General features: G+C 43.7%; 4 protein-coding genes across 4 annotated transcripts in view; all 4 read left to right on the top strand.

The window, feature by feature from the left end:
* Positions 1 to 296, top strand: part of LOC146342398 (vomeronasal type-2 receptor 26-like) — a 10,791-nt gene extending 10,495 nt beyond the window's left edge. Inside the window, exon 5 of the mRNA XM_084808527.1 lies at positions 1 to 296. This exon is cut by the window's left edge and continues 609 nt beyond it. Coding sequence (XP_084664653.1) covers positions 1 to 296 — 296 coding nt within the window.
* A 17,589-nt stretch (positions 297 to 17,885) lies between these two features.
* On the top strand, positions 17,886 to 36,487 carry LOC146342397 (vomeronasal type-2 receptor 26-like). Its single transcript, XM_084808526.1, has 5 exons — positions 17,886 to 18,176; positions 18,740 to 19,594; positions 26,208 to 26,435; positions 35,209 to 35,335; positions 35,583 to 36,487. Exons 1-5 carry the CDS (start codon positions 17,886 to 17,888, stop codon positions 36,485 to 36,487), a joined length of 2,406 nt encoding a protein of 801 aa, XP_084664652.1.
* Positions 36,488 to 42,307: 5,820 nt separating this feature from the next.
* Positions 42,308 to 52,861, top strand: LOC146342396 (vomeronasal type-2 receptor 26-like). Its single transcript, XM_084808525.1, has 6 exons — positions 42,308 to 42,405; positions 43,360 to 43,651; positions 44,149 to 45,003; positions 47,588 to 47,815; positions 51,562 to 51,688; positions 51,951 to 52,861. The coding sequence occupies exons 3-6, from the start codon at positions 44,548 to 44,550 to the stop codon at positions 52,859 to 52,861; spliced, it is 1,722 nt and encodes a 573-aa protein (XP_084664651.1). The 5' UTR covers positions 42,308 to 42,405; positions 43,360 to 43,651; positions 44,149 to 44,547.
* A 26-nt stretch (positions 52,862 to 52,887) lies between these two features.
* Positions 52,888 to 69,885, top strand: LOC146342395 (vomeronasal type-2 receptor 26-like). Its single transcript, XM_084807825.1, has 10 exons — positions 52,888 to 52,931; positions 55,151 to 55,221; positions 55,665 to 55,876; positions 56,450 to 56,603; positions 61,970 to 62,018; positions 62,436 to 62,727; positions 63,257 to 64,111; positions 67,131 to 67,358; positions 68,621 to 68,747; positions 68,981 to 69,885. The coding sequence occupies exons 1-10, from the start codon at positions 52,888 to 52,890 to the stop codon at positions 69,883 to 69,885; spliced, it is 2,937 nt and encodes a 978-aa protein (XP_084663951.1).
* Positions 69,886 to 71,455: the final 1,570 nt, after the last annotated feature.

Raw genomic sequence — 71,455 nt, 5'->3', positions numbered from 1 at the left:
GGTTTTTGGCCCTCATCAGCTTCACTGTGGCTTTCTTTGCCAGGAAGTTGCCTGATACTTTCAATGAAGCCAAGCTGATCACTTTCAGCATGTTGGTCTTCTGCAGTGTTTGGGTGTCTTTTGTGCCAACCTACCTGAGCACCAAGGGGAAATACATGGTGGCTGTGGAGGTCTTCTCCATCTTGGCCTCTGGTGCTGGCTTATTGGGTTGCATTTTCCTCTCCAAATGCTACATTATTATACTGAGGCCTGAGCTGAACACCAGAGAGCAGCTAACAAGGAAAAAGAATGGTTAGAACTGAGAGGCGAAGTGATGTCATTTTTAGGAACAACAAACCATTAAAACCTGGCCATTCTCATGTGGAAGAATGCCGTCTTTGAAATACTCTGGTCCCAAATCATGTAGTGTTTTATAGGTCATGAACAGCAGTTTGAATTGTTGCCAGAAACAGACCGGTAGCCAGTGAAGCTGTTGTAACAAGGCTCATATGCTCCCAATATGTGGTCCCAGCCAATAGTGTGGCTGCAGTGTTCTGGTCCAGCTGAAGTTTCTGAACACTTTTCAAAAGGCAGCCTATTAGTACAGATTTTTCAAGAACAAAGTTTATACCAACCAAAAGGTAGCCACTGCAGGACATGCCCACATACTATGCCTCGATGAGGCATTGTCCTCATTATATCACCAACATCTGGCAGAGCTAGCCAGCTTCTTCTTAACAAGCCTCTTTGTGGTGTTTAATATATGTGAAACATCAATTTTCTTGCCTCAGTCTCAGTTTGAGTGTAGTAAAAATGTAACCTAAAAGCCATTGTATGTGTCTTAAGCAGCACATAGTATTGTAAGAGCTGCACATGCCTGGAATGAGTGTGCAGTAACCCTAAGATAAGGTAGCTAGGCAAACTGCTAGCAACCAATCAAAGTGACACACTAGCTAAGGAATGCAAGCTGAGGTGATAAAACTGTAGCACAGGAGTTGCCCAGGGTCGACTCTGCTTTTGAGCATGAGCTCCTTGGTCGAACTGTTTGCAAACAATAAAATCGAGTTGGACCCAGCCTGATGTTGACTCTCCTCTTTGGGGCAAATTGGACTAGCCTCCAGCGGGCAAAACTAGCATTTTGTGCAATGATCTGGCAAGTAGTCAGGAGTCCCCTTAGACCACCCCAGGGTCGAATGACAAGACCGGCAAAGGTGCCCGTGGGGCGTGCCGGACTGCCTTTGAGGTCTGAAACAGCACCAGAGAATGAGGGTCAGGACACCCAGGAGGTTAAAGGTGTGGACTCCATTGATTGAGTCAACCAGGCTGAACAGGTCCCAAGGGACGGTGCCAGGGTGCTGGGCGGAGTAAGTATTTGATTTCCCTTGTGTCTTTCTCTTTGAGTTGCCTTCGGAGCATCTGAGGTTTGTCAGGCTCCATGTATGGTTTTGAATAGAGGTAGGCACAATGGGGTTGGGTAGCTCCCGTTAAGAAAACTCTGCAACCCCACTGGAATGCATGCTCAAGAACTTTAGGAAGTTCAAAAGAGATTTTAGAATTAAGATGGCCAAGGGTAAATTGACCTTCTTTTGCCAACTGGACTGGCCAGCATTTGGAATTCGTTGGCCAGACATAGGATCCTTCGATGTAAATCTTATAAATGCTGTATATAAAAATGTAGTGAATAATGGGCAATGGGATCAATTCCCCTATATTGATTGTTGGTTGAATTGGTGCAGAAAGAATCCCCCTTAGTTACAGAAGTGTAAATGTGTTACTGGCAAAGGACCGCATGGGCAAGAGACCCCGGGTGCTGTCTGAATCAAGTAGTGAGATAGATTTGCCTCAGAGAAAGTGAGGTTATTGGCATTTGGATAAGTGCCGACCAAAATCCACTGAAGGCAAGAAAACGTTGAATATAAAGTTCAGTATTGTAAAGTCATGATGGTATGCTCTGAGGGAAAGCCCAAAGCCCCTGTTCTCCCCAATTCAAGCCCCACGGAAGGAGCTTGAAGATTGGGAGACCCTGCCCAAGGTGCCCAGAGCTCCCTCTCATCTTATTCGGTCTGTTAGGTTGGGAGGAGAGGTTGTTGGGGGAGGGAGGGGGCCCTCCAGAGACAGTTTGTCTGCCACCATATCCAAGTTTGTTAGAAGAAGCAAAAGCAGTTGAAAAAGTTGCAACTTCTGAAGAGATTTGTTTGAAGTCTTAAAGACTGTGGCAAAATCAAGAAACAAAGACAGAGCAAGTTCTTAAAATATCAGGGTCTGTGTAAGCTTATCTCTGTCAGCCTGCTCAGAGCAGAGCCAAGGGGGAGTTACCTAACCTTCCTTGCCGAAGTTGGTTTAGCCTTAGCAAGCAGAGAGGCTGTAAGGTGTCTGTGAGGACCTGACAAAAGAGTGAGATTTGCAAAAAACAAGAAAAGCATCACCGCTGGAAAGCTGAGCAGCACTGCTCTGTTCTTATCTGTGGAGGAATCTAGGTGTACGGTTACACCTTCCCCATTTGAACTGATGAAGAGACAGAGAGCTTTTGTTAAAAATATTCCGTCTTTATGGCCTAAAGCCTTCTTTGTTCAGACTTTTGAGAGGCACTCTGCACATGGACTGGAACTTTGGACAGTTAAAGACTTGCCGCAAAAAATACTGTGAGGCTTGTCATAGCCTTAAACTCCCATTGTTGTAGATTGTGTGTTTGTTTGTTTGTGATCAGCTCAGTGTACAGTTTGATTTGTGAGTTCAACACTCAGCTAAAAAGCTGCATTTGACTGAAAGAACTGGGCATATTTAGCCTTGAGAAGAGAAGACTGAGGGGAGATACGATAGCACTCATTAGGGATGTACGAAACTCACCTTTTCATGGAATCTTTCACGGGGGGGGAGGCACTCCATCCCTCCCCCTGGAATCCTCGACGGGGGGGGAGGCGATCTGGTCCTCCCCCCAGGAATCCTTGAAGGCTGGATCCGCTCCGTGGCCGGGCCGCGGAGCAGCCAGCCAGGGCCGTCAGATGGCCCTTCAAGCAATCAAGATTGTGTCAGAGGCCAAAGGGATTGAGATTTTAGGAAATATTGATCCATGTGTGTGGGCAGACAGAACCCCGGCCGAGCAAATGCATGACACCAGTTAAAATCTTTTTTAAAAAGGGAAAGAGCCCTGTGTGCATGAGGCAGTATCCTCTGAAGAAAGCTACCCGTGCAGGGTTGAAGCCGCTCATTGAGAAGTTCAAAAAATTATGGTTGGCTAATAAAGGGATCATCTCCCTTTAACACCCCAATTTTGGGTGTGCATGAGGCAGACCAAAGTTTGCCATCAGTTTGGTGAAAGACCTGAGAGCAGTGGCTAATTGCTCTTTGTGCCTCAAAAACGATTCAAAGATGTTTGCGCCCCCAGCTCAAATGAGAAGTTGCCCATGGGCTTACTATCCTTTTCAGAGATTTCAAATTGACTTTTCAGAGTTGCCCCAGACTCATGGCTATCGGTACCTGCTAGTAATAATAAAATCAATTGACAGCACCACACAGACAGTAGCCAAGATCCTGTTAAAAAGTAATCCCTAGGCTCTTGTCACTTAGAGGCTGAATCAAATCAGGGGCCCCATTTTGTTGGACAAGTGACGCAAGTAGTGGCCCAGGCATAACAAACTAACTAGAAGCTACATCCCCCTTGGAAACTTCAATCCACAAGTCAAGTTGAGAAGATGAACCGCACCTTAAAGACAATGCTCACTAGAATTTGTTTAAAGATTAAGTTGAAAGGCCACAGGCCTTGCCAATCACCTTGACTCGAGTACGGTGCACCCCCAAGGGAAGTATTAAATTGACACCCTTTAAACGTTATATAAGTGCCCACCTCGGATATTACCTATGGCAGATAGCTTAAATGTGAATTTAGAAGTAAGAGTTTTAAGATTCAAGATTATGTTACTGCCTTGCAGTCTGTTTTGTTTTCACAGGTTTGCAACACCTCACCAATCCTGGCCTTATCCAGTGGATTAGGATAGGATAATCCAGTGGATAATCCACTGGATTATCCAATGCATAATCTCAATCCTGGTCATTGGGTGCTAATCCAGTCCTAGAAAGATGAACCACCTACCCAGAAGTGGAAGGGTCCATTTCAGATCCTACTTACCACTCCCATTGCTATAAAAGTCGCTAAAGGGAAGAAGTGGATTCATCACACTGAATAAAGGCATCACCTGCACCAGAGAGGGTCACACCGGAAGCTGACTCACCTGAAGGCAGCCGTTGGAATAATGAACCCCTGGAGGGACTCAAGTATTTGTTCATGAGAGAGCTTTCTCATGCGCATTATTCTCTCCTTCTTAAGTTTAGTTGTCTCAACACTCCCCACTCAAGTAAAACAACAACAAAAACCATTAGTTTAAGAGGCATGTTGAGCTTATGTTTAAGCAGAATAGAGATAATTTTGAGAGCCAGTGTGGTGTAGTGGCAAGAGTGTTGGACTGGGAGCTGGGAGATCCGGGTTCTAGTCCCTACTCAGCCATGGAAGCTCACTGGGTGACTTTGGGCCAGTCATACACTCTCAGCCCAACCTACCTCACAGGGTTGTTGTTGTGAGGATAAAATGGAGAAGAGGAGGATAATGTAAGCCGCCTTGGGTTCCTTGCAAAAGGAAAAAAGGCAGGATATAAATGCAATAATAATAATAATAATAATAATAATTTTGCTCTCTATTACGAACACCCATCAACTGTCAGAAACTTTACTTTGTTGCCTACCTTAATTAGAAAACCACAGGTAGCTCTACAGAAAGAGGGCACTCTTATTTCAAGAGTTCCTGGTAAACTGAACAAAACTGAATTCCAAAAGTTCAAATTCCAGACTTACACCAAAAAATCTGTTTTTGTTGTCAACCTTCTAGTAGCTAAAACAAAGGCGTCCTAGGCCTCACTTGCTGTTTAGAGAAAATCGTCAAAGCCACAGCAATGATAGTTTGCGCCTTTAAGTGTGTAGTCTACCACTGGACCAAAGAGAGTATAAATTTGAGAAAAGCCTTTTGAGGGGGGAATTGTAGTAAAAATGTAACCTAAAAGCCATTGTATGTGTCTTAAGCAGCATGTAGTATTGTAAGAGCTGCGCATAGGGATGGACGAAAGTCCCTTACCTGGTCCCGCAGCTTGCTTTGTGGTAGGGGGGAGGCGCTCCGTCCCTCCCCCAAAATACTGAGCAGGGTGGGAGGCGCCCCATCCCTCCCGCCGAAATTCTGGCCGGGGGGGAGGCGCCCCGTCCCTCCGGCCGAAATTCTGGTCAGGGGGGAGGCGCCCCGTCCCTCCAGCCGCGAATCTCGTCTCCTGCCTGGATGCAAATGGCGGCGGCCATAGCCGCCGTCATTTGCGTCCCTGCAGTCAGCCATGATAGGCTACGTAAATGTTTACGTAGCCTATCACAGCTGACTTTGGGGGGGAAAAAAAAGCGCCTATGCAAATTTGCGTTACCCTTATTTTCGCTGTAGTCTACGTAAATGTTTACGTAGACTAAGAGTGCCCAAATAAGGAATGCAAATGGCAGTGCCCATGGGCACCGCTGTTTCCGTACGTGCTTTTTTTTCCAAAGTCAGCCATGACAGGCTACGTAAACATTTACGTAGCCTATCATGGTGTTTTTTGAAAATCTAGCTGTGATAGGCTACGTAAATCTTTACGTAGCCTATCATGTTTGTTTTTTGTGTTTTTTTTAACTTGGAAATGGCGGCGGCGGCAGCCAGTCAGAAGACCGGCCGCCGCCGCCGCAATGCCGCCGAAACGCCGCCAAAACGCCGCCGGGAGCCGCCGCCGCCAGAAACATTCGACAAAGGTAAGTCCCATCCCAGGGGAGGCGGGGGGCAGACCGTTTCTCCACCAATTTTGGGGGGCCAAATGCGTTGGCATTCAGCCTCCCGGAGATTCGTGGAGAAATTCTCCGACATCCCTAGCTGCGCATGCCTGGAATGAGTGAGCAGTAACCCTAAGATAAGGTAGCTAGGCAAACTGCTAGCAACCAATCAAAGAGACATGCTAGCTAAAGAATGCAAGCTGAGGTGATAAAACTAGGGTGGGATTTGCCCAAGGTCGACTCTGCTTTTGAGCGTGAGCTCCTTTGTTGAACTGTTTGCAAACAATAAAATCAAGTTGGACCCAGCCTGAAGTTTACTCTCCTCTTTGGGGCAAATTGGACTAGCCTCCAGGGGGAGAAACTAGCATTTTGTGCAACATGAGGCCTAAAGAAATAGTACATATGGAAGCTAAGACAACCTTCCATTGTGTATATTGTATCGAGCATTCCCCCTTCATGGATCACTGCCTTGTTGTGGCGAAGGGGCTTGCGTAACTCAGTGAAGCCATAAGCTATGCCGTGCAGGGCCACCCAAGACAGACAGGTCATGGTGGAGAGTTCTGACAAAATGTGGTCCACTGGAGAAGGAAATGGCAACCCACTCCAGTATTCTTGCCAAGAAAACCCCATGGAACATATCACAAGGCTAAAAGATATGACGCCGGAAGATGAGACCCTCAGGTCGGAAGGTGTCCAACTGGGGAAGAGCAGACGGTATTGTCAGGGTGGACACTGAGCCCATAGAATCCCAGAGTAGTTCTGATTCTGAGGAAGAGCGGTCGCTCCTGGGAGAGGAGTGCGCTCCTCTTTCCCAGGGCCAACAGCTGATGAAGATTCCTCCCACTGGCATTCCTAGCTTAGATAGCAGTCCTGGGAGTGACAGAGCACGGGAAGCAGACTTGATGGACACGCGACACCGACGCAGAGAGCGGCGCCAAATGGAAGGCGCGGAAAGGAGGCGTAGTGCCCAGTTGGTGTGCAAACAAAGGTTGCGCCCAGAGGATCCAAGGGAAAAGGGGAGGGACTCTCTCTAGCCCTTAAGTTCAGGGTCTGCCATTGATTTCCTTTCAAACGGGGACCGTTCCAACTTAGGGTATAGGTACTCTGCTGCTCATATCTAGTTGCTAACAGTAGAGTTGCTAAGTTGTAAAAGAGGAATAAAGCTTTGAAAAGAATCCCTTTGTCTGTGTCTGGACTTGGCTACTGGATTAGACTGAGAGAGGCCTCCAAGGAGCCCTTGACAGGTATTTCCAAGTAGCGCCAGAAAGAGTGAAGCAGTTGGGCCAAAGCCGAAAGGACACTCAGCTGTGGATGTGTCTGGTGGTGAAAAGAAAATCCGATGCTGTAAAGAACAATATTGTTTAGGAACCTGGAATGTAAGGTCAATGAATCAAGGTAAGCTGGAGGTGGTCAAACATGAGATGGCAAGACTGAACATCGACATCTTGGGAATCAGCGAACTAAAATAGACAAGCATGGGCGAATTTAATTCAGGTGACCATTATATCTACTACGGTGGGCAGGAATCCCTGAGAAGAAATGGAGTAGCACTCATAGTCAACAAAGGGGTGGGAAAAGCAGTTGTTGTTGTTCAGTCAAACAAGCTGAGGTTGATCAGTTCTATGAAGAACTACAACACCTTCTAGAACTAACACACACAAAAAAGATGTCCTTTTCAACATAGGGGATTGGAATGCTAAAGTAGGAAGTCAAGAAATAACTGGGATAACAGGCAAGCATGGCCTTGGTGTACAAAATGAAGCAGGACAAAGGCTAATAGAGTTTTGCCAAGAGAACATGCTGATCATAGCAAACACTCGTTTCCAACAGCACAAGAGGCGACTCTACACATGGACATCACCAGATGGTCAATATTGAAATCAGATTGATTATGTCCTTTGCAGCCAAAGATGGAGAAGCTAAGCGTTGCCCTTATTTTCGCCAGAGTCTACGTAAAACTTACGTAAAGTTTTACGTAGACTACCCGTGCCTAAATAAGGAACGCAAATGGCAGCACCCATGGGCGCCGCCATTTGCGTACGCGCTTTTTTTTTCAAAGTCACCCGTGATAGGCTACGTAAAGATTTACGTAGCCTATTACAGCTGACTTTGAAAATCTAGCCGTGATAGGCTACGTAAATTGTTACGTAGCCTATCACTTTTTTTTTCCCAATTTACTTTTTTTATTTCACGGCCGGGGAGACAGGGTGCTCCCCCACAGCCTGAATTTCGGCGGCGAGGGATGGGGCGCCTCCCCCCCCGGCCTGAATTTCGGACGGGAGGGGCAGGGCACCTCCCCCCCACCAAGAACTTCAGAGGGAGAACCGAAGCGCCTCCCCCCCACCGCGAAGCAAGCTGCGGGACCAGGTAAGGGACTTTCGTCCATCCTTAGACCTGGAGCTGACTGTGGCTCAGATCATGAGCTCCGTGTTGCGAAATTTCAGCTTAAATTGAAGAACGTAGGGAAAACCACTAAACCATTCAGGTATGACCTCAATCATATCCCTTATGAATATACAGTGGAGGTGAGGAATAGATTTCAGGGATTAGACCTGATAGACAGAGTGCCTGAGGAACTATGGACGGAGGTCTGTAACATTGTTCAGGAGGCAGCAACTCAATCCATCCCAAAGAAAAAGAAATGCAAGAAAGCCAAGTGGCTGTCTGATGAGGCTTTACAAGTAGCCAAGGAAAGAAGGGAAGCGAAAAGCAAGGGAAAAAGGGGAAGATATATCCAACTGAATGCAGAGTTCCAGAGAATAGCAAGGAGAGACAAGAAGGCCTTCTTAAATGAACAATGCAAAGAAATGGAGGAAAACAATAGAATGGGAAAGACTAGAGATCTTTTCAAGAAAATCGGAGATCTCAAGGAACGTTTTGTGCAAAGACGGGCATGATAAAGGACAATGAAGGCAGGGACCTAACAGAAGCAGATGAGATTAAGAAGAGGTGGACAGAATACACAGAAGAACTATACAGGAAAGATCCGAATGTCCCTGATAGCCATGATAGTGCAGTCACTGAACTTGAGCCGGACATCCTAGAGAGTGAAGTCAAGTGGGCCTTAGGAAGCATGACTAACAACAAAGCTAGCGGAGATGACAGTCTTCCAGCTGAGCTATTTAAAATCCTAAAGGATGATGCTGTTAAAGTGCTGCACTCAATATGCCAACAAATTTGGAACACTCAACAGTGGCCACAAGACTGGAAAAGGTCAGTTTACATCCCAATTCCAAAGAAGGACAACGCCAAAGCGTGTTCAAACTACCATACAGTTGCGCTCATTTCACATGCCAGCAAGGTTATGCTCAAAATCCTACAAGCTAGGCTTCAGCAGTATGTGAACCGAGAACTACCAGAAGTACAAGCTGGGTTTCGAAGAGGCAGAGGAACTAGAGATCAAATCGCAACATTCGCTGGACCATGGAGAAAGCACGAGAATTCCAGAAAAATGTCTCTTTCTGCTTCATTGATTACGCTAAAGCCTTTGATTGTGTGGATCACAACAAACTGTGGTAAATTCTTAAAGAGATGGGAGTACCAGACCACCTTACCTGTCTCCTGAGAAACCTGTATGAGGATCAAGAAGCAACAGTAAGAGCCAGACATGGAACAACCAATTGGTTCAAAATTGGGAAAGGAGTATGACAAGGCTGCATATTGTCGCCCTGCTTATTTAACTTATATGCAGAGTACATCATGAGAAACGCCGGGTTGGATGAATCACAGGTCGGAGTTAAGATTGCCAGGAGAATTATCAACAACCTCAGATACGCAGATGATACCACCCTAATGGCAGAAAGCGAAGAGGATCTAAAGAGCCTCCTGTTGAGGGTGAAAGTGGAGAGTGCGAAAGCTGGTTTGAAACTCAACATTAAAAAAACTAAGATCATGGCATCTGGCCCCATCACTTCCTGGCATATAGAAGGGGAAGAAATGGAAGCAGTGACAGATTTTATTTTCTTGGGCTCCAAGATCACCGCAGATGGTGACAGTAGCCATGAAGTTAAAAGACGCTTGCTCCTTGGGAGGAAAGCTATGGCAAACCTAGACAGCATAGTAAGAAGCAGAGGCATCACCTTGCCGACAAACATTTGTATAATCAAAGCTATGGTTTTCCCAGTAGTAACGTATGGCTGTGAGAGCTGGACTAAAAGGAAGGTTGAGCGCCGAAGAATTGATGCATTCAAATTGTGGTGCTGGAGAAGACTCTTATGAGTCCCCTGGACTGCAAGGAGGTCAAATCAGTCCATCCTAAAGGAAATCAACCCTGACTGCTCATTGGAAGGACAGATACTGAAGATGAAGCTCCAATATTTTGGCCACCTAATGCGAAGAGAAAACTCCCTGGAAAAGACCCTGATGCTGGGAGAGATTGAAGGCAAAAGGAGAAGGGGACGGCAGAGGGTAAGATGGCTAGATGGCATCACCGATGCAATGTATATGAACTTGAGCACGCTCCGGGAGAGATCGGAGGACAGGAAGGCCTGGCGTGCTATGGTCCATGGGGTCATGAAGAGTCGGACATGACTTAACGACTGAACAACAACAACAATCGAGCATTCCAACTCTTTATTCCATTCATCTCTGTCCTTCTGAACATCTACTTTATTACATTCCAGAAGACTTTTATAGACAGCTATTGTGGGCTTAGCTTTCTGTAAGGATCCAATTAATTCCTCCAACAGTGCAGGAAGCACTGAAGCACTCATAGCTTATGGCCCATACATAACTCCAACATATGCTGAAGCCGAATATATGGCCAGTTATCACTAGACTGTAAGTGATATCTAATCTGCGATACTGAAAATGGTAAAAAAAAGAAATCATCACCCAAATCTATTAATTGATCTAAAGTATTCATTCCATTATCAGCCCAACTCCTTCACATAAAAGGTTGTCTCTCAGTTTTCAAAACTTGATTCTCCCATAAAGTTTTATTATTTTATTTTATTTAGTACATTTCTATACCTCCCAATAGCCGAAGCTCTCTGGACAGTTCACAAATTATAGTTAATTTAGCATGAGAATATGAATCAAACTGCTGCTGCTGAGCCATTGCATTCCAAGTCTCTCTAGCTGCTAAAATTGTTAGTGGAGCCATTCCAAAGGAATACTACTTAATACATAAATTACCCATGGCAAGATATTCATCTTAAGAATGTTAACCTTATTCCAAATACTTAAATTAAGTGATATCCCTCTTTCCAAGCCAAGAGATATTTCCACCAGTAATGCACTTCTATTCAGGTGGTGACCCTCTTCTATTCAGTGGCGATCCTTTTCTATTTGGTGGTAACCCCTTTGCTCAACCCATTTATCTACATACAGCCTGAGGAACAAGGAGATGAAGGATGCTCTAAAAAGGAAGCTGTTACATGGAAATTAGGGTCTGTCATCCATGGGTGGTTGGCTTGAATCTTGACAAAGATATTGGGGCCTTTCCCCCAGTAGTGCCCACCATTGCTGACTGTATAAGGGTGAAGGGTTTTTTTAAAAAATTATTTTATTTGTTTGCTTGTTTATTGTATTTTTAATCCAGCCAATAACAAATGTTCTCTGGGTGGAATACAAATGGTTGAAAGAATAAAATACCATACAAATTGTTAAACTACGAGAGCAGAGCAGAGCAGAACAGAACAGAATAGAACAAACAGCAGAGAATATATAACAATAGCCATAAATTAAAAAAATGTGTGTGTCTGTGTATTCTCGTGAATGAAATTAAAGAAAACAATTAAGATGTAGAGTGCATAGAAAGTGTGACAGTCAAAACAAAGTTTTTTTTAAATACTGTTATACAATACAAACAAATATTACATTTAAAGAGGATAAGTTTCAACTATTTGTGAGACGCTATGTACTGTGCTGATATTTGTACAGCACCATATCTTGTCCATTATTATGTTCCAATGTTGGCTTATAGCTTTCAAAAATCAGATCCTGACATGATGCACGTGGAATATTCTGCAAGGGGATGAATTACTGTGATCTAAGATTCTGTGAATAAAGCACACGCAATTTAGGACTTATCTACATAAGGCTTCTATTGTGTGCTCATGACTGATCACTCACAGTACATGATGTCGTCACCCTCCAGGGCCTCTCCTGTGCTATGTGAACATTATCGTGACTTCTTTCTTCACAGGGATATCCTGCTATGGTTTTAATGGTGCTTTGAAGCGCTCCAGTAGCTCTGTGTACTTCTACAATTCTGCTATAGCACAGCTATACCACAACGCCATCTACTGGCTGTGTAATGAAACAGATAGAACTTGTAGAAAAAGGAAATCCCTGAAAAAAAATCGCGTGTAAAGGAGCCGATCACAATGGCACAAAGGATCTAGAAGCGGAAGCCTCAGTAATGGTGCGGGATAAAAGCCTGATGTAGAGAAGTCATGACTTGACTGATGTCATGTGAGAGTGGCCAATTAAACATCACCCCCAAAGTGGAAATGCCTCACTAAAAATAGGAGAAAGGAGGGCATGGATTTTCATAACATTTGCACATGCAAATTTGCAAGTATAGGTGCAAATTTGGAAATAACGGGCAGCGTCCTGCACTGCTCCCACACTAGCAGAACAGACCCACTCCCTCTACCCAGCCTCACCTCCCCACACTCTACTGCTGTGATCAGTCCCGCCCCCCGCCCCAGTTTGGCTCAGTTCTGCTGTTTCTCCTTCAGGGCTGAAGAACAGCTTCAGCTAGCAGAGGATGGAGAGGCACAGCAGGGGCTGGTTTCATTCCAGTAAGTTCAGTGGTGCAGGACCTCTGCTCCATGGGCCTAATCAAGCCCATTGTGCTCCCCAATCTGGCCCACAGAGCAATGGGCTCCTCCGGGTGGTGGTCTTGGCCCCCGAGGCCTACCCCTAGAGAAATCCCCACTGTTGCCCCCACTCTGAGGTAACAGCAGGGAAACAGATGGGATGCAGATGGTGGGGAACCCGGCCAGTGCTGGGAAAAGCCCAGATGCGTCACGCTTCACGATGTGTGGCAACCTCACATGGACACTGGGCACAGTGAGAAGCTAGGACACAGTGCAAGTCATTTCATGGGGGTCTCTGGGTGCCACATGAAGCCACAGACTCAGCCTGTGTTCAGATGGAGTGCTTGTATAGGAGTGTTTGTATAGAAGAAAGTGGCCATTTAATTACCCAAAGTCCAAAGCATTGAGGGCTTTACTTCCCTTTGAACTGTGATTAAAAACAAACGACAGCCTATGTAGGCCTTCCTTTATTTGGAACAGGGGTGGGGAATCTATGGCCTTCGAGAGTAGGGGTCCCCAATGTTTTTGGACCCCTGGGCACATCTGAGAAACAGCTGTGGACACCACTAAAAAAAGTCTCCCATGGAGCATGTAGCCAGTCACATAATGGCTGCCTTGGGGGCCTGGCTATCAAAAGGTGAGGCATAGAAATAGTGAGGCTAGAGGCTGGGAGGGAGGGGAAATGGAAAGAGTTGCTTCCTGGCTCACCCAACCTTCTTGCATCCACACAGACCTTTCCCCTTTGCTCTCTCTTTCTCCACTCCCAGCCTGTAGCCTCACTATTTCTCTCCACCAACAACTTTCCTCACTATTTCTCTCCCTTCTTCATCCCTAGCCATCTTCTTTCTCTACCTCTCTGCCCCCCAGCCTCTCTTTCTCTCCCACTCACTCCTTTATCTTCTGTTTTTCTCCAATCCCAGCCTCCACCCTCACTATTTCTCTTCATCACCCCACCTCCACACTTTCCTGTTTCTCCCCATTCCTAGCCTCTAGCCTTGCCCTTCTCACCCCTCTGCCCCCTTGCCTTGCCTTCTCTTCCTGCTCACTGAACATCAGATCAGTGGCAGGTCCAAAAGCAGGAAGGAGAACCTGGTGCCCAAACATTTTTCGAGCGTTCCTTAAAAATATATATATATATTATTGTTTTGAAGGAGACAGAGACTGAATTACTGTGTGGGTGCCATTGGAGGTGCCCACAGCCACCATGGCAATGCAGGGCTGCTCCGTTTGGATTGGTGCCAAACATAGTCATATAGTAGACCCATGGAACTCAATGGGACATAACACAGTAAGGACTAAATTGACTCTCATTTATTTCAATGGATCCACTTAAAGAATGACTAAGTTGTATCCAATGGCTCTTCCTCAACTGTATCCAATGGCTCTTCCTCAACTCTTCCATCAGGCTGCAGGAGAGAAGAGCAGAAGGAGCCTGGGCTATTCCATTGGCTCTGCTGACTGACCAGCTGTTTTTCTGCTCCCCTTCTGTCTAAACTTTTTCTTTCCAACTGGCCATGATAGGAATGCTGCAACTTTAAGAACTGGTACCTGAGCTTTCTTTCTCCTCCCTCCCTTACCATTCCTTGCTTTTGGATGATATGTCAGAAAGACAGAACTGCCTTTGTACGCTGTGGACCTTATCAGCTGAATTGCTGAGAAAAATGCTTTCAGTGAATACATAAATATAATCAATGGTTTCAGTGACTCACCCAGTGTGTGATGCCATAGCTCAGTAGCAGTAGTCCTGTCTCACAAACCTTTTAGTGGTTTTTGAGAGTGTCAATAAACATGTAGACAGGGGTGATCTGGTAGACATTGTTTACTTGGACTTCCAAAAGGCTTTTGACAAAGTCCCTCGCCAAAGACTCCTGAGCAGACTTAGCAGTCATGGAATAAGAGGAGAGGTACTCTTATGGATCAGTAACTGGTTAAGGAACAGAAAGCGGAGAGTAAAAATAAATGGTAAATTCTCCCAATGGAGGGAAGTAAATAGTGGGGTCCCACAGGGATCTGTATTAGGACCAACGCTCTTCAACCTGTTCATAAATGATCTGGAACTAGGAGTGAGCAGTGAAGTGGCCAAGTTTGTCGATGACAACAAATTATTTAGGGTGGTTAAAACAAAAAGGCATTGTGAGGAGCTCCAAAAGGGTCTGTCCAAACTGGGAGAATGGGCATCTAAATGGCAAATGCAGTTCAGTGTAAGCAAGTGTAAAGTTACACATCTTGGGACAAAAAATCCCAAGTATAACCTGATGGGATCTGAGCTAGCGGTGACTAACCAAGAAAGAGATCTCGGGGTTGTGGTGGACAGTTTGATGAAGATGTCAACCCAGTGTGCACCTGCTGTAAAAAAAGGCAAACTCCATGTTAGACATAATTAGAAAAGGAATTGAAAATAAAACTGCCAATATCCTACTGCCCCTATCCAAATCAAAGGTGTGGCCACGCTTGGAATACTGTGTCCAGTTCTGGTCACTACACCTAAAGAAAGATATTGTGGAGCTGGAAAAAGTGCAGATAAAGGCAACTAGAATTAACAAGGGGATGGAGCATTTCCCCTATGAGGGAAGATTACAACAGCTGGGTTTGTTTAGCTCAGAAAAAGGAGGGTAATGGGGGACATGACAGAGGTGTACAAAATTATGCATGGTGTGGAGAATGTGGGTGGGGTGACATTTTTTTCCCCTCTCACATAATGCTAGAACCCAGCGGGGCCATCTGATGAAGATGACTGGTGGGAGACACGGGACAGATAACAGGAAGGACTTCTTCACACAGCGCATAGTTAAACTATGGTATTTGCTACCACAGGATGTAGTGATGGCCACCAATTTGGATGGCTTTAAAAGGGGATTAGACAAATTCCTGGAGGAGAAGGCTATCAAGGGCTACTAGTCTTGATAGCTATGTGCTACCTCTAGCACCAGAGGTAATGAGCCTGTGTACACCAGTTGCTGGGGAACATGGGCGGGAGGGTGCTGTTGCGCTCGTGCCCTGCTTGTGGGTTCCTGGCCGACAGCTGGTTGGCCACTGTGTGAACAGGATGCTGGACTAGATGGACCCTTGTTCCAATCCAGCATGGCTCTTCTTATGTTCTTATGATCAGAGATCATGATTTGCATTCATACAAAGTATGAAGGATCCAGTTAAAGGGATCTTGAGTTGCATGGTGGGAAGACACCTTTGAGAGTCATGGAAGCAACCTTGATTTTCTGAGTAGACAGTAATGGACTAATGCTCTCACATGGCAGAAGGCAGCTTCCAATGTCCTTGGAACAGTGTAGGGATGTTGAACAGGCATCCACCATCCTGTTTCTTCCCACTGGTTTCATGCCAGTCCTTATCTATTCAGAAAGTTAGGCCAACTCTCCAAGAGGTTGCAGCAGCCCAGCCTAGTTGTCTACAGTTCTCAGAAGGAGAAGGCCATGCCCTAGAGGGGGATCACAGAGACACATTTTATTTTCTCCTTCTGAGAGTTAAGCACTTTGGCAATACAGATTACCTGTCCTGGAATTATTAAAATTACTATAATCAGAAGCCCTAACTGGCATCACAGGCCATGTGCAAATTACATACCAAAAGCAGGTCATTTGTAGCATGACATTCTACACCGAGTCTAAAAAGACTCCTGTCCAAACAATTTGTTCCATCCCAATCTGGGAGGGTATTTTCAGGCAGGCACATCTCTGTCAATGCAAGCTTTCCTGCATCTTCTGCCAGGACTGATACAGTTATGGGTGGCCACTGGTGATCATGAAAGGGTCCGGTTGGGGCTTAACCCCAGATTTGTCAGCATTCTTTCTGATTTTGCTTCTGTTATTGCTGCATTATTCTTCCAGCAAGAGTTTGACCTCATCCTTATGCAGTTGGAGGACAACAGTTCGAGCTCATTCATATAGTCCTTCTAATAAGATTCTCATTGCTGAATTTGTATCCATTATACTTTCCGACTTCAGTATGCTGGAGTTTAAGGAACTGAAACATTCCTCTGCAGTAAGAGCTGTGTAAGTAGTCTTTATTTTATTTTATTTTATTTTTAAGTTCTGTCTTCTGCCCAGTAACCATGGTTAGCTTGACAAATAAATTATAAATTTTAAACACCACTATTATTATTATTATTATTATTCTCTGAACTTTGGTGGTGTATATTCAGAATAATTTCCCACTACTCCAGCTAATAGAAACAAAGCCATCAGGAGGTCAAGATTAGACTTGGTCTCAGTTCATGAATATGTTTTTGGAGTTGGCTTGGTGGCAGAAGCAGAGCATTTATCCACGTCAGAAAAATCCATAACTCCTCATTGACAGTACTCCAAATGCAATTAGGGCTTTTAAAATATGGTACCTTACCTCAAGGCAAGTGCAGTAATGTATTTCTGTAGATTTAGATATAGAAGAAGAACACTTAATAGAATTCCTAGTTCAGGCAGTTCTAATCAAGCTAGACCTCAATAGGTGGCTTTGAATATCTCCAGTATTGGCATGGGTGAACAAAGACAAGTAAAACCCCAGATCGTTCCCCCCTCCCTCCACAAATCAACAAGACTGTCTGGAAGAATAGTGGCAACTTCAATAGGAATTTCTGGGCATCATTTTGTGTTGTGTGACCTGCCCACAAACAGTGCATGTGTCATGGTAGGGAAGTAGCAGGGTTGATGAGAAGGAAGGTGGTGAGAGAGGCAGAGATGGTTGGGAGGGAAAGAGGCAGCTGAGAAGATGATGTGCATGAGAGAGGCTGGAGAGAAGATGTGGTGGGAGAGATGGGTACTCCCATGAGGGGAGGGAAGCAGCATTGAAATCTACCCACCACCAATGGTTCTATGACCATAGACTTTTATTTATGTGCTGTGCTTACTCTGCAAACCTGGGAGGGACAGCATATCTTCACAATAACCCAGTAATGTCAGTACGGAAAATCAAGGGTGTCTTACACAAGAATACTTGTGGGCATCCTGGGCATCCTGTTCACATTTACTCAGAAGTAAGTCTCACTGTGTTGAACTGGGGTTACACCTAGTAAAGGAAGAACTAATTTGCATCCTGAGTGAACTTCTCAGGTGAACAGACATTTGGTTTGGAGTGTCCCACATCCTGATCCAACATGTTAACCACTGCAAAGCATTGGATCTCTTTGGCTGTACTACTTACATGCTTCTCTCCATGTTGTCTGAGGAAACAAGCCTCATATTATCAGTTTCAGCAAGATTTTTCTATGACATGTAGAGCAACATCCAAGATGGGCAAATCACAGTGCAAGCTCTAATACACTGGTCAAGATTTAAGATGACATGAGTATCTCATTGCAGCATGATCCCTAAAAATTACCAGCATATCCTTGCTTTTCTTTTTGCCATTTATGAGATCAACGCGGATGTTGAATTGTTGCCCAACACTACGCTGGGATCCATGATGTACGCGAATAAATTTAATTCAATGCAATCTTGTTGGAATGCTCTGGATCTTCTCTTTGTGGGACAAGGGGATCCTATCAATTACAACTGTGTCAGGAAACATAAACTAATGGCTGTTATCGGTGGTCTCACCTCCCAGAACTCCATCCAGATGGCCAATGTTTTTAATACCTACAAGATCCCACAGGTATGTTTTTAGAATTAAATAGAGGCAACTACAATGAGAGTGGTTGCATGTACTTGTGGCCCACATTAAAAGAAATACTGATTGCTAAATTATCTGCCCAGCCTACTGGCCTCTTTGTTGGCAACATTGCCATTTCAGAATCTTTGGAGATTGCTGGAAACAAGAACCCACATAGAGTGCAATCCTACATCTGCATACTCAGATATAAGCCCAGTTGAGGTCAATGGGGTTTACTCTCATATAAGTAGGTAAAGGATTTCAGTTTGAGCAACCAAAGTGTTAATGGTTCATGGTGGAAATGTAAACCTTGAGAAAGCCAGGATCTTCCACATCTTACTTAGTATCATACTGTAATCTGAATATTGATAGTAAGTGTACTAGGAAGTATAAGACTGGACTGTTAGAAACCACAACATATGCTATAAGGTATAATTGAATGAGATTGAGGTTTAAACAGAGCAGGGCTTGATAGACATTTCTAGAGAGTCAGTTTGTGATTGAGAAAAACAGGGAGATTTTCCCAAATTAAGGAACATAATATAACATCGTATCTTTCCTATTAGCTCAGCTATGGCTCCTTTGATCCAGTGCTGAGAGACAAAACCCAGTTCCCTTCTTTCTACCGGATGGTCCCAAATGAAGATCCTCAGTATATCGGGATTGTTCAGCTGCTCAAACATTTTGGATGGAATTGGATTGGCCTTATCGTTTCACAAGATGAGAGTGGAGAAACCTTTCTTCAAACCCTGAGACCAAGGCTTGTACAGAGTAATATTTGCATTGCTTGGGTGCAAGTGATCCCAATAGTGTCAGCATTTTTACCACATGCAATACTTGTAGAAAAATTGGGACAAATTCAATTGACTCTCGCATTGAGTGAAATCAATGTGATTCTTGTCTATGGCGACCATCAATCTCTGGAAGGTTTACAAATAGTTTTGACCTCGAATGAAATTGCAGATAAGCATCCCACAGAGAGGGTGTGGATCACAACAGCTGAGTGGGATTACACTGCTGTATCGGGTGGGGACAAATTCACCACAAAATCCTTCAATGGCACCTTGTCATTCACTCTCCATACAAATGTGGTGCCAGGATTTCCGGACTTTCTCAAGAGCATCAATCCATATCGGTCAAATATTCCTTTCATCCAGTATTTCTGGTTCACTGCCTTTTCCTGTTCACTCCCACAATATAAACTTTATTCATGGACCAAAGAAAATTGCACTGGGAAGGAGAAGCTGGGGAGCCTTCCTGGGTCTGTGTATGAAATGGGGATGTCTGGCCAGAGCTACAATACCTACAATGCTGTCTATGCTGTTGCACATGCTCTCCATGCCATGGATTTGGTGAGGGCCAAAGAGAAATCAAGAGGACATGAGGACAGATGGATCCTACAGAAGGTTCAGTCATGGCAGGTACTCACAGCAACAGACTAATCACTGAACATCATAAGGTAACATGGAAACATTGAAAATGATCATTAGAAGAAAGCAATATCACAAATAATCAAAAGAGAGAGCAAAGAAAAGCCTGTGAGAAGACCCAACTTCAAAAGCACTGCAGAACAGGAAGAACTCACCCTCTTCCTGGAACAATGACAGAGGAGAAGGCCTTGATGGGCACCTCTTGTACAAATTTCTCATCATCATCATTATCATCATCATCATGGCGATCACTCGTGACCGAGTAAGATTGTCTTCCAAAGATAGAGTCTATATAGATAACTCTTTAAAAGGATTAGACAGATTAATAGAAAATAGGTCAATCAACACATTAATCATTAGCAGTGGGTCTGCAGGTGGCTGTAAAGGCCGATTCTGGATCTACACAGCCTCCCACAGTGAGAACATAGGCTTCCAGGTGGAAGGTGGTCATAGTGAGGGTTTGCTTGACATGCCTTCCACTGGGCTCGTTTCTCCCTTTTGCTCTGCACTCGTGCTTCTCCAGTTGGAATGCTCATGAGTTAGAGCTTCCCAGTTCTCAATCCTTATGTTACATTTTTTTTAGTTTAGCTTTAAGAACATCTTTAAATCTCTTTTGCTGTCCACCAGTATTCTGTTTTCCATTCATAAGTTGGGAATAGAGTAACTGCTTTGGAAGACGATAATCAGGCATTCGAACAACATGGCCGATCCAGTGAAGTTGATGTTGGAGAATCATTGTTTCAACACTGATGGTCTTTGCTTCTTCCAGTATGCTCACATTAGTCTGTCTGTCTTCCCAAGTAATTTGCTATCTTCCCCAAGTAAATTTCTATGGCCCTCTTTTAAAGCCAGCTAGGGCATGTTACTCTTTTTGGGTTCAAGTGCTGGGAACAGACGGCTTAGAAGGAATCCCTGGAATAGAACAGGAGTGTAGCTTGTGTTCACAAGCAGGCCTGTCTTTCCTTTTGCTGCCTGGAATCTGAGATGCAGGCAATCATGCTGACAAAGCTGTGGTCAAGTTGTGGAAAAATGGACCAGTAGGAGAAGAAGTTACAATGTTTGTTGCTCCTCATAGCTAGCAGCGCTAGGAGTCCAGAATGTTCCCTGATGAGGCCTAAGGTGACATCAGCTGCCGAAAACTATGGAGAAAGACTGGTTTTGCAAGTTTCTGCCCACACAATATGTCTTTCACCAATCCAGAACCACATTTCTAGCTGGCAACTGAACAGAAAGAAAAGAGCCAGTCAGAAGACAGGGAAATTTAAGAGAGTCAGTGGATCTAAAAGAGACTGAACCCTAAAGGAAAACTTAATTCGGTTCTTTTTGTTGTTGTTTCTGTTTTGCATAGCTCTAGTTTTTGCTAACACGTTTTTCCTAGTTTGGGGGCCTTTTGGGCCATACTTTGCATGTTTGCCTTCTTTTTTGAGGGGACAGGGAAATTCTTACTTTGACCATGTCCCTTCTTGAGTTTTTAAGGCTGCAGCTGGCCGTTGTTTCTGAACTAGCTTTGGGGGGCTAGAAGCGTCACTCCGGAGCAGCTTGATTCAGTTTTCTTCCCGTTTTCTTTTACTCAGTGATGAGGTTCAGACTTCACCACCCCTTTTCCATTTTAAAACCTTCTCTTCACTTCTTACTTAGATTAATTTTCCTTTCTGAACTTTGCTGAGTCTTACACCTTGGACCCTGGGAGAGGTCTCTTCCAATCTTCCTCTGGATCCACAAAAGCCTGCTCTTCAGATCTATGCCTGGGATACGTAGCTATAATTTTCCTTTTCCTTCCTTTTCTCTAAAGGTTTGGACTATACTGCTATATAGTTAAAAGTTTCAAACACTGCATTTAACTAGTTTAGACTGGAGGGGGTTTAAGTGGAGCTAAGTAACCATTCAAACTGCTGCTAATTGGGCATACTATAACTTTTGTAAAAGTTATAGTAAAAGTAAACAAGTAAAAAGTAAAAGGTGAAAAGAAAATCAGATGCTGTAAAGAACAATATTGTTTAGGAACCTGGAGTGTAAGATCAATTAATCAAGGTAAGCTGGAGGTGGTCAGACATGAGATGGCAAGACTGAACATTGACATCTTGGGAATCAGCGAACTAAAATGGACAGGCATGGGCGAATTTAATTCAGGTGACCATCATATCTACTACTGTGGGAAAGAATCCCTTAGAAGAAATGGAGTAGCACTCAAAGTCAACAAAAAGGTGGGAAAAGCAGTACTGGGGTACAATCTTAAAAACGATAGAATGATCTCAGTACGAATCCAAGGCAAACCATTCAACATCACAGTAATTCAAGTCTATGCCCCAACCACTGAGGCCGAAGAAGCTGAAGTTGATCGGTTCTATGAAGACCTACAACACCTTCTAGAACTAACACCAAAAAAAGATGTCCTCTTCATCATAGGGGATTGGAATGCTAAAGTAGGAAGTCAAGAAATCACCGGGATAACAGGCAGGCATGGCCTTGGTGTACAAAATGAAGCAGGACAAAAGCTAATAGAGTTCTGCCAAGAGAACATGCTGATCATAGCAAACACTCGTTTCCAACAGCACAAGAGGCGACTGTACACATGGACATCACCAGATGGTCAATATTGAAATCAGATTGATTATGTACTTTGCAGCCAAAGATGGAGAAGCTCTATACAGTCAGTCAAAACAAGACCTGGACTGACTGTGGCTCAGATCATGAGCTTCTTGTTGCAAAATTTCGGCTTAAATTGAAGAACGTCGGGAAAACCACTAAACCATTCAGGTATGACCTCAATCATATCCCTTATGAATATACAGTGGAGGTGAGGAATAGATTTCAGGGATTAGACCTGATAGACAGAGTGCCTGAGGAACTATGGACGGAGGTCCGTAACATTGTTCAGGAGGCAGCAACTCAATCCATCCCAAAGAAAAAGAAATGCAAGAAAGCAAAGTGGCTGTCTGATGAGGCTTTACAAGTAGCTGAGGAAAGAAGGGAAGCGAAAAGCAAGGGAGAAAGGGGAAGATATACCCAACTGAATGCAGAGTTCCAGAGAATAGCAAGGAGAGACAAGAAGGCCTTCTTAAATGAACAATGCAAAGAAATCGAGGAAAACAACAGAATGGGAAAGACTAGAGATCCCGTCAAGAAAATTGGAGATCTCAAGGGAATGTTTTGTGCAAAGACGGGCATGATAAAGGACCAAGAAGGCAGGGACCAAGAAGGCAAGGACCTAACAACCGATTGGTTCAAAATTGGGAAAGGAGTATGACAAGACTGCATATTGTCACCCTGCTTATTTAACTTATATGCAGAGTACATCATGAGAAACGCCGGGTTGGATGAATCACAGGTCGGAATTAAGATTGTCGGGAGAATTATCAACAACCTCAGATATGCAGATGATACCACCCTAATGGCAGAAAGCGAAGAGGATCTAAAGAGCCTCTTGTTGAGGGTGAAAGTGGAGAGTGCGAAAGCTGGTTTGAAACTCAACATTAAAAAAACTAAGATCATGGCATCTGGCCCCATCACTTCTTGGCATATAGAAGGGGAAGAAATGGAAGCTGTGACAGATTTTATTTTCTTGGGCTCCAAGATCACCGCAGACGGTGACTGTAGCCATGAAATTAAAAGACGCTTGCTCCTTGGGAGGAAAGCTATGGCAAATCTAGACAGCATAGTAAGAAGCAGAGACATCACCTTGCCGACAAAGCTAATCAAAGCTATGGTTTTCCCAGTAGTAATGTATGACTGTGAGAGCTGGACTATAAGGAAGGCTGAGCGCCGAAGAATCGATGCTTTCTAACTGTGGTGCTGGAGAAGACTCTTACGAGTCCCCTGCACTGCAAGGAGGTCCAATCAGTCCATCCTCAAGGAAATCAACCCTGAGTGCTCTTTGGAAGGACAGATACTGAAGCTGAAGCTCCAATATTTTGGCCACCTAATGCGAAGAGAAAACTCTCTGGAAAAGACCCTGATGCTGGGAAAGACTGAAGGCAAAAGGAGAAGGGGGTGGCAGAGGATGAGATGGCTAGATAGCATCACCGATGCAATGAATATGAACTTGAGCACGCTCCGGGAGAGAGCGGAGGACAGGAAGGCCTGGCATGCTATGGTCCATGGGGTCACGAAGAGTCGGACACGACTGAACGACTGAACAACGTAACTTTTGTATGTCACAGCGATTCCATTTGATGCTCTAATACAGTTTCACGTTTTACTTCTGCATGTGACATTTTTTCATTTACTTTTCTCTGTAAACCACCCATAAAACTTCCTGTGTAGCATGTTTTCATTTGTTTAACAAGTTGAAGAGCACTCACTGTCTCCCTGAGAGTCGGACACGATTGAACGACTGAACAACAACAACAACAACAACAAGTCAGCTCTAGTAACACCGTGTCCTGACTCTCCCAGAGCATTTGAAAAAGCGGCCCTTTAGGCTGAGCTCCGTGACCTGTTTCTCCAGACCATTCGATGTTCACTTCCATATATAAGAATAAAGTCAGAAACACACCTCCTTCTTCTCTGTGCCCCCTTCTTTCATCTCTCTCTTTCTCATGGTGACATGTTCCAAAGAGGTCTGCCACAGGACTCTGTCTCTCTCCACCACCCCTGAGCATGTACAGAGTTTTTCTCCCTGCTGCCTGATTTAATCCCCCACAGCCCACCATTAGAAGTCAGGGAGCAGAAAGGCTTCCCAAACAGCATTTATTCTACCCCCCATTCACTCGGATAGACTCCTTCAGGATTTCTCTATATGGTTTTTCTAGGACTTTTCATAGAAATGCACTTATACATCAGATAGACGAAGCTTGCCATGTTAGCCCAGTCATCTGCTAATCAGGCTATCTGCATATCCATCTTATACATTTCCTTATCATTCTTACTTGACTTATAACAAGTCAAGTTGTTGACTTCTCCATTTTTCATCCTTTTGTCTTGTTGCTATAACTCAAAATTACTGCTGAGAAAATCTGGCTGACAATCACCTTTACTGGTGGGAAAATGCCACAAGGAGTGAATCACAGGCAAAACAGACAATGGGCCCTTGCTCTAAAGGCAACAGTATACACACAATTCATTTCAGTTAGGCGAATGGGCCCTTTATTTCCTTCAGGGGTCCTATCTCTGGTCTCAAAAGAGAAATGGGGTATTCTTCACCACCATTCCAATCCAAAATCAGGTGTTGCATCTAACAACATGGAGCCCTCAAATCTTCCTAACCTGACATCTTAACTAACAAGGGTTTCCTCCCTTGGCCTTTCTAGCGGTCCCACTCCTTTTCCCAATGCACTAAGTCAGTCCAATGCCAGCAATACATTCTGCAGCAATAATACACTCTTAAAATCAATCTAGTGTCTAAAACAGTCTCAGAACAAACAGGAAACCCATATTCCAAATTAATCCAATGGGTTTTTAGGTCTGACTGAAACACTAAGGAAACATAGTAACAAGCAATAGTATAGCAAAGGGAAATCCATAGCTATAGAATCATAGAATCATAGAATAGTAGGGTTGGAAGGGGCCTACAAGGCCATCGAGTCCAACCCCCTGCTCAATGCAGGAATCCATAAAGCTATCAATGCTATAAAGCTATCAAAACTCACAGAGGCAATCGAACGCATTCTATCCTATCTATCCAGTGGAGGTCGAATTGACCACAACTGTAGAGTCTGCAAACATCCGGTTTAGAGTGGTGACCAACTCGTAACCATATAAGGAAATGCATGATATCAGCGAGTCCTCTAAGGTAACAGCAGTGCGGAACTGGTGCACACATCATGTGCCCCAACAGTGATCGATGCACTATGAAAATGGAGAAAAGCCTATGTGTAGATCCGCGCCGATGTGAAAAACTGGTAATGGGGCTTTTCACTGGTAAGATAAACCCCGCCTCTGGGAAGAGCTTCAGCTTAGTAATAATTCACATGTATTGGATGGTGATGATCCCATCCAGGCCAATCCCTGAATTAAGAACAAAGTCAGGTGACAGTCCATCTAATGCAATGTTAACAATGATTTCCAGTGGATCGCCAGGTTTTCAGGCAGGATTCTTTCCAAGCCCTACCTGCAGATGCCAGGGATTACACCTTGAATTTTCTGCAGCAAAGCACGTCCTCTATCACATTTAGCTACGGTTCTTCCAGGATCTCTGGCAGCAAGGCAGTTTATTTGCATCCCAACTGTTTTGAACACCTGGCAACTACAGGAACTTGCACAGTCATATTATAGGGTACTGACTCTTTGGGAAATAGATCTTGAAAGCCTATGGGTGCTTCCAGATGGGCAGCTCTTAGTATTACCACAGTGCAGCTATTCCATCTCTCCCTCCTTAAAAATTTTCTTTGGTAAGAAGAAATGATGGAGAAAGCAGTGGGATGACATGGAAAGGTTACAAAGGGAAGATGAGATTGCCTGTGAATGAGGCAGGGTGACTGCATGATAAAAAGCTTCACCTGAAAGTACCCTGAATATCACAATCTTGACAGTTCCAATGAAATAGCACTAACCCTTTTCCACCTTTCTTACCACCCCGGTATCTGTAAGGAAGAGGGTCGCTTTCTCAATCATTTGGTAAATAAACCAACAATATATTGTACATTTCTTTTCTCCTCCAATCCAGCTTCACTCTTTTTTGAGAAGCATCCGCTTTAACAATACTGCTGGGGAAGAAATATTTTTTGATGACAACAGGGACCTGGCAGGCGGATATGATCTCATCAACTTGGTCACCTTCCCCAATGAATCGTTCCAGAGGGTCCAAGTTGGAAGAATGGACCCTGAGGCTACTCCAGAGAATAGGTTCACCATTAATGGAAGTGTCATTGTGTGGAATCCCAAGTTTCATCAGGTGGGAATGATTATTTTAATTGTCATCATCAGCTGTATCAACAGCATTGTTTTTTAAGCCCATTCCAGATACGGGGGTCCAGGAAGGTTGACACTTCATCAGCATATGCTGGACATGCCCGATATCTATTCATTATTTGTTTTATTAAAAGCCTCATCAATAAATTTCTCTAAGCCCTGTACTAAAAAACAACATGCAAATAAAATCCCAATAAAAATAATCAATGATGTAAAACTAATAAACATGCCAACGCAGCATAAAATGCAACGTGAATACAAAAAATAAAATGATGTTCAGATATAAAAGTTAAAACGACATTGCAGTGACTAAAATAATAGCACTCTAAAAATGCTAAAATACTTAAAAAAAAAAACTGGAATTGAAAATATAGCAATATGGTGCCTGGGTGAGCCTCTCTTGGGAGAGCATTTTAGAGCTGCAGGGCCACCACCAAAAAAAGCCCTGTCTCTTGTTGCCACCCTCAAAGCTTTAGAATGAGTGGGCACTTGGAGAAAGGCTTCCATAGATTACCTTAAAATATGAGGCGCAATACAGGAGAAGATGCTCCATCACATAATGAGTTCCTAAACCGTGTAGAGCTAAGCAGAAACATAAACTAAACATTAAAAAGGTTAGGCACTGGGGAACATTTTGTGACAAGCTGGGCCTGTACAAAAGGGATAGCCTCCAAAACTTGAACCAGAATGGAACCACGCTGCTGATGCTTCATATAAAAAAGGTGGCAGAGCAGCGTTTAAATTGAACCCTGGCGGAAAGCCAACAGGAGCTGGGAAGCATCTGATTCAGGTTAAATCATCCCTATGGGGTGAAAATTAAAATGTTTCCAACTCCCCAAATGCAGAAGGGGAGGAAATAGGTCACGAGCCTATGGAAAAAGGTGATAGCCAGTCAAAGATGCCTTAGTGTCATAGCAGAAGATGCACATGCCAGAGACATCTGGGGTGGGACAGGGTGTATAGATGTTTCTATGCAAATGTGATAAGCTTCTGGGCAAAAATGGGCAAACTGGAATGTCTGATTTTAAAGGAGAACCTGGATATAGTGGGCATTATGGAAAACGTGTGGAAGGGAAAGAACCAATGGGATACGGTCATCTTAGGATATAAACTCTATAGGAAGGACAGGGAAGTGTGTACCTGAGGAGGTGTTGCTCTGTACATCAAAGAAGGCAGAGTGTCGAGCAGACCAGAAAGTCTAAAAGGGGCAGACTCCTCCACAGAAGCACTGTTGGTTACAAAACTGGGCTCCAAAACTAATTTAGTACTAGGAACATGCTATCGTCCCCCAGACCAGAATGCTCAGGGTGATCTTGAGATGGAAAACAAAATCAGGGAGGCCTCCGAACGAGGAAGTGTTGTAATAATGGGTGACTTCAATCACCCACACATTGATTGGATAAATGCATGTTCCAGTCATGACAAAGGGGTTGATATCGTAAATGACTGTGCTCTAGAACAGTTGGTCATAGAACCGACCAGAGGGGAGGAGACCCTGGATTTAATCCTAAATGGTGTCACCCAAGACCTAGTACAAGAAGTCAATGTTGTTGAACCAATTCGAAACAGTGGCCACAGTGCTCTCAGATTTAAAATATATTTACTGTAAGTGGAAAATTGCCAAGGAAGTCCAACGCAGTCACATCTGACTTCAAAAGAGGAAACTTCTCTAAAATGAGGGAACTGGTAAAAAGGAAGTTGAAAGGGGAAGTCAAGACAGGTAAATCCCTTGAAAATGCTTGGAAGTTACTCAAAACCACACTAGCAGAAGCTTGGGAAGAATGTATACTGCCGGTTAGGAAAGGTAGCACCAAGTCTAGGAGGTCCTGGGCATGGTTAACGAGAAGTGTGAAAGAAGCTAGTAGAGAAAAGACGGCTTCCTTCAGAAAATAAAAGCCTTGTCCAAATGAAAAGCACAAGCTTGCACAAAGGTGAAACAATTAATGCAAAAAAGCATTTTGAGGAGCATATCACTAACAATATCAGGGACTACAATAAATAATTCTTTAAATATATCAGAAGCAATAAACTAACTAGGGGGGCAGTTGGACCACTGGATGACAGTGGAGTTAAAGGAGTACTAAAGGAGGATAAGGAGATGGCAGAGAAGCTGAATGAATGCTTTGCATCTCTCTTCATGGCAGAAGATATAGCACAGATACATATGCCTGAACTGATGTTTTTAGTAAGAGAGTCTGAGGAACTGAGATAAATACTGGTGGCAAAAGATGAAGTTCCCAACCTTATTGACAAATTGAAAAGCAATAAATCAACATGCCCAGATAGTATGCATCCTAAAGTTCTTGAGGGCACAATCTTATGGCTGCTAGACAGTAGCTAGATGGCCACAGGATTGGTCAGTTTCTGGGAACCGACCTCGGAGGTGGTGCGGATTGTCCCCAGGCTCCACACTCCTATGAGCAGCATGGAGCAAGGCAAAAGGGGGCGTTCCCGGGAGCAGGGAAGGGCAGGGAGTGCAGAAGTGCTGGTACGACGCTTCCTAAGCATCATCCAGCCTGCCCACCCACCACTCTGATGTCCCGTGGCTAGGCAGCCAAAATCGGCCGTCGAGCCACAAATGCAGGGCAGCTGGAGCGTGGAGGAGAAGATCCCCTCTGTGCTCTCCCACTGTGCAGTGGATAAGATGTCGCCTCCACATTCGGAGGCGGCCACCTATCCCATAGGATTGCTCCCTAAAGAACGCAAATATGAAATTGCTGATCTTCTAACAAAAATATGCAGCATGTCCCTAAGATCAGCTTCTATACCGGAGGACTGGAGAATGGCCAGTGTAACACCAATTCTTAAAGAGAAATCCAGGGGGGATCTGGGAAATTACAGGCTGGTTAGCTGAATGTCTGTTCCTGGTAAATAGGTTGAAAGCATTATTAAAAGTAAAATTAGTAAGCCTATAAAAGCACAAGCCTCCTGAACAGGGGCACTGTTAGGTTCTTAAAATATCCGGGGCACAGGCCCATAACACAAATTTGCATATGTATATGTGTGTGTGTGTGTGTGTGTGTGTGCGCGCGCGTGCGCTGTGTGCATGTGGTGTGCTTGCTTGTGTGTAGAGATTACATACACACATAAGAAATGTGCACTGAACCCCCCCCACACACACACACACACTTCAACTCAAACCTCGATTCAGCATTTTGGAAAACATCCCGCTTCTGCTCGGGCCAATTTGTAGTCGGACCATTTCAGCTCAGAACCAACCCTGAGTCAAGGTTTGGAAAAATGAGCCTTTATGCTTCCTGTTGACTGCCATTGGAAATTAAAAAAAAAAACTGTAACTTTTTTCTCTTGGTCAGAACTGGGTGATAATTTCAGGCATAGTAACCCCCTAGAAGGGAATTACACCTGCCCAATGTCAGAAAAATAGTTGCAGGGTTTATATTTTGATTTTCTTTTAAAGGGAACTGCCAATAACATATTTATCACTTGGAAGAATTGGACGAACGTTTCAGGATTCATTGCCCCATCAGAGGAGATCATCCCTCCAAATTTCATAGCCACGAGGGTTTTTGTGCAAGGGTGGCCTTGACATTTTGAGGTCTCCAAAAGAGGACATATTTCTCTCCTTATTTTCCTTGTGGACCAGTGTTCTGAAAATTATAGACAGCCTAGAGTTGTCCCTGAATAAGAAACCAGCAAAGTTACAGAAGGATAGGTGGAGCAGTTCATGTGGAAGGGGAGTTCTCCAATTTGGGGGAGGGGGTGATTTGCTTTCCCTTCACCCCTTCCCTGGTAAATAGGTTGAAAGCATTATTAAAGGTAAAATTAGTAAGCATATAAAAGCACAAGCCTCCTGAACAGGGGCATTGCTAGATTCTTAAAAGATCCGGGGCACAGGCCCATAACACAAATCTGCATATACAGTGTATATATATATATATATATATATATATATATATATATATATCTGAGTCTAAGTGCACCTCTAATATATATGTGTGTGCATGTGCGGTGAGTGCATGTGGTGTGCTTGTGTGTGTATAGATTACATACTTACATAAGAAGTGTGCACTGACCCCCACCCCATCCCACTTCAACTCAGACCCCTATTTTTATTAAAGCTTTCTGTTCATATGAACATAGGAAGCTGCCTTATACTGAGTCAGACCATCTTGCGCAGTATTGTTGACACTGACTGGCAGCAGCGACTCTCCAGAGTTTCAGGCAGGATTTTTTCCTAGCCCTACCTGGGGAAGCTGGGGATTGAACCTGGGACCCTCTGCATACCAAGCATGTGCTCTACCACAGAGCTAAAGCCCTTCCTATTGCTGGATAATGGCAACTGACAAACAAAACAGCCCCAGATGTGTTTCTCTGCAACCATGTGAACCCACTTTTCTCAAAGACTTGAGTGAGAAGAGAAGACCAACCCTCTTGTCTGTCTGTATAAAGTCAAATACAGTTCAGAACTTCTCTTGCCCACTGAAGAGAATTTTCTTTAAGAATTTCCCAAGATATGCTCTGGGTGGAATAAAGAAGAGAAAGAAAGAACAGGATAGGGGAGGGGAGGGAAGAAGAAAAGAAGAATGGTGATCAGAAATGCAGGGGCGGGGAGTACAGAGAATTCCCTAAGCCAAGTGGCTCCTTTCAGAGAGGTAGTACTTCACAGGAATTTAGGAGGCTCTGTAGGGTTTGTAAGGATTGCACGTACTTAAATTAACTTTATGAGGTGAGGTGGCAGAGGGCTTTTTCTAGCTTTTTTAAAATTGTAAAACCTGTTTAAAAGCCTTAGCAGTTCCTCAATCATGATGCCACATAGTCCTAACCCTCCTTTTGGAATAATTTGAGTCCTACAGCTATTTCAGACAAAGTAAAGTGGAGGGGGAGAAAGAAGTTTGTGGAGGCTGATTGGCTCCTTTGCTGTACTGAAGCTACTAAACTTCTGCAGAAGCCAAAGGTTCCACTTTGGGGCAGTAAAATCAGGTGCTGTGTGAAATATCAGTAGTTCACATGGAGCTCTTTCTTCCCGTCCTTCTCCCTCTTCAAAATTTCAATGCAAGCAAGCTCCCAACAGTGGGCATGTAAGAGCAGAAAATAGGGGGGGAGGGGTGCATGTAAAAAAAAAAACCCTACACCAGAGATTAGGGATAGTGACCTCCTAATGGTCACCTTAAATACCTCCTGATTAGGATCTCTAATCCCCTGTGTGGCTTGGCAGTTCTTAGTTTTTGTTTTAGTCATTGAGAAAAGGAAATTTTACACATGGCTACCACAAAAGCCACTGGACCTAACTGTCTGAAATTTGGTAGGTTCAATCACCTCCATGGGGACTGCAAGGTTCCCAAACTCCATGCACTTATGTGGAAGAACAAAAAAAATATAGCTCTTTGCTTGGACACATTTTCTTGAAAAAAGCCAATTTTACCTGTAGCTAACACAAAAGTCGCTAGGCCTAACTGTCTGAAATTTGGCAGATTCAGTCATATATATATAAGGGCTGCCAGGTCCCCAAGCTGTATGCACTTATGTGGAAGCACACACAAATTATAGGTCTTTGCGTTGACAGATTTTCTTGAAAATAGCAAATTTTACCTGTGACTAACACAAAAGCCACTGGATCTAACTGCCTGAAATTGGGGAGATTCAATCAGCTCCATAGGGGCTGCGGATCTCCAAATTTCATATATTTATCTTACAAGCTAAAAACGTTATGGCCATTTCTGTTTTCCAATGCAAGTCAATGGGAAAATGTAAAAAAATGGCAAGTAGGACAGCTCAAAAGAGCCAGGGCACAGCTCAGAAAAAAAGACCTGGGGCCTATGCCCAGGTGGGCCCTTCAAAACAATGCCCCTGCTCCTGAAAAAGAATCAGCATGGCTTCCCCAAAGGTGAGTCCTGTCTCATCTTTTAGAGTTCTTTGAGAGTGTCAGAAAACATGTGGACAGAGGTGATCCACTAGACACTGTTTACTTGGACTTCCAAAAGGCTTTTGACAAAGTCCCTCACCAAAGACTCCTGAGCAAACCTAGCAATCATGGAATAAGAGGAGAGGTACTCTTATGGATCAGTAACTGGTTAAGGAACAGAAAGCAGAGAGAAGGAATACATGGTAAATTCTCCCAATTTAGGGATGGAAATACTGGGTCCCAGAGGGATATGTATTGGGATAAATGCTTTTCAATTTATTCATAAATTATCTGAATCAGAAGTGAGCAGTGAGGTGGCCAAGTTTGGTCAGGATACCAAATGATTTAGGGTGGTTAAAACAAAAAGTGACTGAGAGGACCTACAAAAAGATCTCCCCAGACTGGCAGAATGGGCATCCCAATGGCAAATGTGGTTCAGTGTAAGCAAGTGTAAAGGGATGCACTTTGAACTGGGCCTCAAAACAGATTGGGACCCAGTGCAGGTGAATGAGGACCACCATCATGTGATCATTATGCCTGCCCCTGTGAGAATTCTTACAGCCATATTTTCCACTAGCTGAAGTTTTGGAACCATCTCCAAAGGCACCCCACATGGAACACATTACAGTAATTCAAATGAGAAGTTACCATAGCATGGATCACTACAGGAAATCTATCCAGATACGTTGGGGATAAATTCACTCAGGCAGGCTGGATCACTGTAGCTAGGCTAGCCAGGTATGATTGAACTAAATTCCTCAAATTGCAACATTATTCCCCCTCCTTTTTTGTTTGTTTGTTTGTTAAATGAAGTCATCAGATGTCTTAAAGAAACTTCCTAGTTGCATGTAGGACAGGGGAGATTTTTGGCCTACAACTCCCATCAGCTCTAGAGAACATCGAGAATCCTAAGAGATCCTGAGAGTTGTGGGCCAAAACATCTGGAGGGCTACGTAGGGATGTACGAAAGTCACTTACCTGTTCGCGGATTATGTTGATGGGGGAGGTGTTCCGTCCCTTCCCCCGGAATCCTCGCCGGGGGGGAGGCGCTCCATTCCTCCCCCCTGGAATCCTCTGCGGCCGGCTGTGCTCCGCAGCACCTCCGCGGAGAAGCCGGCCAGGCCCAGCCTGGCCAGAGCCATCCACAGCCGGATTTCCGGCCGCGGAGGGCTCTGGGTAAAAAAAAAAACCGCGTACGCAAATGGCGGCGGCTACGGCCACCGCCATTTGCGTTCCTTATTTTTGCCCTCTTAATGTACGTAAATATTTACGTAGACTATGACGGCAAAAATAAAGGGGACCGCAAATAGCGTCGCAGTCGCTATTTGCATCCCTTTTTGATTCCCCATTTTAGCCTACGTAAATATTTACGTAAGCTAAAATGGGGAATCAAAAAGGGACGCAAATAGCGCCTGCTACGCTATTTGCATTCCCCTTTATTTTCGCCGTCATAGTCTACGTAAATATTTATGTAGATTAAGAAGGCAAAAATAAGGAACGCAAATGGCGGCTGTAGCCGCCGCCATTTGCAAACGCGGTTTTGTTTTGTTTTAAAACCAACCCAGCCATGATAGGCTACGTAAAGATTTACATAGCCTATCACATCGTGTTGGGTTTTTTTTAAACCTAGCCATGATAGGCTACGTAAATCTTTACATAGCCTATCATGTCTTTTTTTTTACAAGAGTGGAAATGGCGGCGGCGGCAGCCGGTCAGAAGACCAGCCGCTGCCGCCACCACCCGGAAGATCTGCCCCAGGTGAGTCTCGTCCCAGGGGAGATCCACGGGGGGGCAGGGGGGGCAGGCCGTTCCGTCACGGAGTTCGGGGGGCCGAATGCACTGGCATTCGGCCTCACCGTGATCCGTAGCGGAATTCTCTGCCATCCCTAGGGCTACGTGTTGCCCACACCTGGTATAGGAAAATGGCTTTTTGCATTGGGGGAAAAGATGGGAATATTTGCTTCTTCTTTGATAAATTCCAGAGTGGTAGCCAAGAACTAAGGCCTATAGGACCCAACAGGAAAAGCAAAGCGTTTAATTGATGGCTCATTGCATAAATTGGGGTTCCGCCCCTCTGCTCCACATTGGCTCTTTGGCCTAACTAGACCCTCAACTTCACTGAATGTACAGCTTGAGACCAATATCTGTAGCACTAGAGATCTGTAGTGCATGATTAGGCTAAATTTTCCTTTTTGTTTTGGTTTTGGTTTTAGCATTAAGGAAATGCAGAATAAAAGCATCTATAAAATACAAACATTTACACAATATTGCTTCCTATGTTATTCACTTCTGAAGTTACACGTCAGTCTCATTAAATTTAGTTAAACTACTAATTATGAGATAGTGAAGCATAACTTCCACATTATAGTTTATCCTCCAATAATTAATAAAAGGACTCTCCTTTTTTCTTATCTTTTTCAAATTTCGGACTTGATCTCTTAATTGATTTTTTTCCTTGATTTTTTACCATCATGCCAAGTGCTAATCTATGCTAACCTATATATAATTGTTTCCGCATTTCTGTAGTTCTGAGAAATTATCAAATTTGCTATTGTTAAGAAATTGAAAACAATTGCTTCATGTATTTTTGATACACATGAACAAAAAAGCTCATACAACATTGTTCCCATGGTTAGTCAAATTCAGTTATTCTGAATTTGAATATATCTTCTCTTTGAGTATATCTTCAGTAAGAGCTCAGGTACTAAGGCCTTGGTGAGTGAAGATACAGTCTCTGGGCCCCCATTGTCTTTTACAAAGGATATACAACTAATACAGTCAGGTTTCCTTCTTCAAAAAGTGGCATCTGCACTTAGTAGAAAGCAGAGAACCCCTCAGAAGCTTTATTACAGCCATTTCTAACTGATATGTCCTTCCTTGTGGTTACCATTAGAGGCTGCCCAGTTCCACCTGTGTTAAGAGCTGCCATCCTGGACAGAGCATGTACGTCCAGCAAGGGGAACAAGTGTGTTGCTATGATTGCACTGAGTGCCCAAAAGGGAGGATTTCAATCCAGATGGGTAAGTGAAGGAATCCAGAGTTACTTGGAAAATAATCATGAAGTTTTAAATTCAGGTCTAATATAATTCCTGTCAGTTTTGTCTTCATACAAGTATATATATGCACTCACACAGAGGAAAACCTAAGACAGCAACCATTACAGATGTGGGGGGGAACTGTGTAATATATATTACTGCAAGATTAGGTTAAATTAAAGCTAATTTTTCCGTATTCTGGAAATACTGAGACTTTGCTTCTTACTTGCAGATGCAGACCAATGTGAGAAATGCCCAGAAGATCAGTATCCCAACAAGAACCAGGACCAATGTATACCAAAAGAAATAATCTACCTATCTTATGAGGAGCCCTTGGGAGTAGCTCTGGCTTCCTTAGCTCTTCTCCTTTCTGTGATCACAGTTGTTGTGACTGGGAGTTTCATTCAGCACCACAAGACTCCCATCATCAAAGCCAACAACTGGAGCATCACGTGCACCCTGCTCTCCTCCCTGCTGCTCTGCTTTCTCTGCTCCTTCCTATTCATTGGGTGGCCTGGGAAGGTGACCTGCCTTCTGCGGCAGACAGTGTTTGGCATCATCTTCTCCATCGCTGTTGCTTGTGTGTTAGCAAAGACCATCACTGTGGTTTTGGCCTTCATGGCCACAAAGCCTGGAAACAGGATGAGGAAATGGGTGGGGAAGAGACTTGCAGTATCAGTCATTATTGTCTCTTCTCTTATTCAAGCTGGCATCTGTTTTGTGTGGCTAGCAACTTCTCCCCCATTCCCAGAGTTTGACATCCACTCAGAGGTTAAGATGACCATAGTTCAATGCAATGAAGGCTCATCCCTCATGTTCTACATTGTCCTGGGCTACATGGGGGGGTTGGCAATCATCAGCTTCGCTGTGGCTTTCTTTGCCAGGAAGTTGCCTGATACTTTCAATGAAGCCAAGCTGATCACTTTCAGCATGTTGGTCTTCTGCAGTGTTTGGGTGTCTTTTGTGCCAACCTACGTGAGCACCAAGGGGAAATACATGGTGGCTGTGGAGGTCTTCTCCATCTTGGCTTCTAGTGCTGGATTACTGGCTTGTATTTTCCTCCCCAAGGTCTACGTTATTATCCTGAGGCCTGAGCTAAACACCAGAGAGCAGTTAGTAAGGAAAAAGAATGGTTAGAATTGGGAGGGAAAGTGATGTCATCCATAGGAATGGCAGTCCGTTAACATTTGACCAGGCTCATATGGGAGAATGCAGTCTTTTATATAGTCTGGTCTCCAATCATGTAGGATTTTGAGGTCATAAGCAGCACTTTGAATTGTTGCCTGAAAGGGATTGGTAGCTAGTGAAGCTGTTGTAACAACAGTCACACGCTCACTATAAATGGCCCCTATTCAATTGTTTGGCTACAGCACTGTGGATCAGCTGAAGTTTCCAAAAACTGTTGAAATGCAGCCCCATGTAACGTGCATTACAACAGATGAAGTGAGATTACCTAAGGCATGTGGCATGCCAAAAACTCACATCTCTATGACTAGAATGCCAAAAGGGCAATTGTCCTGAAATTTTCAGGGTATGTACAATGTACATGTCTTCCTGGCACATGAAAATTCCTTTCAAAAGGTCAGAATGATTGGTCAAACTATTTCAATTTTATAAAGTTTGAACAACAAATTACCATTTTACATGGTTATATCCTCTTTTTTTTAACTGATGGGCGATAACAAAGGAGACACTAGCATTAGGGATGTACGAAAGTTACTTACCTTTCCACGGATTATGTTCATGGGGGAGGAGGTGTTCCGTCCCTCCCCCCGGGATCCTTGATGGGGGGAAGGCGATCCGGTCCTCCCCCCCGGAATCGACGGCCGGCTGTGCTCCGCAGCAGCTCTGTGGAGCAGCCAGCCAGGCCCAGGCCAGAGCCGTCCGCAGCCGAATTTCTGGCCGCGGAGGGCTCTAGGTAAAAAAAACCACAAAAAACGCGTACGTAAATGGCGGCAGCTACGGCCGCCACCATTTGCATTCCTTGTTTTTCGCCATCTTAGTCTACGTGAATATTTACGTAGACTATTACGGCGAAAATAAAGGGGAACGCAAATAGCGTAGTGGGCGCTATTTGCGTCCCTTTTTGATTCGCCGAAAATATTTACATAGCTAAAACGGCGAATCAAAAAGGGATGCATATAACACCCACTACGCTATTTGCGTTCCCCTTTATTTTCGTCGTAATAGTCTATGTAAATATTTACGTAGACTAAGACGGCGAAAAATAAGGAACGCAAATGGCGGCGGCCATAGCCATTTGCGTACGCTTTTTTTTTTTTTACCCAGCAGCCACTGCGGCCGGAAATCCGGCTGCGGATGGCCCTGGCCTGTCCGGCTGCTCCACAGAGCCGCCACGGAGCACAGCCAGCCGTCGAGGATTCTGGGGGGAGGACCGGATCGCCTCCCCCCCCGTCGAGGATTCCGGGGGGAGGGACAGAACGCCTCCCCCCCCACCATGAACAGAATCCACGGAAAGGTAAGTGACTTTCGTACATCCCTAGCTCCACCCCTGCCCTGAGCCACCTTTCTACTGAATTCACTGCTGCAACAAAGGGCTTCTTTAATAGCTTCTTTAATAGCAGCTGCAGAGGGCAGTGGGGGCCCCTCAGAAGGGCAGAGGGCAAGTGGCCCATGGGCTATGTGTTGCCCACCCCTGACTGATGCCTATAGACTGTTACTGTAGGAATAAAGGGTAAAAAGGTAAAGGTAAAGGTGTCCCCAACCAGTCGTGTCCGACTCTAGGGTGCGGTGCTCATCCCTGTTTCTAAGCCGAAGAGCCAGCGCTGTCCGAAGACGCTTCCGTGGTCATGTGGCCGGCATGACTGAACACCGAGGTGCATGGAGCGCTGCTACCTTTCCCGCCGAGGCAGTACCTATTTATCTACTTGCAATTCCTTGCTTTCGAACTGCTAGGTTGGCAGAAGCTGGGACTGAAGACAGGAGCTCACTCTGTCATGCAGCACTCGGGTCTCGAACTGCTGACCTGCCAACCTTCCAGTCTGCAGTTCAGTGTCTTAACCACTAAGCCACCACGGCCCCTCATAGGAATAAAGGGTAATAAAAGTAAATAAAAAGGCTCACATCTTATGGTGGTGGGAGAGCTAAGAAAGAGATAAATGACAGACAGGTTATTTATAATAATATTTTTCAAAGGAAAGGTGGTGCAATAGTACAACACTCACAGGGGGTGAATCTCCATATAGCTATGATTCTATGAGAGAATCTATGAGAGAATCATAGTCTTAGCTATATAGAGAGTATTTGGTCAGAAAATCTTCACACATGGTCTTCTATAAGAGAAGCCAGTGTAGGACTTCCTGCATTTAGAACAGGGGTGGGGAATCTATGGCTCTCCAGGCATTGCTGGACTCCAACTCCCGTCAGCCACAGACAGCATGTCCCATGGTTGGAGATCATGGGTCTTGTAGTCCAACCATATCTGGAAGGCTGCAGATTCCATGCCCCTGATTTACCACTAGGTACGTCGCCCTTCAGCTAACACCCTTGGGGTGGCATCCAATAAAAGCAGTAAATATATCAAACACTCTGGGAACCAGGGCCAGACTCCACTGGGCTCTCAGCACATACACCCCACTGAAGCCATCCACCACTGCCAAAGCCCCCTGCCTTCCCATCACCACCAAAGCTCCCCATCTGCCATCCGCTGCCAAAGCCCCAAATCACCTATTCATCGCTGCTGATTTCCCATTCCAGCCACCACCAAATCCACCCAACCTGCTTGCCGATGCTATTCACTCACCCACCTGCTTCCAAAGGTCCGTCGCAACTACCTTCCTGCTGCACACACACACCCCTTTTTATACCTGGTGCAGTAGTGGTTCCCCTCACCAAGCTGGCCCTACAGGCAAACAGCCATGGCACCCAGCCAGCTGAGTGTAGGACCCAGGCACAATTGTAAAAGATGTTTTCCCCGTACATTTTAAGTAGCAATGATCTGAAGCAATCATACATTGCCGGGGGGGGAGTGTCTTACCCAATAAGGGCACAGGAGTAAAGCCCGTCCGATGCCCTCATTGGCCATTCCCCCACCCCAAAGTCAGCTCTGATAGGTTCAGGTCACTGCTACTTAAAATGTAAGTAAACAAATATTGCCTTTTAAACTAGGACACAGCAGAGCCTGGAGGCTTAGCCACGGCTATTGAAGCAATAAGAAATCATTCCGAAATACTGCAATACAGCATTTCAAAAATTAAAAATATGATTCTGTGGACATTCACAAGTCCCACTGAACTCAGGCAGACTTCCTTTTAAGAAAATAGTGAGTAGACTTGGCCTGCGAAGTATCATGTGTTTGGACCTGCCCGTCTGCCTGCCTGCCTCTCTCTGCATGCCTTCTCCACCACCTGCTTCCTCACTCTGCTAGCCGGCCAGTCAGCCTGCCAGCTTCTACTACCATTGCCTGATTCCCTTCGCTGTCTGCCCTCCTAGCTGCTCTCTCATTTCAGGGACCTGGAGCATGTGAGTGGATCGCTCTCCTTTTGCTGCTCAAGTGCACAAAACAGCACAAAACTACGAGGATCTCTACACCAGCCTAAAATCCTGCATTTAAACCAGGATTTCTGCTTCCACTTTAAATCCAGGATCACAACAGACCCCTCTTTACACATGCTTCCTCCCCCCTCCCTTTCCCCTCCTTTTCCCCCTTACCTGAGTCTTCCATATGTTTCATTATACAGCTGCTAGATGGTGCTGTGGTCTAGCCCCTCTTCTTGCGGGTTTTCACGAGGGAATTCAAGTGGAACTCAAGAGCTGTAATTTGATAGCTCATCATCTCCGATCTTTTAAAAAATGGAATAAAGGTCCTTTAGTGTGGGAGACGCCCTGGAGGTTGACGACGTCATCTAAAGGACCCGCAAACTTCCGTGAGCAACCAATCTCAATAGCAGGATAAAAGCTCCATGTGAAAACGTCCTAACACGAAGCTTTGGCAAAGGTTCGGAGTGGTTATGAAAATGTGGCTTTTTAGGATTCACCAGGACTCCCCCTCTATGTATGTCATTTTGACACTTCTGGTGGCAGCACAAAACTCCAAGTTTCTGGCACACTGCAGCACAACGGTAGCACAAAACAATGTCAAAGGTATGGAGCAGAAAGGATTTTTTTTTTCAGATTCACAAGGGACCCACCTGGGGGTATATCACTTCCACATTTGCAGTGCTGGCATGAAACTCATGATTTCTGGCACAAGCAACACGAGAAGGATCTTGGAATTGTTGTCGATCACAAGCTGAATATGAGCCAACAATGTGATGTGGCTGCAAAAAATGCAAATGCCATTTTGGGCTGCATTAATAGAAGCATAGCTTCCAAATCCTGGGAAGTACTAGTTCCCCTCTACTCAGCACTGGTTAGGCCTCATCTGGAGTACTGTGTCCAGTTCTGGGCACCACACTTTAAGAAGGATGCAGACAAACTGGAGAGGGTTCAGAGGAGGGCAACAAAGGTGATCAGGAGACTGGAAACAAAGCCCTATGAAGAGAGACTGAAAGAACTGGGCCTGTTTAGCCTTGAGAAGAGAAGACTGAGGGGAGAGATGGTAGTGCTCTTCAAGTCCTTGAAAGGTTGTCACAGAGAGGAAGGCCAGGATCTCTTCTCGATCATCCCAGAATGCAGGACACGGAATAATGGGCTCAAGTGACAGGAAGCCAGATTCCGCCTAAACATCAGGAAAAGCTTCCTGACTGTTAGAGCAATATGACAATGGAACCAATTATCTAGGGAGGTGGTGGGCTCTTCCATACTGGAGGCCTTCAAGACGAGGCTGGACAGCCATCTGTCAGGGATGCTCTGACTTGGATTCCTGCATTGAGCAGGGGGTTGGACTCGATGGCCTTGTAGGCCCCTTCCAACCCTACTATTCTATGATTCTATTATTCTAAGCCTACCACAAAACTTTGGCAAAGGTATGGAGCAGATACATTGACTTTTTAGCATTTACCAGGACCCCACCCGGGCATATGTCATGTTCACACTTTTGGTGGCAGTACAAAATCAAGGGTTTATGGCACAAAAAAGCACAAACCTGGCACAAAACATCCACATAGGTTTGGAGGGAATACCAGACGTGGGATTTCATACTCAACAGAACATTTAGCTCAGAGTCAGGGGCTATAGCTCAGTAGCAGAGGTCATGATATGCACACATAAAAAGTATAAGGAATCTAGTTAAAAGGACCTCATATGTCATGGCAGGGAGAGGCCTTGGAGCATCCTTGCTGGTCAGGGTAGACAGTACTGGGATAAAGAAATTAAGTATCTGACTCAGTAGAAGGCAGCTTCCAATGTACTTGGCCAGAATAGAGATGTTGACAGGACATATACCATCCCGTTTCTTCCCAGTGGTGCTATGCCACTCTTACATATTTGGAAAGTTAGGTCTCCTCTCCAAGAGGATGCTTCACCCTAACATAGTTCTCTGGACCGTTGTACTGTTCCAAGATGCAGCAGGCCATGCCCTAGAGAGGGATCACAGAGACATCTTTTCTTTTCTCATTCTGAGACTTGAGGACTTTGGCAAAACAGATGACCTGCATGGGGATTATTAAAATTACTGTAATCAGCAGTGTTATTTTCAGAAGGCTCATGGGGTATCACAAGTCCTGTGCAAATTACGTATCAAAACATTTGAAGCATCTGTGCTGAGTCTATAAAGACTCCGGTCCAAGTACTAGCACCATCCCAATCTGGGAGGTTATTCTGAGGCAAGCACAGCTCTGTCACTCCAAGAATTTCTGTATCTTCTGCCAGGACTGATACTGTTGATGTTGGTCATTGTTGTTCATGATGGGGTCCAGCTGGGGTTTGACCCCAGATTTGTCAGCATTCCATCTGATTTTGTTTCTGTTATTTCCACATTATTGTTCCAACAAGAGCTTGAACTCCTCCCTATGCAGTAGGAGGACAACAGTTCAAACTCATTCATATAGTCCTTCAGATGAAATTATTATTGGTGAATTTGTATCCATGGTACTTGCTAACTTCACTGTGCCACAGTTTATGGAACTCCCATTTCACTCCACAGTAAACGCTCAGTAAGTAGTTCTTCGTTGTTGCTGCTGCTGCTGTCATTTTGTTGTTCTGCTGTTGTTCTGTCCTATGCCCAATTTTCATTGTTAGCTTCACAAAATAAATTACTACTTTTAAGCACCTTCCTGTCTCTTTCTTTTGTTCTTCTCTTAACCTTGGTGGTGTACATTGAGAATAATTTCCCACCACTCCAGCAAATAGAAACAAAGCCAGCAAAAGGTCAAGATTAGACCTGGTTCTCACTGAAATCACTCTCAGTTAATGAAAATGTTTTTGGAGCTGGCTTGGGGGATAGGCAGGATATTAATTCTTGTTTGAAGAATCCATAATTGCACATCCATAGCACTCAGTTCTTGTTCTGCAAAGGTCAGAGCAATTTCATATCTTCATAACAACCCAGTAAGGTGGGTTAGGAAAGGAGACAGGGTATTACACAAGAATAATTACACGGCATCATTTTCAGTATTACTCAGAAGTAAGTGCCACTAAGTTCAACGGGGTTTCCACCTAGTTAAGTGAACTTTACTGGTGAGTGAACTTCACAGGTGAACGAGGATTTGGTTTGGGGTTTCTCACATCCTAATCCAACACTGTAGCCACTGCACTGCATGGGATCTCAGTGGCTATGCTACTTACATACTTCTACTCAAGATGTTTTAGGAGACATCAGGGGAGGCTGGTGTATCCGATTTCGGTGGGACAGAGATTCCATTCTGGGTTTTAGTCACAACCAGCCAAAAGTCACTTTAGCCACTGTACTGCATTATATCTCTTTGGCTGTGTTACTTACATACTTCTACTCAGATCTTAGGAGAAAATCCTTATATAATTGGTTTGAGCAAGATCTTTCTATGTGTGGCTACATCAGTCTTACTGTGATGGGCAAATCACAATGCAAGCTGTAATGCAGTTGGATCTCTGATGTCAAGATTTACGATAATATGACAATCTCATTGCAGCTTTATACCTAAAAACTACCAGCATGTCCTAGCCTTTGTTTTTGCCATTCATAAGATCAATGAGGATGCTGAATTATTACCCAACACTACGCTGGTATCCAAGGTTTACGAGAATGCTTTTTATTCAAGGCTCACTTCTCAGAACACTCTGAATGTTCTCTTTATTGGACAATGGTTTGCCCTCAATTACAACTGTGTCAAGGAAGAGAAATTAATGGCTGTTATTGGTGGCCTCGCCTCCCAAAACTCCATCCAGATGGCCAATGTCTTTAATACCTACAAGATCCCACAGGTATGAAAGGTGCTGAGAGTAGTTGGGTCTATTTGTGTCCAACATCAATGAGAGTAGTTGGGTCTATTTGTGTCCCACATCAAAATTGCTAAGGGCAAAATTCTTTCCCCAGCCCACTGAGCTTTTAACTGGCTTCATGGCCATTTTGGAATCTATGGTGTATCCTAGAAACAAGAACCACAACACTTAGAATGTAATCCAATAATGTGTGTAATCCTTAAGAATCCAAACAGTGAATGGTGCATGGCAGAACTGCTAAACCTGAGAAAGCCAGTTTTTTCTGTATCCTCCTTAGAACCATACTATTACCTGAATCTTGCTAGCACCAAGTTTACTAAGTCTAAGACTGGAATCTTAGAAACCACAACATCTGCTATAATGTCTATTCAATGAGATCAATATTTTAATCTTGACAGACATCTATATAGAGTTAGTTTATGTCTGAGAAGAAAGGGATGGTTTTCTCCAATTAAAAACCATCGTATCTTTCCAATTAGCTCAGCTATGGCTCCTTTGATCCAGTGTTGAGGGACACAACTCAGTTCCCTTCTTTCTACCAGATGGTCCCAAATGAAAATCTCCAGTATGCTGGGATTGTTCGGCTACTCAAGCATTTTGGATGGAACTGGATTGGCCTCATTGTTTCAGATGATGACAGTGGAGAAACCTTTATTCGAACCCTGAGCCCAAGGCTTTTGCAGAATAATATTTGCATTGCTTGGAAACTGGTGATCCCATGAGTGACACGGTTTTTACCAAAAGGAATACTTAATGAAAAATTGAGACCCATTCAATCTACTCTCTCACTGAACGAAAAGAATGTGATTCTTGTCTATGGTGACAGTCAATCTCTGGACGGTTTACGAATAATTATATTCAGGAGTGAAATTCTGTATATGTACCCTCTAGAGAGGGTGTGGATCACAACAGCTGAATGGGATTACACTGCTGTATCAGTTAGGGACCAATTCACCACCAAATCCCTCAATGGCACTTTGTCATTCAATCTCCATACCAATGTGGTGCCAGGATTTCTGGATTTTCTTGAGACCATCAATCCATACCAGTCTGCAATTTTTTATATCCAGCAGTTCTGGTTTACTACATTTGCTTGTTCATTCCCACAGTATAACCTTTATGAAGCAAGTAAGGAAAACTGCACTGGGGAGGAGAAGCTAAGGAGCCTTTCTGGACCTACCTTTGAAATGGAAATGTCTGGCCAGAGCTACAATATCTACAATGCTGTCTATGCTGTTGCAAATGCTCTCCATGCCATGTATTTACAGACAGCCAAACAGAAATCAAGAGGACATGGGGACAGATGGAACCTCCAGAAAGTTCAGCCATGGCAGGTAATAGCAGCTAGAGACAAATCAGAAAACATCATAAAAAATGGAACCATTAGAAATCAGAAATAGAAGGAAAGCAAAATCATAAATCAATCACCAGAGGGTGGCGGGGAGGAGCCTGTGAGAAGACCCAGCTATCTCACCTTCTTCCTGGAACAGTGACAGAGGAGGAATCTTCGATGGGCATCTTGTGTACACATTTATCTTACCCCTTTTCAAGCCAGGTGAGGTAGATGAAATTGCTACCGAATTCTGCCAATCTGAAATAGGACATGCATTCACCCATCCCAGATCTTCTACCAATCCATTTTATTGAGTGACTATGAATGTTAGTATTTTGACTGAGGGAGGTCTCTACTTAAACTTCTTGACATTCATAATTTGATAAACCTCAGTCATAACCTCCTTACTTGTCTTTTTCTAAGGATAAAAAGTCCCAGTAACTTTATTCTTTCCTAATAGGTGAGCTGTTACATATAGCCAATGAAACAAGACTTAATCCAGTGATTAATTGGACCAGCTCCCCAGTGATTTCATTGAAACATGAAATATCCTGGCATTGTAAATGAAGCAGTGACAGGACAGGACAGGAGGCTGGATCTGACGCTCATCCCAACTGGGCAGACAATACTGAATACAAGTCTTCAATTATAAGTCAAGAGTTGTCGGGGGAAACCAACCTTCCCTGACACTGAAGCCTTTCTCTCTTGTCCCCGCTGAGAGTTGGCTGACTGTGATGGCTCTTTGGTTGAATGACGTTCATATGGCCTAATTTTGAAAAAAAAAATTATTATAAACATACATATGTTTATGTACATAACAAAACAACACACGTTATAAAAATGTCACAAATATAGAATAAAATAAATAGGCTCAATGCTCAAGTGATTCTAAGCAACGGTCACCAAACATTCTACGTCTTTCTGATTTTCTTAACTTCCGAAATAAATACAAAACAATCCAGTGTCCACATCAAAATTTTACACTCATAATGGAAAAATTCCCCATTTATTAATGTCCAAATTAAACGGCCATTGCAAACAAGAAATAAAGGCATTCAATGTTGTTCAAATGTTTGCTTTTGTTGTCTGCCTTGACACAAATTCTGTTTGTGCCCTGACACAAATTCTGTCTTGAAAGAAGGAGAGCTGGCTAGGACTAATTCTGCAGCTGTTCAAAGATGTCTGATCAAATTCACATGCAGATTTCTCACAACACTATTAAGATAACCAAACAAGATGTGGGTAGGTTTCATGGATATGTCCAATCATTCTGTTCAAATGGCCTATAACTATTTCCCAGAATTTATTTATTTTTACAAGTCCACCTTGTGTGAAGGAAATCTGCATTTGTTTCCCTGCATTTCCAACAGGCACAGCTAATGTTAGGGTAGATCTTCGCCATTTTTTGTGGTGTCGTATTCCAACAGTACAGTACTTTACAGAAATGTTCTTTTATATTAACATATGGGGAGATTTTAGGTTTGTTATATCTCCAATGATCCACAGAAATTTCTCTGCCTAACATCTTTTCACATTTTCACTTAAAATAGCTTCCTTCATCATCTGCATACAATTAATATCTGATAACTATGAGATATTTCTTTAAGTTCCTTCTTCTTGCTTCCTGTGTTTCAATGCTGCGTCCTGATATGGAAAACATGTAATGTGGCTTTTCTCTGGTGAGCTAAGCACTCCCACTGGTAAAGATTCCAGAATTAATCCCTGGATTCTCAAGATGCAGACAGATCTCTGGTAGCTGGAGAGCTGGTTCAAGACAGAGATAGGCAAAACAGTGGTCTAACTCAGTATATAGAAGGATCAAGGTTTTATGGTGAGGTCCAGGAAACACTCCCCTACCGGAACATTTATTTCTCTTGTTATCGTCCATCTCAGCTGTGATGGAGTATCTGTGAACATTTGGAAAATACAGCACTTTTGTATTAATCTCTAGTGATGCTGATATTTGGTAAAAAAAGATATTTTATTTCAAAGGGTGCTCCCAGATGTAGGCCTCCTAGCGCAACACTGGGCAGGTTCACACGAACACCAGGCGGTTACAAGCCACAGTGGCTTATTAATCATGCTGCACTCGCTGGTCACATGCTGACCCGATTTGCTTAATTACCCTCACCAACACAGCTTACTGTGTCATCCAGTAACATGAGTTCTGAGTGGTTTGTCAACCATGTCAGCAACCCATCCTCACCAGGTTCAGTTTATGTGAACCCATTCATTCTGCAGCTATTCCATCTTCCCCCTTTAACAGAGGGAGTGATGGTACATAAGAAAAAAGATGCAAACATCAAAGATACAGGAAGATTAAAAATGGAAGGCAACATCATCTTGACCTGATGTAATATTCTGTGAATGAGGCAGGACACATGCCTCATCAGTCTTCCTCTGCAAGCACCCTACATGGCACAACTTGGCAAATCCCAAGAAAATAACATTACCAATTTCTGGCCACCATGGTACTTGTAAAATAAAGTATTTATCAATACTATATTTATAAATATACTATATTTATAATACTATATTGATAAATTCTATAAATAAATAGTTCATTTTTTTGTCCTCCAATCCAGCTTAACTCTTTTCTGAGAAGCAGCCGCTTTAACAATAGTGCTGGGGAAGAAATATATTTTGATGACAATGGGGACCTGGCAGGGGGATTCGATCTCATCAACTTGGTCACCTTCCCCAATGAATCATTCCAGAGAATCCAAGTTGGGAGGATGGTGCCTGAGGCTACTCCAGAAGATGGGTGCACCATTAATGGAAATGCCATTGTGTGGAATCACAAGTTTAATCAGGTGGGGATGATCATTTTTATTTTCATCATCTCCTAAAGCATCACCATAGTTTTATAAGCACATTCCTGATACACGTACCAAAGAGGGTTAATACTTGAGCAGAATATGCTGGACATGCCCAATATTTATTTATTTATTGGTGTAAAAGTCACATATAAATTTCCCTACATATTATACAGAATAGAAGAACAACACAAAAATATCAATATGTATTGATTTGATTTGATTTGATTTGTACCCCACTTTCCTACCAAGGAAAAAATGCCATTCAAGGCAGCTTGCAATCATAAACACAACTTAATTAAAACAGTAATAAAACAAATGCATTCAAACACAAATAAAAATACAGCAATAACAGAATAAAAAAGGATCCAGCCCAACAAACCTGCTTACAGACCAAAACCCTCATTAAATAAAAAAGGGTTTTAGCTGCTGGTGGAAGGACAGCAGAGCGGGAGACAACCTAGCCTCCTTCAGTCCCAGTCAAAGATCTGGCCACAGCATATTGGACCATCTGAAGTTTCTGAACAGTTCTGGAAGGCAGCCCCAAGTACAGCACTCCACAATAGTCCAAACAGGATGTAACTAAGGCATTTGTGACCATGGCCAGAAGAGACATCTTAGGAAGAGGAATAGTTGGCACGCTAGTCTCATTTGAGCAAATGTACTCCTGGCCACCACCAAAACTTGGGCATCCAGGTTCAGGGCTGAGTCCAGGAGGACACACAAACTGTGAGCCTGAGTCTTCAGAGGGAGTGTAACCCCATCCAGCACAGGTTGGATCTCTATTTCCTGATATGCCTTTTGACTAAATGGAATAAAGAGATGAAGTCTCAGGATGCTGAAAAAATATGTGTGGGCTTATTCCAAGCAATAGCCCTACACATTTCGACCCTAAATACAAGCCTTCTTCACGGGCTAGATTAGAGAAAGAAGAAAGGGACAAAAACACACAAATATACATTTAAAATAATTACATTCAGAAATAAAAGACCAATTTAAAAAACATGGAATAATAATAATTCTCACACTGCAAAAGATACCTGCAGAGATCTCTGAATAATATAGTCCCCAAAATGAATCCTGCAACTTGTGAGAAACTGTGATATGCAGCAGTTTTTTGTACATTTCGTTACAAAATCTTACAGCTGTATCCATGTAGTTTCTAATTAGTCCCAAGGATTCTCATATCTGGACATGCAGCATATTCCAAGGAGTGTCTCAGACATACTGAACTTTACAGAAGAGGCTGAAACTCCAGCTCTTCATTAAGGCCCCTAGGGGTCAGAGTTCTGAATATCACAATGTGTTACCAATCGCAGGATTCGCAATGAACCCCAAAACTCCAGATAATCACTCCTAGCAGTTTTATCTATATCTTATCTAGCATTGGGGATAAGATGGAAACCTAAGGGACACCACAGGCCAATAGCCATGGTGTTAAAAAGGAACCCCCAAGCACCACCTTCTGAAATCGCCCCTCCAAGAAGGACCAGAGCCCCCATATAACAGTGCCTCCCAGTCCCATCTCAGACAGACGCCCCAGAAAGATACCATGGTACTGAAAGCTGCCAAGAGGTCCACCAGGGACACCCTCCCTCTGTCCAGTTCCTAGTGTAGATCATCCACCAAGGTGACCCAAGCAGCCTCTGCCCCATAACCAAGCCTGAAACCAGATTGAAATGGATCTAGACAACCTCCATCATCCAGAGATCCCTGGAGCTGAGAAGCCACCACACACTCCAGCACCTTGCCCAATAATGGAAAATTACAGACTGGCTGCAAATTATCCAATACATCAGTGTTCAGGGAGGGTGTTTTTTAACAAAAGTCTTACCACCAGCTCTTGTGGTAAGATGGAATTGCACCTTGTCATGAAGGGGTGTTCTCCACTACCCTTACCCACTCAGCCAGTCCCCCACCCCCACTCAGCTGACTGCTTTTTTAAGCCAGGAAGGGCAAGGGTCCAGCAAACAAGTGGTAGGCCTTACTTCTCCAATAAAATAAAATCCCAATTAAATCATTAAAAAATATAGAACCAATAAGCATACCAATACAGAAAAAATAATATAAATACAAAAACTAAAATGACTATCAGATATAAAATGTAAATCTACATGGCAGGATATAAACTAACAGGAATTTAACTGTAAATATTCTAAGATGCCTCAAAAGCTTGGAGAACAAAGAAGTCTTAGCCTAGCATTGAAAGAATAGCAATGTGGGCACAAAGCGAGCGTCCCTTGGGAGAGCATTCTGGAGCAGTTGGGCCACCACCCAAAAAAAGCCCCCTCTCTTGTTGTGACCTTCAAAGCCTCAGATTGAAGGGGTACTTAGAGAAGGATTTCCATGTATGACCTTAAAATATGGGTTGAGGAGGCGCTTCATCAGGTCCCAAGGTCCAAAGCCATGAAGAGCTCTATGGATCAAAACCAGCACTTTGAATTAGGCCCAGAAATGAATTGAGAGACAGTAAGGTGAGAGTAGGCAGTTACAGTTCTCACAGTCATATTTTGCAGTAGCTGAAGATTAAGGACCCTGTTCGAAGGCCAGCTCTCATTCAACACACTGCAGTCATCCAGATGCAAGGTTACCAGGGCATAGATCACTGAAGCTAATTTTTCCAGATATGATGGGGATAGATTCGCAGTAGCTTGGCTGTTTCACTGCAGCTAGTCTATCCAGATATGATGGAGATAAATGTCTCAAACCACACTGTTTCTCCACCTCCATTTATTTTACACACAGTCATCAGATGTCTTCAAAAGACTTCCTAGTAGGATGTAGATAGAAGAATGGCTTTTTTTAATATTCCTAAATACATTTCAGAGTCTGGTGTCTACCATCTCTTAATTTCAAAGATTTTTAACAATGGTGCTAATTGCTTAACCTTGTTTATCCATTTACTAAGTGCAATTATTCTGCATTTTTCCAGTTCTAAGCAAAGATCGCTACTGTTAGTAGATTAGAAATCATTGGTTCGTGATTTTTGATACACGTGAATGGAAAAGTTCCAACAACATTGTTTTCAAAGTTAAAGATGAGTCAAATCCAGTTGTTCTATTTCTGTCTCTTTGAATGTATCTCTGGTTAATGTTGGTTCATGCTGAAATAATAAGGTCTTGGGATTCAAGATGCTGACCTTTGATGCTGGTCCCAAGACCTTCCAATATTTCTGTGGAAATTCTGAGAATTACATCAGAGAGGGAAAAACTACCTTATTTCTGTAGAAAATATTACATGCCAGTAGTACTGTGGTGGGCCAAGAATGGATATTTAGATATATGGACAGCTTATATTATTGTATATATTTGAAATGGAAGTATTTAATACTGTTGTTTCCTCTTTGTATTTTTTCCTCCTTTTTTTTCTTATTTCAAGCATGATGTTAATGATTACTGTACATTGATATGTTCTGATGCGATTCCCCACTTTTTTGCTTATTTTTGTTATTGTTGCTGTTGCTGCTGTTATTGTTGTGTTGCAAATAAAAATAAATAAATAGTAAATATTTTTGAACGGGGGCCAAAGAAGATGAGGCCCTCCAGCTGTTGTTGCTGAGATGGCTGTTTGTGTCACTGTAGTCAGAGGCTCTGGGCCCACATTGTCTTGAACAAAAAACAAATTGCTAAACAGATTTGTGGGAAGTGGTATCTATCCTTAGCTGAAAGCCAGAAAAGCTTTATTACAGGAGCTTTCTTACAGCAATTTCCCACCGACATGTCCTTCCTTTTGGTTACCATTAGATGCTACCTAGTTCCACATGTGTTGAGAGCTGCCACCCTGGACAGAGCAGGTTCGTCCAGCAGGGGAAGCAAGTGTGTTGCTATGATTGCACTGAGTGCCCCCAAGGGAGGATTTCAACCCAAAAGGGTAAGTGAAGAAATCAGAGTATCTTGGAAAATGATCACGACATTTTAAATTCAGGTCTAATGTAATTCCTGTCACTTTTGTCTATACTCAAGTGTATGAATGCATTTCCTTACAGAGAGGACAACCTTAGGGAGCAACCATCACACATGCTGCAAAAAGCGGACTCTGTGTAATGTATTCTGCTTGCTGCAAGATTAGCTTAAATGAAAGCTAAAGTATTTGTGTATTCTGGAAATACTGAGACTTTGCTTCTTACTTTCAGATGCAGACCAATGTGAGAAATGCCCAGAAGATCAGTATCCAAACAAAAATCAGGACCAATGCATACCCAAAGAAATAATCTACCTATCTTATGAGGAGCCCCTGGGAGTAGCTCTGGCTTCCTTAGCTCTTTTCCTTTCTGTGATCACAGTTGTTGTGATTGGGAGCTTCAGCCTGCACTGGAACACTCCTATTGTCAAAGTCAACAACTGGAACATCACGTGCACCCTGCTCTCCTCTCTGCTGCTCTGCTTTCTCTGCTCCTTCCTATTCCTTGGCTGGCCTGGGAAGGTGACCTGCTTTCTGAGGCAAACAGTGTTTGGCATCATCTTCTCCATCGCTGTTGGTTGTGTGTTAGCAAAAACCATCACCGTGGTTTTGGCCTTCATGGCCACAAAGCCTGGAAACAAGATGAGGAAATGGGTTGGGAAGAGACTTACAGTATCAGTTATCATTCTCTCTTCTCTTATTCAAGCTGGCATCTGTGCTGTGTGGCTGGCAACTTCTCCCCCCTTCCCAGAGTTTGACATGCACTCCCAGATTGAGACAATCATAGTTCAATGCAATGAAGGCTCAGCCCTTGCATTCTACATTGTCCTGGGCTACATGGGGGTTTTGGCTACTATCAGCTTCACTGTGGCTTTCTTTGCCAGGAAGTTGCCTGATACCTTTAATGAAGCCAAGCTGATCACTTTCAGCATGTTGGTCTTCTGCAGTGTTTGGGTGTCTTTTGTGCCAACCTACCTGAGCACCAAGGGGAAATACATGGTGGCTGTGGAGGTCTTCTCCATCTTGGCCTCTGGTGCTGCCTTATTGGGTTGCATTTTCCTCCCCAAGTTCTACATTATTATATTAAAGCCTGAGATGAACACCAGGGAGCAAGTAGTAAGGAAAAAGAGGGGTTACAATTGAGAGGGGAAATGATGTCATCCTTAGGAATGCCAGGCCATCAAAACCTGGCTGGGCGATATGGGAGAATGAGGTATTTCAAATACTCGAGTCACAAATCATTTAGGGCTTTATAGCTCATAAACAGCACTTTGAATTGTTGCCAGGAACAAACTGCTAGCCATGTAACAGGAGATGTGTGCTCCTTATAACTGGCTCCAGTCAGTAGTCTGGCTGCAGCATTCAGGAACATCTGATGTTTCTGAACACTTTCAAAGGCAGCCTGACATAGAGTGCATTCCAATATTCCAAATGGGATATAACTAAGACAAGTGTTATCATAATGAGATCAGACATGTCCAGGAACAGGCACAGTAGGCACTCTAGCCGTAGGTGTGCAAATGCACTCCTGACTGGGGGAAAGGCAACAAGCCATATTTACCTCCACAACCTGCTCATCCAGATTTAGGGCTGAATCCAGGAGTATACCCAAACTGTGAATGGGAACCTCTGACTTCTTTTAATCATGATGGATACCTTTTGCAACTTGGCTTCTAGTGCTGGGCTATGGGTTTACATACCTTTCCCAAATGCTTCACTGTTACACTGAGAGATAATTGGATTGTTTGTTTGTTTGTTTGTTTATTTGCATTTGCGCATTTTGCATCCCTCATGTAAATGTAGTGAAAGAACTCCCTCCATTCTGTTCCTATATTCAATTATCAAAGAACCTACTGATTTAAGACCAGAGGTAAGACCAGTGATGATGCTGTGCAAAGTCACACATTGTGCTTGCTTACAATGCACCCACACTTTTCCTTGGACTCTCAGGCCCAAATCCAGATGGGGAGGATGGAGTGCCTGGAACCAGCAAAGTTGACCCACATTGTTCTGATCCAGTATTGCCTTCTATAGCATCTGAACGTTACTGTTCTGCTAGAGAAAGGTTCCTGTGAGTAGACCCAAGCCAGCTGGTTGCTTATATGAGCAGCTGGATGGGTGGGTTGAACAGTGAGAGGGAGCCCTCTTCTAGAAGTTTGGCTAAATGCTTCATGAGGCACTAAAGGACCAGGAACACATGGGGCACCTTTGCTGACCAAGGAAAAGTGTTGGTACATTTAAGTTATAAGCAAGCAGAATTTGTGACATTGCACAACATCACTGATTACAGGGCAAGTCAATAAAGGCATCAGGCTGAGCTTCCAATTTCCTGGCTTTCTGGAGCTTGAACCAAAATTAGCTTGAGCCAATTCTGGTCTTAAACCAGCAGGTTTTTTTTATCATTGCATTTCCCTGGTTTTTGAAATGGAAATATATAATTAGAGAGTTGGCAATCCTACCCTCTCCCTGATGGTGATCATGATTTCATTTCAAGAATCAGGTTTCTAAAATCTCAGGAAGACCTTCCACAGATAGAGGAGATTGTCCGCTGCAGACAGTTGCCCTTTGCATTTGGAAGTGATTAGTATGGCGAGGGGGGGTGGAGCCCATGAAGTCACTTCCACTTCTCTTTCTCATTTGTACATCTTACATGCAATGAGAATGACTGAAGAGGGCTAGATTCTCACAATCATCTTAATGAGCAAACATATAGTGTGAACTTCAAGGTAACATGTGAACATGCACCTAGTGAGAGACATGATCCTTCCATGTCCTTTTCCCAAACACAGAAAGTGAGAGGCAGGATCGAAGCCCTTGAGCTGCATTTTGCTTCCCCAGAAAACACACGTGTGCTGCAATTAGGCTTGGAAGAGCTGTTCCATTGTCTTGAACTGCAAGCTTTTTCCAGGCTGAATTAAAGCACTGTGGACAAATTGGTGGGAAGGGGGCATCACAGCATGGAGCAGAGGGGAGGGTGAATCCTTCCCTCCCCAGCTGTGAGCCCCCCAAACACTCCCACCCCTTCCTAAAGAAGGCCTTGGGAGAAAGTGGTCCTTTAGGTCCTCAGTGTCTAAAACATTGAGGGCTTTACTTCCTTTGAACTGTGCACAAAAAAGGACAGCCAGTGTAAGCCATTCTGCATTTAGAACCAGGGTGAGGAATCTATGGCCCTCCACATGTTTTTTGGACTATATAATCAAGAATGCATATTACATACAGTATGTACAACAACACTGTAATGGAAACAGTATTTTTCTCCTCCTCTGCTCATGCCTTTGGCATGTCAACTGGTGAGAGACCCCCCACTTAGCCCCAATGCCCTCTTCCTTTCTCACTCACATAGTGGCACCCAGCGAAACAGTCCCTTGCCACTGCTGTTGCCCCCTCTCCATTTCTCTCTCCTCCTCCTTTTGTTCCCTACTTTTTCCTCAGTGAGAGCAGCAGTGGGGAGGCATTTTTAGGCAATGCTGGGCAAAAGCAAGTGAGAAAGGAAAGCATTGAGGGTGGGTGGTTTCTTGCTCACAAATCCCATTAAACTCAGTGCAAGAAAAGAGCAGGGAATGAAAGGAGGAGGAGGAAAGCATCCAAGCCACTCCTATTAGTAAGAGTTATAATGCAACTAGGTTGGAAAACGCATATCTTTATAGCACATGGAAACTGCAAGCACCAGAAAGCCATCATAAAGGTATTTTGGAAACAATGGAATACTGAGGGAGAAAAAACGTGAGGAGGACACTTTGTGGGTGAGGGGATTGTCGTGTGATATGAAAGTGGGTGGGGGAGCCAGTAGTGACTTCTTTGGCATGGACAAATCATTATCTGATCGGTTTTGATCTTTTGATCACCTGTAAGCTCCACAGGGGTGGAGAACCAAATTTGATGGTCTGCCCCTGGAGACTGAGGAATTCAGATGGATTTTTGAGGTCTCTTGGGGATTTTCCTGCAGGCTTAGCTGGTGGTCCTGCTGAGGTCCAGGTCACCACTTGGAATGAGGAGATAACCTGGGCTATTGATACGATCACTCCCAAACATCCTCGACCTAGTCGTAGAACTGTGTCAGCTCCTTGGTATCCTGAGGAGCTGAGGGCGATGAAACGACTGTGTCGATTATTAGAGCACAAATGGCAGAAGACTCGGAACGAACATGATCAAACACAGGTAAGAATCCACTTGCATTCTTATTCTATGGCAGTGATGGAGGCGAAGAAATCCTACTTCTCCGCCAGCATTGCATTTGTTCAGTGTCATCCAGCAGAGCTCTTTCATGTGATTAAAGGCCTCTTGGGTGTAGGCCTTGGAACACAAGAACTCGAACCCTCAAAGACCCGCTGTGAACAATTTGCCAGACACTTTGCAGATAAAATCATTTGTTTTCATGCTGACTTGGATGCCATTGTTTTGACAGAGTCTGATATGGATGGGGCTGGTGCACCATCTAGTCATGTTATGGATATATTTCAGCTTGTGCAACCTAAGGATGTGGACAAACTGCTTGGAGGGCTGGGACCTACTACTTGCCCTTTAGATCCTTGCCCATTCTGGCTTGTGAAATCTGCCAGAGCTGGGCTGGATATCTGGACCTCAGAGGTGGTAAATGCCTCCTTGAGGAACAGCACGGTCCCCACAGCTTTGAAAGAAGCTGTGGTGAGGCCCTTGCTGAAGAAACCAAATTTAGAGCCTCTGGCTCCAGGTAATTACCGCCCTCTGTTAAATTTGCCATTCTTGGGCAAGGTGCTGGAGCATGTGGTGGGCTCACAACTTCCATTTGTTTTGGATGAAACTGATTATTTAGATCCGTTCCAATCAGGTTTAATGCCTGGTTATGACACGAAAACAGCCTTGGTCAACTTGGTTGATGACCTATGCCAGGAGCGCTACCCTGTTGGTACTTCTGGACCTCTCAGCAGCTTTTGATATCATCAACCATGGTATCCTTCCATTTATCTGGATTGAGCTTGGGAAGCACAGTTTTAAAGTAGTTCTGGTCCTTTCTGGAGGAACGGTCTCAGAAGGTAGTGCTGGGGGACTCCAGCTCCACCCGATGGCCATTAGACTGTGGGGTGCCGCAAGGTTCTATCTTGTCCCCCATGCTTTTTAACATCTACATGAAACCACCGGGGAAGTCATCAGGAGGTTTGGGTTGAAATGTCATCAGTATGCAGATGATACTCAGCTCTACCTCTTGTTTCCATCTGCACATCCCAGGGAGGCTGTGGAACTCTTGAACCAGTGTCTGGAGGCTGTTTTGGGATGGATGAGGGTGAACAAGCTGAAACTTAACCCAGACAAGACGGAGTTATTGTGGGCTGGAAAACGAACTACTTTGGATGGAGGTTTACAATTGATCTTAGATGGGGTTGCACTCTACCTGAAAGACCAAGTGTGCATTCTGGAGTCCTCCTGGACTCTGAGCTAACTGGGGAAGCCCAGGTGGCCGTGGTGTCCAGGAGGGCTTTTTACCAGCTTAGGCTGGTACGCCAACTGTGGCCCTATCTGGAGAGGATGGACCCTGCCTCAGTTATCCATGCACTAGTCACATCCAGGCTGGACAACTGTAATGCGCTATATGTGGGACTGTCTTTGAAGATGGTTCAGAAACTCCAGCTTGTGCAGAATGTGGCCAAGTATTGGTGGGGCAAGGCAATTTGATCACATAACGCCTATACTGCACCAGCTGCACTGGTTACCAGTGTGTTTCTGAGCCCAATTCAAAGTGCTGGTTTTGACCGTTATTTTATTTTTTTTCTTTATTATTGCATTTACATCCCGCCTTTTTTCCTCTTGCAAGGAACCCAAGGCGGCTTACATTATCCTCCTCCTCTCCGTTGTATCCTCACAACAACAACCCTGTGAGGTAGGTTGGGCTGAGAGTCTGTGACTGGCCCAAAGTCACCCAGTGAGCTTCCATGGCCAAGTGGGGACTAGAACCCGGATCTCCTGGCTCCCAGTCCGTCACTCTCGCCACTACACTACACTGGCTCTCCTTAAACAGTTTGGGATCAAGTTACTTGAAAGACTGCCTTCACCCATATCAGCCTGCCCGCACTTTTAGATCAGAAAGAGAGGCCCTTCTCATTTGCCCACCCGTGAGAGCAGTCAGGTGGGTGATCACACGTGAGAGGGCCTTCTCTGCAGTGGCCTCACCCTTTGGAACAAGCTGCCAACTGAGGTCCACCATGCTCCATCATTGCAGACTTTTAGGAAGGTCTTAAGAACATATTATTTTACCTTGGCCTTCTCTTGATATGACTGCTATTATTGCTGTTACTGCTGTTAACATTGTTGCTGGTTTTATTGTTGGCTTTTATCGTTATTTGTATTGTTTTATCCTTTTATCGCTTTTAATATTTAAACTGTTTTTATGTATTTTGTTGCTGTAAGCCCCCTTGGGAGGGCTTCTGCCCTGAAAGGCGGCCAAGAAATATTTTAAATAAAATAAATAATAAAAAAAATAGTCTAGGCATTACAATGCTGGTAAAAACCCTTCCTGTGTTAATCAAGGAGTCAACAGGGACTGTGGTTTCTTTGGACATTATAAAGACTTTTAGGGTGCAATACTATGCATGTTTAGACAGAAAAAAGTCTTACAATGGCCAGCATTCCCCAGCCAGCACAGCTGGTTGGGGCATGCCAGAAGTTGTAGGGCTTTATTTCTGTCTATCCATTCATAGGATTGCACCCTTAGTGCACTTTGTGTTTCGTAATGGTCACTTTAAGAGAATAGAATGCTTGCTGCAGATATACCGGTTGAACTGTCTTCTCAGACTCAAAGCCTCCAGGTCCACTTATAGCATCTGATGAAGTGGGTTGTAACCCTGGCTGAATCTACACATAGCAGTTTTACTGTTATCATACTCCAGTGATAACTATTGGTGCCCATTGGTGTCATGTGCACCAATAGTTATCACTGCAGTATGATAACGGTAAAAGTGCTATGTGTAGATTCAGCCCCAGAAAGGTTCATGCAACTTTATTAAAACATCTGAACAACTGAAACCATTCATCTATATGTGTGCTACATCTCACCGTTGAATTTGCAAAGTGAAGGCTGAAACGATGATGCTATAATCGACTTCAAGTAGTTATGGGGCCAGCCTGGAAACAGAAGGGGACACAGGGCTTTCTCTTGAGAAACAGGCACAGGTGGCAGATACGGATGTCTATCATTTCCAAATCTGACCCTTTTGGGGCCCAACGGATTCCTACTGCCCACTCAGCTCAGCTTGTGTTCGTGAGCTGAGCTGCAGGGTTTTCCCGAAAAATGGGAACTTTTTCAGGTTTATTTTTTCATAAATAGATAGTTGCACAAATTGCAGTAATTTACTTAATTTGTGCAATTTCTATTAACAAACAAAACAGAAAATCCGCGAGCTGGATTTTGATTGAGTTGGGCCAGCTCCTGGGGTAAGCAAGCCGAAGTCTGGGGGGGCCGAGCTGATGAAAGCTCAATGAGCTCTACTCCCCAGACAGATTCCTCTGACATCCATAGTGGCAGAAAGGAAGTGCTGTCTTCTGTGCCATGCAATTGGGCTGCAGCAGAGGAAGAATGGGATCTAGTGATGTTCCATTAACTCTGCTGAGAGACCAATTGCCTTTGGACTGGGTCCAGGAATAGAGCTTTTCTACACGAGGCATTTATTGCAAGTTCATCATTTCCCTTTCTGCTCATTCTTTTGGAAAGTAAGCTTGAGCGAAAGAACTGTCTTGTGATGTATGCATGTTTTTATTGATATGTAAGCTGCTCTGAGAATCTTATTGGCTGAAGAGTAGAGTAAAAATGCTTTCAGTAAATACATAAATATAATCAATTGCTTAAGTGTCTAGCTCAGAGTGAGGGGGCCATAGCTCAGTAGAAGAGGTCATGATTTGCATTCATAAAAACGATTAAGGATCCATTTAAATGGATGGCAGGGAGAGACCTTTGAGAGTCTTGGGATCATTCTTGCTACTCAGAGTAGACAGTAGTGGACTAATGCTGGTAGAAGGCAGGTTGTGATGCTCTTGACCAGGATAGGGATTTTGACTGGACATCCACCCTCCTGTTTCTTCTCACTGGACCTATGACAATCCTGATCTATTCAGAAAGTTAGGCCAAGTCTCCAAGAGGTTGTGTCAGCCCAACATACTTTTCAAGCCAGTTGTATTGTTCCAAGATAGATCAGGCCATGGCCTACAGTGGGATCACAAAGATATGTCTTCTTCCTCTTCCTCTTCCTCTTCCTCTTCTTCTTCTTCCTCCTCCTCCTCTTGACTTGAAGACTTTGCTTTGCAAACTCCTGGAGTTATTAAAACTGAAATTACTGTAATCAGCAGTGCCATTTTCAGGAGCCCCACAGGGTTTCACAGGCCCTGCACAATTTAAATACCAAAATTAGCATAGTTAAAGTTTGTTATTCTATAGCAAGCCTATGAAGTCCAAACAACTTGCTCCACCCCAGTCTGCAAGGTTATTTTGAATCAGGCGCAGGTCTGACAGCCAAAGCTTTTCTGTATCTTCTGCAAGCTCTGATACTGTTGATGGTGGCCATTGGTGATCATGATGGGGTCCTGTTTGAGCTTGGTCTTAGATTTGTCAGCATTCCGGCTGATTTTGCTTCTGTTATTGTCTCATTATTCTTCTAGCAAGAGTATGAACTCCTCCACATACTCACTGAGGACAACAGTTCAAACTGATTTATATAGTTCTTCGGATGAAATTATTATTGGTGAATTTGTATCTATTTCACTTGCCAACTTCATTATGCCAGAGTTTTTGGAACAGCCAGTTGACTCTGAAATAAATGCTCTGTAAGTAGATATATATGGATGTATAGATATATTAAAAAAAAAAAAGTTCTGCCCTATGCTCAGTTATAATTCTTAGCTTGACAAAATAAAACACTACTTTTAAGGATCGGCTTGTCACTTTCTTTTTTTCTTTTCTAAATCTTGGTGGTCTAACTTCAGAATTATTTCCCACCACTCCAGCTAGTAGAAACAGAGCCATCAGCAGGTCAAGATTAGACCTGGTTCTTATTCAAACCACCCCAGGTCTCAGTTAAGGAAAATGTTTTTGGACATGACTTGGGTCTAGGAGCAGGATTTTCATCCTTGCCAAAAGAATCCATAAGTGCTCATCCATTGTACTCAAAAGTGCAATTTGGACTTTTTAAAAAATGCTACCTTTCTTCCCTGCATCTGCAGAAATAGATCAATTAATTGATTCCTATTTTAGGCACTTCTGATCTATCCAGACATTCACAGACGGCTATGAATATCCCAAATATTGCCAAGGGTAAAAAAAGAAAAGTCAAACCCCAACACAATACCTCCCTGCAAACCAGGAATATGGTCTGGAAAAATAGTGACAACTTCATGAGGAATATCTTCACGGTCAGCAACTTGCACTGTTTGTCCTGCCCACAAACAGCGAATGCATCCCAGATGGGAAGGAGAGCAAGAGATGGGCAAGAAAGTGGTTCAAGTGAGACAGATGTTTGGGAGGGAGATAGAAGAGAAGGTGATGTGCACAAGAGAGAGGCTGGAGAGAAGGTGGGGTGGGAGAGATTGATTTCCCCGTGGGTTGAAGGAAGCAGGAAGGCCTGCATTGAAATCTACCAAACAGAAGAATTCTGTGCCTACAGTCATGGGGCGGGGGGGGGGGGGGTCCTGTGGTTCCTCTGCAAACTTCAGATGGCCATCATATCTTAACGACAACCCAGTAAGGTGGGTTAGAAAAAGTGTAAGTGTCTTACACAAGCATAATTACAGAGCATGCTATTTACGTTTACTTAGAAGTAAGTCCCTGTGAAGGTTGGAGGTCTACAGAGACAAAGGGAAAAAAGGTCAGGCTTGGAGGCCTGGAGTATATTCTGTTGGGAGGGGGTAACCCTGAGAGGAGTAGTTCCATTTCTCCAGATTAGTGTGAGTTTCGTTTCTCCACTTTAGGTTCATTTCTTCAGGTCTGAAGCAGTAATGTCAGTTTTGAGGGAGGAGGGTATATAAAGAGTGAGAGAGAGCCAGTAAGGGAAAGAAAGACCAGGCTGCAGCCAAAGTAAGAGCAAGTCAGGAAGAGCAGAGCCTGAAGTGAGAGCACAAAAAAGCAGCCTAGAAAAGTCTAAGGACAGCTAGTGTAAAGGAACTTGCATTTTGCAAATTTTCTTTTATTTTAATGCCATTTGTATCACTCAGCTCTATTGTGTAATTACCGTTAGTTGTGATTGCTTGCTTTAAATCGACTAGTAAACTGTTGTGGTTAAACCCTGTGTCTAGAGTGTCAGTCACCCCACGTCTATAGCCTAAACTCCACGTTACTGGGAAGGTAAGATTAAAAGAAGGAAGGTGGGACTCTTAAGGAGGCAAGAGATCCTTAAGGAGTTGCTCAGGGGATCCAGGCCATAAGTGGAACCCTGACAGTCCCACTGTATTCAACAGGGTTTACACCTAGTTAAATCGGAACAGATTTGCAGCCTCAGGGCACTTCACAAGTGCGCAGGGATTTGGTTTGGAGTTTCCCACATCCCAATCCAACACTTTAGCCCCTACACATCATTACATCTCTGTGACTGTGCTGCTTACATACTCCTGCTCATGTTGTCTTAGGAGAAAATCCTCATATCCTTAGTTTGAGCAAGATTTTTCTATAATATATGTTGGAACATCCAACTTAGATGAACAAATCACAGTGAAACCTCCAGTGCAGTTGGAGATTTAAGATGATGTGAAAATCTCATTGCAGCATGATCTCTAAAAACTACCAGCATGTCCTTGCCTTTGCTTTTGCCATTCATGAGATCAATGAGGATATTGAATTGTTACCCAACATCACGCTGGGATACAAGATTATTGACAATTCTTTTGATTCAATGCAAACCTGTGGCAATACTCTGCATCTTCTCTTTACGGGACATGGGGATCTCCCCAATTACGCCTGTGCCAGGGAAGATAAATTAATGGCTGTTATTGGTGGTCTCACCTCCCAGAACTCCATCCAAATAGCCAATCATTTAAATACCTACAAGATCCCACAGGTATGTGTTTAGTATTAGAAAGAGCCAACCACAATGAGAGTGGTTGCATCATCTACATGTGTCCCACATCAAAATTGCTAAGGGCAAAAGTCTGTGTCCAGCCCACTGACGTCATAATTGGCTGCATGGCCATTTCGCTATATATGGTGATTCCTGGACAAGAACCCACAACACTGTAAATGCTATTCATGTCTACTCAGAAGTCAGGCACATTGAGTTCAGTGGTGCTTGTTCTCATGTACGTTGATGTAGGTTTGCAGCCTAAGGATCAATGTTGTGAAGGGTGCTTGGCATAAATGTAAACCTTGAGAAAGACAAGTTTCTTCTGCATCCTGTTTAGTATCATACTATGACCAGAGTATTGATAGTACCAGGAAAGATTACTACGAAGTATAAGATAGGACTGTTAGAAATCACAACATTTCCTAAAAGGTCCTATTCAATTAGATCCAGTCAGACATTAGGATAGAGTCAGTTTGTGTTTGAGAAGAAAGGGATGGTTTAAGGAACATCTTATCTTTCCCATTAGCTCAGCTATGGCTCCTTTGATCCTGTGTTGAGGGACAAAAGTCGGTTCTCTTCTTTCTACCGGATGGTCCCCAATGAAGATCCTCAGTATGTCGGGATTGTTCATCTTCTCAAGCATTTTGGATGGAACTGGATTGGCCTCTTTGTTTCAGATGATGACAGCGGAGAAACCTTTCTTCGAACCCTGAGACCAAGGCTCTTGGAGAACAATCTTTGCGTTGCTTGGATGCATGTGAGCCCAGTATTGCCAATAGTGTCAACAGATGAAATACTTGAGAAAAAATTGAGACCAGTTGCAACAATTCTCTCACTGAGTGAAATAAATGTAATTCTTGTCTATGGAGATAATCAATCACTGGAGGGTTTACGGCAATTAATATTCATAAGTGAAATTGAGAATATGTACCCTGTAGAGAGGGTGTGGATAACAACAGCTGAATGGGATTACACTGCTATATTCTGTAGGGAGAAGTTCCCTACAAAATCCTTCAATGGTACCTTGTCGTTCACTGTCCATGCAAATGTGGTGCCAGGATTTCAGAGCTTTCTTGAGAGCATAAATCCGTATCACTCAAAGATGTATGACATCCAGAATTTCTGGATTTCTGCATTTCTCTGTTCAATCCCATCAGATAACCTTTATTTATCGAGCACGGAAATCTGCACTGGGGAGGAGAAGCTGCAGAACCTTCCTGGACCTACCTTTGAAATGGAGATGTCTGGCCAGAGCTACAGTATCTACAATGCTGTCTATGCTGTCACACATGCCCTCCATGCCATGTATTTAGCGAGAGCCAGACACAAATCAAGAGGAGACGGGGACAGATGGAACCACCAGAAAGTTCAACCATGGCAGGTAATCACAGCTATGGGCAGTTCATAGAACATCAGAAGATAACATAGAACCATTAAAAATGAGAAATAGAAGAAAAGCAAAATCATAAATAAATCTACCACAAAGCCTATTAGCAGACCAAGTTCAAAACCACATCTGAAAATGAAGATCTCACCCTCTTCCTGGAACAGTGACAGAGGGAGAGACCTTGATTAGGCCCACCCTCAGGGGTCAAAATGGCTGGGCAGCTACCAAGGGCCCAGAAGTTTGGAAGAGCCCACCCCTAACTTAGCTGTTGCAATCCTCCTCCTCCTCAAACACCCAGCTGCCCTCTCTGGCAAAAAGAAGCACCGTGGTCGAGCCTGCAGGTCCTATTGCACCCCTTTGTAAAAGTTTTTTTTTTTTTAAACTTACATTTTGAGTAGCAGCAATCTAAATCAATAAAACGCTGCCTTTGGTTAGCCAATGAGGGCCCAGGGTGGTCTTTTCATCCTTGTCGGCCAGTAGGCAAAGGGCTGTGGTGGAAGAATACTTCAGCGGTGGGGGCGGCTGGCAGGACCCGTCAGCAGCACCTGTCCTTGGGGGAATTTCATATACAGTTTCATCTTACTGTCTTTTAAAGCCATCTAAGCAAGAGACCATGGCCACCAAATTACACCTCATGTGGAATAGGACATCCATTCACCCATCCCAAATCTACTCCCAAACCATTGTATTGGCTGACTAAGGTAGTATTATGACAAAGGGAGACCTCTACCTCCACGTCTTACTATTCATAATTTGATAACCCTCCATCGTGACCCCCCATCTTTTTTCTTCAGGCTTAAAAGCCCCAGCCACTTTATTCTTTCCTGAATAGGTGAGGTGCTACGAACTCTTGATCATTCTGGTTGGCCTTAACTGATAGAGCCAGTTAAACAGGAATTAATCCAAGAAGAATGATAGAGACCAGCTAGTCTGTGATTTCATTGGAACATTTTAAATGAAGCAGTGACAAGACAGGACTGAGAGCTGGATTTCCTGCTCATCACATCTGGGCAGATGTTATACAAGTCTTAATTTATAAGAAGAGAGGTTCCAGGTCAGAACCAATGCTCCCTGACACTGTAGCCTTTTTCTCTAATCCCAAGTGAGAATGAGCTGACTCCTTCCTTGGTAGAGATGGAAACACTCTGTACATGTTCAGAACCCTTATTTTACAACATTATTGTATTTTATATATACAAATGAACAAAATATCACACAAATTACAAAGGAATCACAAATACAGAAAAAGACATACAGGCTACATGCTTTCAGGATTCTACACAACTAACAATCACCAAGGATTCTAAGTCTTCCTAATTTTCTTATCTTTCACAATAAATTCATAACAGTCTGATGTCCACATCAAAAATGTACACTAATAATGCAAATCCTCTATATTTAATAGTGTCCAAAGTAACTTGCTGTTTCATATAAGAAATAAATGGCATCCAAACTTGTTCAGATTTTTGGTTTTGTTATCTGCCTTTATGCAAGTGAACAAATTCTGTTAATTTATCCATTGGGGTGATGCACCATAACTTATTCATCTATTCCTTTAAAGAAGGAGTCCTGTCTAATCTCCATTTCGGAGCTATGACTAATTTTGTGGCTATTAAAATATTTCCCATCGATTTCACATGCTCATTTGTTACAACACCATTAAGATACCCAAGAAAGATGCATATAGGGTTCATAGGTATAGGTTATCCAATGGTTCTGTTCAAATAGGCATTGGTTTCTCCACATTTCAGACAAGGGGATCCTTCACACGGGGCTTTTATCCTGCGATTGAGATTGGTTACTCACAGAAGTTTGCAGGTCCTGTACACGACGCCGTCCTCCTCCAGGTCACCTCCTGCTCTTTGCAAGCTCTATTGCATTGTTTCTCATGATGACGAAAGTCTGGCATTTTCCCTCCTCCCACAATGGAATCGTGGTAAATCTATAGTATACTGATTAAAGGTACTTTATTGCAAATAATACAATAGCACCATCTAGCGGCTTTGTAATGCAATACATAGAACTTCTTGAGAAGTTTAGGGTTTTTGGAGAAGGCACATGGAAAGGAGCCGAGCTAACCCCACAAAGATTCTGGAAGCAGAAGCCCTGATAAACTGCAGGATTTTTGCCTTTTGTGATGAAGCCCAACTACCCACCTACTAACATTAGGGTATATGTTTGCCATTTGCTGCACTTAAAAATGGATGAGAGATGTAATTTCTTTACCATTGCTTGATACGTTTCAAGACATGGAAAACAGGTAATGGAGCTTTTCCCCTGCCCCTGGGAGGAGCTAAGGCTCAGTAACAGATCACATCTATTACATGGTGGAGATGCCAGGACCAATGGCTGGATTCTCCAGTAAGCTGAATCTCTTATAGTAGAACAGGGTACAAGCCTCAACCCAACACTCTAAGGGAGCAGCTGCAGGCTGAAGCAGAATTAGAGACAGACAAACCAGTGGAAGCTTCAAAGATTCATAGTGAAGTCCTGGAAACACCGCAACACTGGAATATTTATTTCATTTGCTATCATCCATCTCAGCTTGGATGGAGCATTTTCGAACTTTTGGCAAGTACAGGCAGTTACAAATTCATGTTTGGTGGTGTTGACTATTCGGGAGATAGATACTGAAAGTCTAAGGGTTCTTCCAAGGAGGGCCCCTACTGCTACCAGTCTTTGACATTGTCTTTGACCCTTTCCTTAACAGAGGAAAAGATGGTGAGAAAAAAGATGAGGAAACCAATGGGAAGACATGGGAGGGTTCCAGATCAAAGGCAATGTCATCTGATCCTCCTGTAAAATTCTGTGAATGAGACAGGACAGTTGCCCAATAAAAGCTTCATCTGGAAGCACCCTAAATGTAACATATTGGCAAATCCTAAGGAAATAATGTTACCCATTCTGACTGTCTGACCTCCCTGTTACCTTTAAGGGTGAAGGGCAATTTAGAAATACTTTTTCATAAATAAACAAACAACGTATTATACACGTTTTTTCTCCTTCTATCCAGCTTCACTCATTTCTGAGAAGCATCTGCTTTAATAATACTGCTGGGGAAGAAATATTTTTTAATGCCAATGGAGACCTGACAGCTGGATATGATCTCATCAACTTGGTCACCTTCCCCAATGAATCCTTCCAGAGAGTCCAAGTTGGAAGAGTGGACCCTGAGGCTTCTCTAGAGGATGGGTTCACAATTAATGGAAGTGCCGTTGTGTGGAATCACAAATATAATCACGTGAGAATGACTGCTTTTTATCTTCATCATTTTTCACCTCAGTACTGTTTTTTTAAGCATATTCCAGATACAGGTATCCAAGATAGTTGATACTTGATCAGCATATCCTGGACATGCCCAATACCTATTTGTTTATTATTTGTTTTATTAAAAGCCTCATAAATAAATTTCTCTAGGCATTGTACAAAACATAGTAACAACACAAAAATAAAAATAAAATCCCAGTAAAAACAATCAACAATATGAAACCAATAAAGCTGCCAATACAGCATAAAACGTAATTCAAAAACTCAAATGAACATCAGATAGAAAAGGTAAAACTACATTGCAGGAATAAAATAATAGGACTTTAACTCTAAAAATAGTAAAATACTTTACAAGCAAGGTCAGCCCCAGGTGAGCTTCCCACGGAAGAGCATGGCAGAGTGGGGGAGTGGGCACCACCAGAAAAGTCCTCTCTCTTGGTGCCATCCTCAAAGTCTCAGAACAATGGTTGACATGGAGAAGGGCTTTGGTGGATGACCATAAAGTACAGGTAGATAACAGGGGGATAAGTTCCACCAGGTTCCGAGGTCCCAAGCTGTGTATAGATCAAAACTAGCACTTTGAATCAGGGTCCCAAACTAATTGGGAGCCAGTACAGATGATATGCATGAATGGAAAAGCTTCAACATTGTTTTCAAGGCTAAGAAAAAGTCAAACCATGTTAGAGGGAAATCCTATGCATGATTAGACAGAAAAAACTCCTACAATTTCCAGCATCCCTCCAGCCGAGGGGCATGCTGGGAATTGAAGGTCTTTTTCTGTCTAAACATGCAAAGGATTATATCCTTATTCTGTTTATATCTCTTTCTGAATTGTGTTAGATCATTCTGAGGTACTAAGACCTTGATATCCAAGATGCTGACCCTTGATGCTGCTCCGAAGACATTCCAATATTCCTGTGGAAAAGCTGAAAATTACAGCGGGGGGGGGGGGACTATCTTTAGTAAAGATTATTTGCCAACAGTGCTGAGTGAGGAGTGATAACTTGGAAGAAGGACCAAAGAAGCAGGGGACATCTTGTTGTTGAGATGGCTGTTTGGGTGACTGAAGTTAGAGGTTCGGGGGCCCCATCGTATCTAACAAAGAATAAATGACTAAAATATTATGGATGTCCTTCTTGGGAAGTGGTAACTGCCCTTGGCTAAAACAAGAAAACACCCCAGAAGCTTCACATCAGCCATTTCCAACATTATGACCTTCCTTGTGGTTACCATTAGATGCTGCCCAGTTCCACCTGTGTCAAGAGCTGCCACCCTGGACAGAGCATGTTCATCCAGCAGGGGAAGCAAGTGTGTTGCTATGATTGCACTGAGTGCCCCCAAGGAAGTATTTCCATCCAGATGGGTAAGTGAAGGGATTTAGATTTACTCGGAAAATAATCCATAAATTTTAAATTCAGATATAATGTATTCCTATCAAGTATATCTACACACAGGTTTATGAGTGCATTTCCTTGCACAGAGGACAGCCTGAGAGAGGAATGATCACAGATATTGGGACACTGCAAAATTTGGTTAGAGAAAAATTAGAGTATTTGTATATTCTGGAAATACTGAGACTTTCCTTCTTACTTTCAGATGCAGATCACTGTGAGACTTGCCCAGAAGATCAGTATCCAGACAAGAACCAGGACCACTGTATTCCCAAAGAAATAATGTATCTATCTTATGAGGAGCCCCTGGGAGTAGCTCTGGCTTCCTTAGCTCTATTCCTTTTTGTTACCACAGTTGTGGTGGTGTGGAGCTTCATTCAGCACCAAAATACTCCCATCGTCAAAGCGAATAACTGGAGCATCACGTGCACCCTGCTGTCCTCTCTGCTGCTCTGCTTTCTCTGCTCCTTCTTATTCATTGGGTGGCCTGGGAACGTGCACTGCCTTCTGAGGCAAACAGTGTTTGGCATCATCTTCTCCATCGCTATTGCTTGTCTGTTAGCAAAAACCATCACTGTGGTTCTGGCCTTCATGGCCACAAAGCCTGGAAACAAGATGAGGAAATGGGTTGGGAAGAGACTTATAGTATCAGTTATCATTCTCTCTTCTCTTATTCAAGCTGGCATCTGTGCTGTGTGGCTGGCAACTTCTCCCCCCTTCCCAGAGTTTGACATGCACTCCCAGATTGAGACAATCATAGTTCAATGCAATGAAGGCTCAGCCCTCATGTTCTACCTTGTCCTGGGCTACATGGGGGTTTTAGCTATCATCAGCTTCACTGTGGCTTTCTTTGCCAGGAAGTTGCCTGATACTTTCAATGAAGCCAAGCTGATCACTTTCAGCATGTTGGTCTTCTGCAGTGTTTGGGTGTCTTTTGTGCCAACCTACCTGAGCACCAAGGGGAAATATATGGTGGCTGTGGAGGTCTTCTCCATCCTGGCCTCAGGTGCTGGCTTATTGGGTTGTATCTTCCTCCCCAAGTTCTACATTATTATGCTGAGACCTGAGCTGAACACCAGAGAACAATTAATAAGGAAAAAGAATGGTTAGAATTGGGAGGGGAAGTGATGTCACCCTTAGGAATGGCAGTTCATTAAAACATGGCCACGCTCATATGGGACAGCACAGTATTTCAAATAGTCTGGTCCCAAATCATGTAGGGCTTTATAGCCCATGAATGGCATTTTGAATTGTTGCCAGAAATGGACTGGTTGCTGGTGAAGCTGTTGGAACAACAGTCTCATGCTCCCTATAAATGGCCCCAGTCAATAGTTTGGCTGCAGCAATCTGGACCAGCTCAAGTTTCCACCCACTTTTCAAAGGCAGCCCCACATAGAGTGCCTTCCAATAATTCAATCAGTATGTATGGAGAACATGTGTCACCATGGCAAGATCTGGCATCTCATGAATGGGCACAGTAGGCACTCTAGGCTTCACTGTGCAAATGCTGAAACTTCATCATCCAGATTTTGTGTTCAATCCAGGTTTACACTCAAAACTGTGAATGGGCAACTGAGACCTGTTATGGTGGCGACGGTTATCTTCTGCATCTTGGCTTTTAGTGCTTGACTCCAGGGCTGCATTCCTTTCCCAAATGCTACACTGTTATAGGGATGATGCAGGAGTCCGAGAGGGGAGTGGAGTTCAGTTCACGAACCACCGGCACTTACCCACCCCATTCGGCTTCCTGAATGAGCCGCTGGGTGGTCCGCAGGTGCCCAGCAAACACCTCACGGTCACCCAACCCCTCAGCAAGCTGCCATTTTGCATAAAAATGGCAGCACATTTTTTTACGTAAATGGCAGTTACAGAGGATTACAGGCTGTAAAATAGTCATTTATAAAGGAATAAAGGCGTGAATGGTCCATTCACGCCTGTAATCTTGCATAAATGACCATTTTATGGTCGCCATTTGTGTAAAAGGCCTTTTAAGTAAAACAATGAGCCACCATTTTTACGCAAAACAGGAGGTCACTGAGGGGTTGAGTGGCTGTGCACCGCTTGCTGTGCACCTGCACGCTACTCGCCAGGCACCTATGCACCACCTGGCAGCTCGTCCAGGAAGCCAAACACGGGTGGGTAAGTGGCAGTGGTCTGGCAAGGAGCACACAGGGCATGGGCGGAGTGGTTTGTCCATTGCTGCACTGCTATAGTGCGAGATAATTTGAGACAGCTGCAAGAGAGCAAAGTGTTTCTCCAGACTTTTGGAAAGATTTTGCTCTTGAGCCTTTTGCCTCCCTGGTGTTACTGTAGTGAAAGGACCCCCTTCATTTGGTTCCTATTTTAGTTTTAATGTGAGTGGCTTATCAGAAGATTATTGGCAACCAGCTTCTAAAATGTGGGCCATAATGTATGTGCACAATATTAAAAAGAGATAAGTAAGTCTATCTAGAAAGGTGCCACAGTATCCATGTTATATTTGTCCTCCTTTTTCACTTCGCCATGACCATCATCCTAGCTATCTTTTATGTCCTCAAGGCTCAAAGTCAGGGTGATAGGAGGTGAAGGCAGTCCCTAGCCAGCACAAAGAACACTTTGCCAAGATCTGTCATCAAGCTTGACCTGGATGCTTCTTAAGGTATCAACATGTATGTTCAAATGGATAAACTACGCATATTGC

This window comes from Heloderma suspectum, chromosome 6, assembly GCF_057233095.1.
Source record: "Heloderma suspectum isolate Gila_16-S chromosome 6, 16-S_ref, whole genome shotgun sequence".
Lineage (NCBI taxonomy): Eukaryota > Metazoa > Chordata > Lepidosauria > Squamata > Helodermatidae > Heloderma > Heloderma suspectum.
Note: the sequence above shows the minus strand (reverse complement) of the source record. Positions and strands in the feature narration are given on the sequence as shown.

Bases quoted from the DNA above. Each gene is read 5' to 3' on its own strand.
- LOC146342397 (XM_084808526.1), top strand. From the start codon at position 17,886: ATGATCCCTAAAAATTACCAGCATATCCTTGCTTTTCTTTTTGCCATT. The intron at 18,177-18,739 runs GTATGTTTTTAG...CTTTCCTATTAG, and splicing joins ATACCTACAAGATCCCACAG to CTCAGCTATGGCTCCTTTGA. The intron at 35,336-35,582 runs GTAAGTGAAGGA...TCTTACTTGCAG, and splicing joins GAGGATTTCAATCCAGATGG to ATGCAGACCAATGTGAGAAA.
- LOC146342396 (XM_084808525.1), top strand. From the start codon at position 44,548: ATGTACCCTCTAGAGAGGGTGTGGATCACAACAGCTGAATGGGATTAC. The intron at 47,816-51,561 runs GTGGGGATGATC...GGTTACCATTAG, and splicing joins GGAATCACAAGTTTAATCAG to ATGCTACCTAGTTCCACATG. The intron at 51,689-51,950 runs GTAAGTGAAGAA...TCTTACTTTCAG, and splicing joins GAGGATTTCAACCCAAAAGG to ATGCAGACCAATGTGAGAAA.
- LOC146342395 (XM_084807825.1), top strand. From the start codon at position 52,888: ATGCCAGGCCATCAAAACCTGGCTGGGCGATATGGGAGAATGAG. The intron at 67,359-68,620 runs GTGAGAATGACT...GGTTACCATTAG, and splicing joins GGAATCACAAATATAATCAC to ATGCTGCCCAGTTCCACCTG. The intron at 68,748-68,980 runs GTAAGTGAAGGG...TCTTACTTTCAG, and splicing joins AAGTATTTCCATCCAGATGG to ATGCAGATCACTGTGAGACT.